This window comes from Sitophilus oryzae, unplaced genomic scaffold, assembly GCF_002938485.1.
Source record: "Sitophilus oryzae breed Bouriz unplaced genomic scaffold, Soryzae_2.0 scaffold_562_pilon_pilon, whole genome shotgun sequence".
Taxonomy (NCBI): Eukaryota; Metazoa; Arthropoda; class Insecta; order Coleoptera; family Curculionidae; genus Sitophilus; species Sitophilus oryzae.
The window spans coordinates 1,513,221-1,585,309 of NW_022147154.1; positions in this window are offsets into that span (position 1 = coordinate 1,513,221).

Genomic DNA, 72,089 nt, shown 5'->3' on the forward strand with positions numbered 1-72,089 from the left:
ATAAATATGTATACATATCATTATTTATCATACCTATATAGAGTGTGATAATTTCATAAAATTAGTAATACGAAATATGTCATCATCATCATCATTTTCAGCTTATTCAACAATTTCCAATTATGGTGTTTAGATAGTCTCTTTGTAGTTGGACCCAGAGATGTGAAGTTCGTGAACGAACTAGTTCCAATGAACTATTCCGACCCCAGAATGGAAGGAACTAGTTCCTGGTTTCTCAAAGAACTAGTTCCTCAGGACCTGTTCCTGGATCGAGACTGTGATCGATATAGAATAATATGCGACGGCGACGGATCGACTAGCGCGCGTAGCCGGTTGGTAGGCAGGAGTGGGGAGTGCCAGCCGTTCGTTATCGGATCCGGACCTAGAGGAACTAAACCACAGAATATACTATAGAAGCCCTTGTTCCTTGTAATAAATCGGTTCCATTTTCTTAACGCCATCTCTCGACATAGCTGACATTTACAGGTTAGCCAAAAGGGTGCGGGGCCGGGGGGAATTGTAAAATACACTTTTTTATTTTAATTATTTTTATTCGCTATTTGCAATTTTATTTTTAAAACATATTATGTGAAACAATCACATAATATGTCTTAAAAATAAAATTACAAACAGAAACAAAAAGGAATTAAATAATCTGAAAATCTAAAAAGTTTATTGATAAAAAGTTAGGCTATGCAAATTGATATATTAAGTATAACCTCTTTGGTATAACATTGTTAAACAAACATTAACAAATCATAACATATCAGATCATATAGAACTAAAAAAAGTACTATTACATAAAAACAGGTGATACAATACTTCAAAATTAATTTTAACATAATATCAAAACCGAAAAATCAAACTGCAAACACAACCACACTTATCACAAAAGAAATTAACACACACTTCCGCGGCAAACGTCCAAGAAAGACTGATCATTCTGATTGGTCCTGGTCCGGTCGTAGCTCACGTCGTATTGTTGGTAAGCAAAATCTCTGTACAAAAATTTTAACGATCAGCGCCATCACCCGTCATAATTGGGAAACTTTTGCTGGAACCATTTTTTATCTGCTATAAAACTTACTTATATGTTTTTAACATATGCAATTACACGTCTTCTTATATTTCGTACATTATAAAAATTATAATGATCTGTATAATTTTGAATAGTTCTGACTGAAAACGAAATCCATTAGCAAGCAACGGGGATGTCAATGTTAGTCGGGAACTATTGTGAACTAAGGACCTAGTTCAAGGAACTATTCCTCTGGAGGAACTAGAACTAAGGAACCAGTTCCTCCCAAGGAACTAGAATTCCCACCTCTAGTTGAACCCATTGTTGTCAATTGTTGGCTATACGGGCCCAAGTTATCCCTCCTAATTTCCTAATATCATGGTCCCATCTCAGGTTCGCTCTTCTTCTAGGTCTTTTAATTCCTCGTGGGTACCATGCTGTAATTTTTGTGGTCCATTTGTTGTCCTTTCTTCTTGCCAGGTTCCCTGCCCATTGGCATTTGAGGAATCTGACTCTGTGGATGACATCTATTACTTGGGTCTTTTATCGTATCCACTCTATTCTTATACTTTTATACTATACTTTTTGACTGTGCTACTACAACTTTTTTAATACGAATCTACTGCTGAAAATAGCTGAAAATCTCGTTGCTTTCTCTTTACAGTTTCATACCAAAATCATAAATCTTATGACCAGTTTTTGAGTTGTCGGTGTTTAAAAGTAATCAATATCCTTGAAAACTAATAAATCTGATTTTCTTAGAGGTAACATTTTTTTATATAAATGTCCCAAACACCCATCAGGGAAATTGCCAATGCCCATGACACAATTTTTCCATATATATTTTATTATAGGTCTTCCTGGTTATTTTTACTCTAAAATATATTCCAAGTGACTAATTTTCATATTGACACCTTTATTATTATATGCACACAAGAAAACAATCATTTTTTTGGGGGGGGGGGGGTTACAAAAAAATTAGTTAGGAAAAATCTACTCCTATAACTTTTTGGTATTAAAGAATCTTAGTTAAATACCAAACTTTTTTAATTTTCTGCTTAAGAGTTTTTTAAATCAAGTCTGAATTTTTCGTTGGAAAAGTTCTAGGGATTTTAATTGGGAGAATCTCTTTTGTCTTATCTTATTAACAACGTAATATATTTTAAGAAGCTTTATACGCCTCTTCTACTCAATTTTAAATGCAGTTTTGTAAAACTATACTATCGTACCAACAATCGAATTACAAAAAAAATCATCCTTAAATTAGTATGCAACAATTAAGTAATCCTAAAGCTTCGTTTAGAACCTCAAAATTAGAGGAATAAATTAGTGGTTTTAACTAGTATAGATACTTGTTCCTCCAATTTCGATATACCGGGTGCATTTCAAAAGTGGCTCATCCCTAAAACTTTCATATTTTTTTGGATAAAAAACGAAATTTGTTATGTTAGTATATGACATAAATTAGGATCAATTGATGTATTCAATTGTTTTGATCACTGTTTAACTTGTTTTTGATCACTTTTTGATCTGTTTCATCGGAAATAACTACAATTTTTGATTTTTAAATGACACCCTGGGTATTTTTATACTTTATTCTATGACATATCATATGTCAACTTTTGACATTTTCACTTTTAAAAAAATCGTATTTTAAATTTCAATCTAGAGTGCCATGGCTGTGTTAAAAACACTAATTTTTAATCAAGAAGCATTGGAAAAATATATTTAATCGTCTAAGGTTTTTCGTGTGTCTTGTCCTGACAAGTTAAAAAATGACCAAATCCTATTTTTAATCATATTTCAATTTTTTCAAATAGAATGATTGTGGCTCATAAGCATATTTGGAAAAAGCATTTTTTTACGAATAATTTGGTACCACACACTTGGTATTTCGAATCAACTTGTCGTTATGAACCGCATGTTACAATTTCAAATAAACCATAATATAGGAAAATGTCAAAAGTTGACGTATGATTGTCATTCTATTCAGAGTGTCATTTTCTATCGAATAAAGTAAAAAACACCGAGCGTACCATTTAAATGATTAATCAAAAATTGGAGTTGAATAATTAATCAAAAATAAATAAATGATTAATCAAAAATTGGAAAAACAATTGAATACGTCAATCAATCCTAGTTTTTTTATCTGAAAAAATAATAAAGTTATAGGGTTGAGCCACTTTTGAGGCGCATCCGGTATGCATTAAGGGTGTCAAATTTAATGGTAGTACTTTTCAATTAGTAGAATTCCGCCTGACTTACTGTTTTAAATAGTTTGGATATATGTGAAGGGAAATACGAAACAATAAGTCTACGCGCTGATCTGTAATTTTTAGCCGGCCGACTATTTAGTTGCAAAATTGAAAACAATACATATTTATGGAGCCGATCGGCCGACTATTTAATTGCATGTGACCGCGGCTCCATAGGAATATATTGGTTACAAATATGCAACTAAATAGTTGGCTGATTAAAAATTGCCTGTCAGCGTATAGCCTAAGGCTACGCAATTTAATCAAATATTGGGCCGATGGGCTCCATAAAAATGTATTGTTTTCACTTTTGCAACTAAATAATCGGCCGACTAAAAATTACATGTCACTGCGTACCCTAAGTATCCTAAAAGAACTCACAAGAGGAAGGCAGAAAAATGAATTCATTTTCTTCATTTAGAAATATGTAATAAATATTTTTATTCAAATATGCGATAATTGTTTTGAGTAGTCTATAAAATTATTTTATCTTTGATTGGATCAAACCCTAAATTAAATCTAAAACCTGATAGTGTAAAATTGCTGTTTACATTTGAATTTGCACCCACATAACTTTAATAATGCGAATTACGTTAATATTAACTAGCAATTCTAATAAATTAATGGGGAGGAGAGAGTTCTAAATAATGAAATTAATGCAATAGTCGACATATTTTATAACACAATAAACAGGACGATAAATCAGTTTGACACTGTTCGTGACATAAAAGGCTATTCCGGTTTGCTTTAGATATGTTATTATAAGAGGCAGGCAAGGCAATATAAAACAAACTTCAAACGTAATATTTTTTTAGTAATTAAATGTATGCAGTTATATAAAGCAGTATGAAGTTTTCAAATTATTGATTTTCTTCAAGATGAAATTGTAAAATGAATGAACGCATTCTTAGGCCAGGCGCGCACTGAATAAGCGATATGGTGTAGAAAAAACATTGATATTGGGTTCATGCTTTGTAGCAGAAAAATAAAACGTTTGATATTTTTAATAACGTTTTTGAAAAAAGGATTTGAACCTGGATGACCAAAAGTTTAAATTTTTCTATTTTTCTTCAGATTACAGTAAAAAAAATATTTAAATAATATAATTCCGTATTGAAAAGGCAGTTGCAATTCAAATTTCATGTAGCCACCAGCCGCTTGTAAGTCGAAAATTAAACTTGTCGGAGATTTGTGGCCACACAACTGATACCACGCCACTTACAAAAGACCGCTCCATCGCCACCCCACTCTTTTTAGCGTGACAGCATTTCTTTAGGTAGGCTGTAGCAGATCCACTTGTCACTCGATTACCACGCCGCCGCCACGTCACTTACTTACCACCTTGGTGCGCGCCTTGCCTTATAGTGCCTCTAGTGTAGTATTCAAACAGATAAGACGAATCTAGTTTATTCTCAAAAAATGTTTAAAAAAATCTATATTTTATAACTTCTTCCATAGGAGATTAAATTTAGATAAAAATTAACGGATGAAAACCATGGTGTTAATATTTACGTAATATTAATAGGCAGTGTTGTTGGAATTATTGCACATTTTGTATTTAAAACCTTGGTCCATTAGTTGAAGATTGACATTGTTTTGTGTTATTACAAATGTTCCGTAAGGTGATAGATATCTCATGTTATGTTGGAAGTTAGATTCTAGGGTTCACCTTAAAAGAACTATAGTGTTCTGACTTCTCGCATCTGTAGAGAAACAGGGTATGAATGCCGTTTTTATTGCAAACAATAACAACATTTTTAGCAATCCTAGTACGGAAATATCTACGATATGGCAACCACTGGTAAGACGCACCAATGCAGGCATTCTAAGTGGATCATCTCACGGTTGACTGCACCCAACTTCTCCACAGATGAATGCCTGGCTGTAATATAAAAGCTCAGTAGTTTTAGGAAATAGTTTAGTTTACACTTGAAAACGGTCAGTGATCCTTCTGACCGAAACGTGTTGACCAAAAATAAATAAGTCCCAAATTCTTTTAGTTTCCATCTCTCTCCTTCACCTTAGGTGAGAGTATGGTGACATCATGTATTGATTCCTCTCTCTTCCTCGGAACAAGTTGTTCGACACTGCACCGGCTTCGGGCAGATTGTGGCTCACTAGGGTTTTGACTTGGTCTACCAACCTCTTTGGTGATCCTCCATGTGACTGACTTCCCTCTACCTTCGCCTCCATTATCAGTCTCTCCATTGAGGTGCGACTCCTTGCAATATAACCAAAATATCGCTGAATTGACGGATAATCATTTTGTGACCAGACATGTCTCAATTTTTAGTCCTTCAATAATGGAAATATTTATTCCATGAGCCGTTCATGGTATTCGGAGAAGCCGTATTATATACTCACATCTCGAAGGCGTTTATTCTTTGTTTATCGCTTTCCTTTAGTGTCTAGGTTTCAGAGCCATACATAGCTATGGCGAAAATAAGGGAGTGCAGTTTACTTTTTCTTGTTTTCTTCCATATCTTAGTCAGCTTTGTTGTTGCATTCCTCGCCATTGCTGAATCTTGAAATCAAGCGCAATCAAGTGATTACGCTTGATTTCAGCCTCGTATCCATATTTATCACTTAATCCCGCTTCTTCATTTCTTAAATAGTCAAAGAATTATCAACATTGTAAGAATATCATTTCTTAAACTTGGTTTCATTCAAAAACGGTTACCTTTTCTTTTCTTTGAAGTGTTTTTTCTTTCTATTAATCAAAACGCCACATATTTGGTTAAACAAACTTTCGAATTCCTTATGTAATACTGTATTATATAGAAGATTTGTCTTACTGGTGTGGATAAAAATTGTGTGATTTTTTTTCGATCCGGCATTTCTTTTATAGTTACCAACTACGAGCGAATAGACTGTATTGAAGATAAGTAGCGAAGTCAAACGCGGTAAAACAATACTCTAACCGGCAATTTACGCGATTTACACTCTATTTACAACGATCTACTTAGTCGGAGGTTATAGTAAACGGCCGTACGACAGGCTAGCAGGTGATAGCCGGCCAGGCCCCTTTCTTTTTACTAATTTCTCGAATTAAAATTTAATCCCTTCTCTCTGTTTCTCTCATCCTCTTCATCTTTGTTCTTCGGTAAACTTTCCTCAGAGCAATAAGAATTGTGCCTATTAAAACCAAATAGAAGATAATTTAATAAAGTGTAATGTCTCAGGACTAATAATAATTCGATCAATAATGGATAGGACCATAGTCAGATTCAGCTCCTTCGATAATTATAAAGAGATACTGGACTGTTTTGTAGGAATTGTTTTATATTTATACTTAACACAATGATTCTTAGTTAGACGTTGACGTTGTTTCTAGGCTTTTTGGTATGTTGATTTTTTTTCTAAAGAAAACGCCTTGCGTAACCATCTTCTGATGCCTGTCAAATACTCGTCAGCGAGTAATGGCAGTGAGTGAGAGAGTTTTTTCTAAAGACGCGAAACCATCCTGACGTTCCAATGTGGAGAGCCAGGTAGTTTTTATTCAAGGATAGTTTTTCTCCTTTATACTAGTCTTTCTGGCTTAAGGGTCTAGTGTACACGTATATTCTGGTTCTTATGCATTCCAAACCTTTGATTCTTGATTGACAGAAAACTATAGTGAAAGAAATAGGGAGTGCCTAACTGAAGTGGTATGGACATGTTGGAAGGACGCACAACATACGCCTAACTCACAAGGTACTAAACTGGTTTCCACAAATAAGAAGAAAATGGTGAAAACCAATAAAAACTGGATAAACCTAAACCAAAAAAATAGCGACTAGACATCGCACAAAGTCAAAAGACGTTTTAAAAGCGATTTTATATGTTGACGTTGTTCATTGACAATATATTTTGGACAACACAATATATTTTGGATATAACGGACAGACGAGACGGTGTTATCAGATTGATGAGCAAAAACACAATTTTATTTATATATTAAGGCTATCAGGAATAATAATTAATAATTGTATTAAATTAAAATATTGATGATGATATATTCCAAATAAAAGAAGTAAATATCTATCAAAGAATATTTTATGTAGTAATTATATTTATGTACCTATATTAAATAAAAAAATCTATTTTTTTTGCTATACGCGTGTTGTAATTTGTATTCAACTTATTTGATGATTCAATTCAAAGAAACGTCGGTTTCTTCTTATCGGTTTTCGTATGGCAACTGTACAGTATGTCCCATTTTGCTTCCAGATGGGGGTTATTTGACTTAATAGTAAAAATAGAACCATATACGATTTCCACGTAGACTAGTATTTAAGTAAGATGTTCGTCAATTCAAATATACCATTTTAATTTTTTTTCATCAATATTCAAACTAATGAATTTTTTAATAACTGCGTATTATTAGGACCATTATTTTTGAACCCATATAAAATACTATGTGCGTCAAATTCTGATTAGTTGATGCCACAGTTGTATTGTTTGTCGTTTTTGAATCATGGCGACGTATTAAATCTATTGACGATATTTTTATATCAGTGGAATTGATTGGTCAAGTAAAGTCGTAGTAATTCCATACATGCTTAAACCTCGAATTGTATGCGGTCGTTGGTGGCAATCTGACATTAGCTGAAATAGGCGTTGTTTGTTTGTAACTTTCCTACTTGCCTTAATTTAGAATAAAATAGCTGTAAAACTTTATAATAATACGTTATTAATAATTTATTAAACAAACATTTCTTTTTTGCGGTGATACTATCATATTTGTGAATTTTATTTATACTTTTAAATTACTTGAAACTAAAAGAATTTCGGACTTCCGTTGTCATTATTTATTGATTAACACGTTTCGGTCAGAAGGATCACTGACCGTGATCAAGTGTAAAATGGTGTAAACTTCAAGTTTCTATAAAAAGTGAAACAGAAAGGAACAAGTTTGAAACAAAGTATTTTATTGCTTATCGAAATATTCGCCCTTAAGGTCTATAAATTTTTGCATACCCTCAAACCAATTCTAGAAACATTTTTTCCACTCTGAAGCTGATATCGTAGAAACATGGTTTTGAAAGTCTTCGACAGCTTCTTGAGGTGATGAATATCTCATATAATATCGCTGTCCGCGCATATTTTTTTTGACAGTGGGGAACAAGAAAAAGTCATTAGGCGATAAATCGGGTGAATACGGGCAATAAGACATTAATTCGATGTTTTCTCCTTCAAATATTCCGTTTTTTGACGTGCTTTGTGGGAGCTGGTATTGATAAAGAACGATCCTTATTTCATCGAATCTCGATCGTTGGAAAACACATTGTTGTAGTTGCGACGTGTCCAGTACAACCGAGGAAACAAGCGATTGTAAAAACTCACAAGGCGATCTATGCAGTAATATACTCAACATTCGGAGAAATTCATATAGATTTTAATACAAAAACCTTCAACTAACCCACAGTGAAAACTTGTTGTGCCTACACTAATCTATATCTTTATTACTCTGAGGTTCTTTCTTGGTCCAAAGTGTTTTGTCTCGTAGAATGTGTGATGAAAGCAGATTGTTTTACTACTTGGAATTATCCCCATTGTTATCGTTAATTAATAATAGATAATTTTGTCGAGAAAGCACGAATTTATATTGGTGCTTGACCGGCTTTTCAGAATTCAAAGTGGAAAATAGAAATTTTACTGAAGATAATCCACAATCTAAAATGATTGTACAATGAACAATTATGGTTATTAAACTATATCATCAAATATGGAACTATGGCAGCTTGGAATGAATCTAATTATTGATGAAATACCTAAAAACTTTGAATTTTACACGGAAAAAATCGAGCAGAAAATGTTGTTACAAAACTGTAGTACGGTAATAAATGTATCTACTGCTAATTAGTATAATCAAAAAAGTAAAATATTCATGTTTTGCCTTAGTTGTAGCAATGAGTGTTATATATTTGTAAACAAGCTCTTGCAGCAATCACTGGAAAACTGAATGGAAACGTTGTAGTAAGTAGTAGGTACTACAAAAAGCTTCAGTATGAAGCATTTTGTCGGTTCAGGTAGAACTTGCTTGACGTCGGATTATTTACTACACTGATTAAAGTATTTACTTTTAGTCTATAGTATATTCTTCAACATTTTTGTAGCATCTTCTCGGTCTATGTGCTTTGTTTATTTTTCAAACCGGAGAAAGGTTTAAACAGCTACGCACGTAAAATTTAGGATAATGTTCATAATATTTGTGATAAGGAATCCAAAAATAACTCTTTTAAAATGTAAAATTCCCCCTTCCAGATACTGCATTGGCAATGTACGTACTGTCTTGATCATTTGGTTTTGTTTACTTCTGTCAGAAATGTATTAGCCAGGTAAGATACGTTTTCCCTATTAAATGTACAAAAACCGAATTAAAACATAATTGCCGAGTTATACCTTAACAAGTTACAAGTCATCATCAATGAGATGTCGTCTGGCACTGTATATTTTTCTTTTGCGTGTTATATATATTTTTAAACAAAACTAAAACCGTAGTCTGCTAAATGAAGCTGCTATTAAACCAACTTCCCTAAAGCCAAGTAAATACTACAATTTTCTGTAGTAAATACTTAAGTCATTTCCACAACAGTACTACTCGCGAAAATTTACAAGTACCTATCTACTTCAAAATGTAGTTCCTTCTTAGTTTTGAAGAATTTACTACGTAAACGATACCAATACTTTTAGTATTAGCGTGTGCTTCATTTTTATTCATACCACTCATTTGCTTATGGTTGGTGTAGTAATTGAAACCGTTGTCGGACAGATTGTGACAATTTTATAAAGTCATCATCAGGGGAGAGTCATCATCATCAAAAATACGAGGGACGTGGAATTTGTGATCGTGATGTAAAGGAAAATCAAACAACAATTGAGTGCGCTACTTGTTCTGCTTGGATTCACAGGGGATGTTCTGGTCTCGGAAAAGTGCAAAACCTATGACAAAATTGTTGCCAAATTTCGAAAAATAAGATTCATAAGTGGGACTGTAAACAGTGAAAGGGGGGACTGAGGTTAGGAGGCTATCATTTAGAGTCGTCCTAGACCCATCGATTTCTAAATGCGAAAATGTTCTCTGCAATTTCTGGTATTGGTTAAGAGCGTATTGTAGTAATTATTATTACAAAAGTATTTAAGAATTGCCGATAAGCAATTTATATTTCACTACAAATCGTAGTTTTGGTTAAGATCGAAGATGTCATTTTTAATAAAATGGAACGAAAATATTTCGGACATGCGGATTACATTTTACTACAATCTTTGAGGAATTATTACTTGATATGCAGTTTATGACCCTAAATTCTTTTATATTATAACCTTCTACAAAACTATGAACTACTGCTTCTGCCACTTTTTAGCTACAAAAGAATAGTAAATATTGTCACAGCTTGTATTTGGCCCATATACCACTACCACAATTAATGCTCACATCTAAATATTTCTACCTCATTTTTTTCTGTCTCTCGTGTTCATTTTTTAATATCGTACTGATAAAAATTGTAGGTCTATATTAATTAATACAATATGATGTGTGTGCCAGTCTGGGTGTATCTAATATTTCCATGAAGTTGTTATGGAAAACCTGGGAAGCATAGGGCTCTTCTAATTTTTTAACTTTAAGGTCAGTGCTAGTTACCATCCAGACCAATGTAGTAATGAACGAGATTGGTCTTGGTCTTGTACAAAGGCAAGACTAGGACCAATACTAAGATTAGCATTAGATGTGTAAGCTCAAGACTAGCATTAGATTTGTAAGACCAAGACTAGCGTTAGATCTGCAAGATCAAGACCAAGGCCGAGACCAACAACTAGTGCAAGACTTACTCCAGACCCAGACTAAGATGAAAGACACTTCACTTCGCTCTTGCTGTCTTGTCATTTTTTTCAATAATTTCATGTCTTTGACTTTTTCATAAATAATAATTAAATAAAAAATAACAAAATTTTTATTTATATGCATTAAATTACTCAAAATTCTATTTATTTAAACATTTTCTATGTAGAAATTGCCTAAAGTAAAAACTATTTAAAAAGTGCAAGAACTGCAAGAATCTTGCAGCAAAACCAAGCCCATGGGAGTCTTCGTCTTGCATTTGCTCATACCAATGCGATTGCTTATACCAATGCGATTGCTTATACCAATGCGATTGCACATACCAATGCGATACCAAGGGTCTTCGCACCCAGGTTAAAAATCGCAATTATTGCATTTGCCAATTGTACGAGCAAAAACAAAATATTGATATTTTAGTAAATGTTTAAAACACCCTGTGGAGTACTTTAATAAAGCAAGGAATTTAAAAATCACTTTATCAACTAAGTGTATTTTTTCTCCATAGTTTGTTTTTTGATTCATATTCGCTTAATAGCATTAATAGCTTTATTTTTTGGAGATATTCGCTTTTGAAGGAGACAAGATTTTTTGATTTTTTTACTTTAACTTCATGACCAAAATCAAGGTATTAGTCAACAGACCTGTAAAATAGTGTTTTTGATTTATTTAACGTCACTGTCTTTGAAAAATCATATTATGATTGTCTGTTGGGCAGTTACTCTAGCAGTTATGGTTTGAAGTCCAAAAGTTGATCTCTACCATAATCAATTAAAGCAGCAATAGCCCATACTGCAAAACTTAAAACCATATCTACTAGAGTAAACGTCAATAAATAATAATAATATGACTTTTCAATGACAGTGACATTACAAAAACAATATACACAATTTTATAAGTGTGTTGATGAGAGCCCAAAATTAATGTTAAAATTGCTGTAAATCGTTACTGTCTTATTCCAAAGCGAATATCCCCCCAAAAATAAAGCTATACAGGGTGCTACAAATTCGAGGTACGAGCATTGGTATCTCGGAAACCGTAATAGATACGAACATGGTTAAATTGGGGCAAAGTTGCGCCTTGCACTGTTAACCAAGACACCATCAAAAAAGTTTTAAAAATTTCAAGGATTGCTGAGTTTTTTGGAAAAAACGGATTTTTTGAAAATCAATTTTATTTTTTCCTGTTGTTACTTTTTAGAATATCAAAAAACTAATTGCACATTAAGGCGCCCGTTTTTCGTGCCTGTGAGTGTATATTGCTTGTAATGATCATGTACTACATATTGCCTGAATTAATACGTTTTGCATTTGATATATAGAGCCTGTACATTATTATGTTATTAATAATGTTTTGTGTGAGCTAGATTTTACAGAAAATAACACGGACATGCAAAAAAATTCTTACTTTTATACTGTGAAGAATTTATAAAAAATACAGAATTTTTGGTAGGTACCTCAGGAGATTATGAAGAGAGATATTTTCGGTGCAAAATCGATCGATTGTACCTATCTCTCTGCGACTGTTCCCTCGTTTCGTGGATCGCCGCACGACCCAAAAGTATTTTCGCAATCCGCTTTTAAAATTCCATCTTATTGCCGTATTTTGTGAAAAGGGCCATCCCCTGTTGCCTTGTTGCCAAAACAAACAGTTATACTATTATATTTTACGTTTAAAAAATTAATATGCCTAATAGAGGAAGATCAGGAAGGAACATCAAAAAGTAATTTTAGGTGAGGTGTCATAGTGGCTATAAGGAGTGCCATATAAAGCTCTGCATGCGTAGTTTTGAAATTATCAACGGATAATGTGAAGAAATATTATGCTTTTAAATGACGGTATCTACATGAGCATTCATTTTATCTGATTCGTCGGCTATCATCAGCCGGCTATGTTATTACATAGCCGCCAGTGGTGGTTCCAACTCTTCGGTAGGAGTTGGCGCAGCTAGCGTTATAAACATTATATGTGGCACATGGAGCACTATCATCTCCAGCCATGAAGCCAGGCATGCCATAGAAATTCTGCATATTTTTTTCGATAACTCTGCTTTTTGACACATTCTGTACATTTGGAGAAAATGCAATATCACTATATTAATGTTGACAATATTTTGGAATATATAACATAAAGACCCTTTCGAAAATGTGTAATTTAGAGGCCCTCGTAATCGTAATATTAATTTAACTAATTTTCGGATCCTGCCATCTAATCGATTTTCAGAACATTCTAGATATTTCCAGCAGTCTGACAACCAGGCACGAAAACAAAGAGCTTTCGCTTTGTGCTTTGAAAGCGCTGCTGCGGACGTGCTTGACCGAAAGCTGTCGACTGTCCTGACCAATTTGCCATCTATAGTGTGTTTCACTTATAGAAATTAATAAGTTTTCAAATTAAATATTTAAATTCTTTTAATCCATAATTGAGCTGCTCCTATTTTAGAGTCAGGTACTGTAATGTGTAATTGTACATATGTGTAAAATTCGGAAAAATAACTCGAAGGCACAAATTTGTTCAGTCGAAATGAACAAAAGTAGGACTAGTTTTCATTTTCACTGAAAGTGTGAATATATCTACTGATCAGCCCTTTAGAGTATAATATTGTATGGCATTTTTATGTTTGAATAATATATTAACAATATAATATTATAAATTGATATATACAAGTAAAGATGTTCTCATTTATTCTGGAATCTACAAATTATCTAGTTTATTTCTAAGTTTTTTTTGTTTTTTTACAATAGACGTCTATCAGTGATGGTGGTTGTGGACAGTGTGAGATTCCTATTCACTATACCCCCCGGCCCTTTTTTTTTCTTCATGATTCTGCTCTGGAACCGCTTTCGCATTACTTCAGAGTAGTCGTTGACATATTTACTCTCTAAGATCCTTTTCTTTCTCACAAATAATATTCCAAATTGTACTATAGGTCTTTGTCCACTGCTTTAATTCTCCAGTAAGTCCGTCCATCATGTTGGCAGGGTTAAAAGTCTTTCCAATAAAACTTTTAAATATCTCTCTCTGGGTCCATCTCGGGCAGACAAACAGAGTGTATTCAACATCATCTTCCTCATTACAATAGTTGCACAGACCAGACGTCGTCCTTTGCCTCTCAAAGATATATTTTGTAAAATTTCTGAGTTAGTAGTTTACTTTTTTGAAATATGTCTATTGAGCTAGAGATGTTCCGGCGTTTTTATAGATTTACCTTTCACTAGGTGTAAATATAGAAAGAGAAACTATTTGATAGAAAAAAATAATTATTAGAAGAATTGAACGATTAAAAATTAAAATGGTATTTTATTTCAAAAATGGTCCAAAATAGTATTCTTATTAATCTACTTAATTTATTAAGTACGGTTTCAATATTCTCCACACAGCTTTACTCTTTGAGATGTACTTAATAAGTCATAGAGTATTATAAAGCAGAATTATTTAATCGTTAATAATATAAGGCTGGTGAAATATTAAACGAAAATAAATTTGGAATGTATAATAATGTTAAGCTGATGATTCTTCTACATTATTCGCACTATAGGTATATATGTTTCCGACGAGGCGGTTTATAAATTGTTATAGCCACCAAATGGTGGGCAGGTAACATAATTTTTATAGAAAACGATCTTAGGCCTTTCCTTCAATAGTGGATATCCACAATGGCGGCGGATGTATTGTACCTGTATCGTTATGAATTAAACCTTTTTAATTTTTTTGTCGAATTTTGAAGAGAACCCCATTTCTCTCTCTGTTTTCTTGGCTGTTTATTAACTATGTTTCTATTTTATTATTCAATACGAAAACTTTTATTAAATTTTATTGTTTTATAAAAAATAAGATGTTTTAAAAACGCATCTTCTATACCGGGTACGTCTCGAAAGTGGCTCAAACCTATAACTTTTTTATTTTGTATGTTAATATATGACATAAATTAGGATTTATTGACGTATTCAATTGTTTTTGGTCACTTCCTGTTTCACCGGAAATGACTACAACTTTTGATTTTTAAATGGCATCCTCAGTATATTTCTACTTTATTCTATAGAAAATGACACTCAGAGTAGATTGACGTATCATATGTCAAATTTTGACATTTTTGCCTAAAAAAAAACTTTTTAATAAATTTTAATCTAGAGTGCCATGGCACAATTTTTACTCAAGGAGCCTTGGAAAAATATATTTCATTGTTTAATGTTTTTCGTGTCTTGTTCTGGCCCGTTAAAATAAGATGCTTAAATCGTATTTTTAATCATATCTCAATTTTTTCAAATGGAATAAGGGTGGCTCATTAACATATTTGGAAAAAGCATTTTTTTACGAATAATTTGGTACTACACGCTTGATATTTCGAGTGAAATTGTCGTTATGAACCGAATGTTACAATTTCAAATAAACCATATGCAAAAATGTCAAAAGTTGACACATGATATTTCATTCTATTCAGAATGTCGTTTTCTATCGAATAAAATAGAAATATATCAAGGGTGTCATTTAAAAATCAAAAGGTGTAGTAATTTCCGGTGAAACAGGAAGTGGCCAAAAACATTTGAATAGGTTGCAATTAATCCTAATTTATGCCATATATTAATATACCAAGTCTTGTTTTTTTATTTTAAAAAAAATAAAAAGGTTTTTATAATAGTTTCAATTTTGGTTGAGACAAGTTAAACAAATAATGTTTGAAGGTAAAAGTAAACCACTTGTAAAAATGGTTAATTTTATTAATCAATAATTCCTTATTAAGTGACAAAATATTAATGTAGAGGAGTGTATATTTTTTTCTAAGAAAGGGATTTTTATATTCACGGAAAAAGAAAATCAGAGCTAAACGACAGATGCATTACCAGTTTTGTGAATGAATTGAAAGAAGTTGATAGAACAGATGATATACCTACACTAAAAAATATATTCATTCTTCAGACTCCGAATGCGAAGTCACATGCAGCTGCATCAAGGACAAGAAGAAGGTTCCAGTCTGAAAAAAGAAAAGAATAAGCTATAAATATTTTTAATTTCCAATGTTTCTTTTTAGTGTCGTCATTTTTAAAAGAGTTATTTTGCATAAATCACATGCGTTTTAGATAATCCTAAGTTGAGCAAAAATACATTAAAAAATTATTCGTTTTTTGAATTTAATATGTTTTGTTTATAGACCGACAATTTGGAGAAATTGTTTTTAGTAAAAACCTGCCAAAGAAGACCACAGGGTTCTTGGTTTTGGTCTTGCATTTGCTCATTTAATATATTTGCTCATTACTACTTTTGAAGTGACTCCCAGTGTTCTGTTCAAGTAGTCATTTGTTTTTTTTTATTGGTTTTCTACACCGAAATGATAGTTTTACTTGATAAATACATTATTTCTTATGATCAAACATTTCGTTTCGTCCTTTGAAGTTGGTTTTTCATAAGTATTTTCCAGTTACATACCTTTCAGTGGCGAAATACCAAGACTTTTTTCAAAAAATTAACGCTCTACAAAGGTATAGACATTTATAGCCTTTCATATAGCTTTGAAGACAGTATTATTGACATTCTATTGTCTTGAAGAGACACATTTTATGTAAAACTAGCTGCTCTGCTAACTTCGTACTGCCTAACAGTTAAGTTAAACAATGTAAAAGTTTTTTTGGCAATCTTGTGGTACGGATGACCAAAAGATCTGCAAGCATTGCGACCAAACGATTTAACAGCTCCCATTTGTTCTTTATGTTTGTCTCCCATTTGTTCTTTAGGTTTGGTTACACAACAAAAGAAAACACTAAATCACCACAATACACCAAAACACTTATACTTTTAAATTGAACGCGCGTTTCGCTAACCATGTTAGCATCATCAGCAGATGATCAAGGCTGTTGATCATCTGCAACATTAGCGAAAGGCGCGTCCAGTGTAAAAGTAAAAGTGTTTTGGTGTATTGTGGTGATTTAGTGTTTTATGTTGCTGTATGTTCTTGTTTACATTTTTATTCAAGTATTTTCTTTTTATTTCAATATATTTCTATATTTTTTCCACTATTTTCCGTTTTATTTGTATTCTAGAATATGTAGTTGATCAATGATTTGCAGTTGATATAAATCATTACAAATAAACTATAAGCATGGTAAACTTGAGCTCTTAAATATGGAATATTAAAATCCTATTTTAATTGGTAAATGATTTTCTGTATTTATTTTGTTAATTGTTCCGGTAATCATTAATAAACAGAGCAAATTTAATAAAATTGATATAATTTTTCCGCTTACTTATAATATAATAGTATTGTACAGCCAAGCAATTTGTTTTTAGATGTGGTAAACTAACTGGAAAAATATGATTGAGCACGCACGCCACTGTCAAAATTGCTCTTACTTGCCAACTCTACAGTTAAATGATTAACGAGGAACGATTAAAACGACTGTCTGGACTTAATTATTCGGGATTTGTCAAAAATATATCGCCGGCTCATTAACAAATTGTTACAGATAGTGTTTAGACGCGTGGCTTACCGACGTCCAGTGGCGTAACTATCGTTCCAACAAATCTTATTGTTGCAGAAGGGCATTTTAAAATACAGGGTTTACTTGTTACGTGAAGTTTGCTCTACGTGTAACGTGCACTCAAATGTATACTTTTTCTGACTAATTAATAGTACTGCAAAAAATGGATTTACTACAATCAATTGCATCGTCTGTAGTTTGTATACAACTAAAGACATTATGTCAAACTATATTAATTTGCAAATTTTACTATACTTCTCTAATTCCAAGAAATTTTCATTGAGTTTTTTTGCTACTACATAAAATTACAAACGATTTTGAAGTTTTTTAGACATTTGTTAAAACAATATTTTTAGTTATAAGATAACCGGGATACAAAGGCGGTCGAGAAATGCAAAAATTTCTACTAATTAAAAACTATAAAAGAAAGAAATAAGAAATAAATTTCAATTAAGAAGGCTAGTATAAATCTGTGTGTAGCTTGTTCAGTTTCATAATAAGTAGACTAGTGAAGTGAAAACGACATGTTTGTATCTCTACTCATAAACGAGAAACCCCACAGAATACACAAAAATGGGACATCCTGTACGTCTAGCAATCGCCCCATACTCATACAATATATTTTAATATAAAACCACGGCACATAAAACAATCGGCACGCCAACTCTACTCAGATTCAATTGTTTAAAATTTCTATAAAATTTGACCTTGTCGGCGCCATTATGGTTTCCTAGTCAGGGCCGGATTAAAACGTATTAAAAAATTTCTCAGAAAATACGACAGGGTCGTATTAAAAAAATACTGTAATTGACTGAAACTGAATTTTATTTACAATACTTTTGTCCAAACAAATGAATCGTTAACCTCGCATACTTCTCGAAAAGTAAACAATGAAAAAATCAATTAAATATTTCACTGTAGAGAATAGACAATTAAAATTAAAAAACATGCAACTAACAAAAACATGCCAGGAGTTACAAACAAGAATTAAAAAATACCAATAAAATATTTATTGAACAATATAAAGAGGCTACGTACAAATTATGCCCATCAATGGGCGTAGCAAATTTTATTAATATTCAAATTTCACAAATTAATAAATCCACAATTTTTTTTGAGAAACTTCTATTTTTTTCATGGCAGGAAACAAAGTAGGTACCGCATTGTATTTTATACGGTTACAAAGTGAATTGGTAAATATTTTAAATTCAAAGTGAACAGAACACAACCTGTACTTGTGGGCCTTATTTATATCTTCAATCAAGTCTTCTCCGTTAGCTGCAATTGCCCATGTTCTTGTCCTAAAAATGTATTGTTAACTTATTTTCGATATACTCGTTTTATTTATTTTTATAATTATATTTAAATGAATAATATAATGATTTTTAAATTTAATTTTTAATGTCTAGATTCTAGATACAACATTAAATTTTATTTTACTAAATATTTAACATTAATGGTGGGTTCAAACTTAGAGTATTAGCCCTAACCTTACCCTTAACATTAACCCTAAGAAATTAACCTTGAGAACTTAAGGAAAGGCCGTTCATACTTCTCCTACTTGTCTTAAGAAAATAATCAATATTCTCGTAAGCGCTTGCGCTCATATAAAACATATGTTTTGAACTAACCTAAATTCACAATTATTTTTAAAATTTCTAACACTAGAGAAACTAATTTTTACATTAACAATTTCTAGACCAAAAAATATATAATATATTTACATTTATAAACCGTCAAAGTCAACATGTCAGAAATTATTTCGAGAATTCTTAAGACTCCTAGCTTTGAGCATGCGCGATTCAGTTTTGAATTAGCATTAGCCCTAAGAATATAAAATATCCCAACCTGTTAGGACTGAGGCTAATGTTAGGGCCGATACAACGAGAGCATGAACGCTAGCGTTCATTAACGTTGATTCATATTCTTGGGGTTAGGACTAATGTTAGTGTTAGGGCTAAGATCGGAAGCATGAACCCACCATCAATCTTACTAATATTAAAGTTTGTTAAGATTTTTAATTAGATCTTCCTACTTAGCTGAATGTCCTAATATGTCCTAAATTTTTTTAACTAAAATATGTTAAAATAATTAATCACATATGTATATACATACCTAATCGGATCTCTAGGAAACAGAAAGAAACTTTTATTGCAGTTTAGTCCTCTACTCGGGCAGTTTTTTGCTACACAACTTCGCCCAGGCATTTTAAAAACACGTAAAAATTAACGATTTAAAAATGTTCAGAAAAACAAAAATAAATTATATAACACAAGAAACGAAAATAAACTAGAAAAACCAAATATATAACACAATAAACAAAAATAAAACAACAACTATAAAATATAACTCAAGAAATAAACAAAATAAATTAATCCGTACGCTACTGACTCGAATCAGCCGAAAGTGTGCGCAGTCGATGAAAGAAACTACGACACTGGTTACTTTCTGTTGATGGAAACCCTAATGGCGGCGTGCGCGACGGTATGCGCGTAGCGTTCCCGCCAAAGAGAGTTAGCCTGCCGTGTGATTTATATGCCGTGATAAAACTACTTACTATTTAAAATTAAAAACTCTCAGATTTTTTAAATGGCACATCATTATATATTATTATTTTTCTGGCAAATATTACAAAGCAATTCAAAGTTTAACTAGTATATCATATTTCATAGTTCAAGTTTCAGATATAAATGACATAATAAACTTTACTCTATTGTTGACTCACCTTGTACATTCATACTGACATATATTCGGCTTTATTAGGAAAAAAAAATTATATTATTAAAATTCAAATTCTATTTATGACACGACCATGAATAGCAGTTTTATAAAATAAAAATTATGCGCCTTTCGGATTTTTCAAAAATTTTAGAGGTTACTAGATATTTCGAAATAAACATATAGCTACTATATTAAAAATATTTTGTGGTGTGTTGTTGCCATAATGGGCGAATTTCCAAAATCGCATAGGCGAACCACGGCATCGACGAAACAAGTGGACGAAGGAACGAAGCGAAGGGACGAAGTGGCGAGGTGTGAGTATGGGGCTATACTCTCTTTTCATGGTAGATATAAAAAGCGAGAAAAGACCACTAGCCCCTAAACAACTCTAGTTTAATCCTTCTTGCAAAGGTAAACTCTTAATAATTTTATAATATTCTATACGTTGTTCCATATCATATCATATTCGCATATTAATTAAGCAAATTAAATATCTTAGCATTTACAAAATTTAATTATTCTAATTTAAACAGCGGACTTTAAAGATAAAACTGCCATAAATAAAAAAAATCTAGTTAAAGCTTGTGATACGACATTTATGATTGTAAAGGAATCCCATCGTACATCGTTATTTCCGTGCATCATGCCCGTGCATAAAAAGCAATTAAAAAAACATCCAATCGATATTAGCCGGGCGCGCTACATCTACCGTTTCACTTGCGAATTTCCCACTTTGTTGTAAATAGTATTACAGGTTTCGAAATTCGTTACGCGTCCATCATCGGCATGTTTTTCGTTTAGAGGTCTCCTTGCCCCCTCCAGTCCCGCACTCGCACGCGTTTTATTCGCGTTGTTAACTCGATTTTCATTAAAAAAAACTTTTAATTAAAAAAACATTTATGCATGCGCCGATATCGTTCGTGTTGTTCGCAATTTTACGGTATCGAAATCGGAGATGCGAACGTTGACTGGCCATAGACATGGGCTTAAGTATCGATATTTTTTATAGTTCAACAAGTCAATTATATTTAAATATCTTAAAATTAGTGGTTCAATTAGCGTAGAAGCTGGTTCCTCTAATTTTAACGTTAGCATTTAGAACGTCAAAATTAGTGGTAGTAATTTTCAATTAAGCTTCATTCAGAACCTCGCAATTAGTGGAACAAATTAATGGTTTCAATTAGCGTAGAAGTTTGTTCCTCTAATAACAACGTAAGCATTTAGAATGTTAAAATTAGTGGTAGTAATTTTGAAAATTTAACTGAAAAAGTTAACAAACTTTTAACTTTTCCACACTGAAAAAAAGGATCTCTCAGTCGAAATGAATATGACTTTGACCCAAAAGATTGGCGCTTTTCAATAGGGCCAAGAACGACGTTTTTTTGCCCAAAGCATTAACTATCTTTTCATAAGCTTTAAAAAATTACTTTAGAGAATAGAAGAATCTTATCTGTCCAAAGTATTTCACTCTTGACCCAAAATGAATATGCAAAGAAGTTCTTGCTACAAGAACAATAGTCTTTTTGATTCATGCAAAAATTCTTGATTGAAAAGGGACATTTCTGGATTAAAGAGACACTTTTCTTAAACCAATAGAGAATACTATTGACTCAACTAAAATTTATTTTGATCTAAGAGAAGTCTATACATCATATACAGGCATATTACGAGGTATATTATTTTCTGATAAATTTAGGTTTTCCTGGTCTGGTAGTAAGTAAAGTGATATTATTTTCCTCGATAGTAGTTATTTCTGCTTCTTCACTCCTTGGTATTTTTTGGGGTGGCTCATCACTCTAAAAATTACAAAGAAATGTTACATCACGATTAGTCAAAGTAAAGCAAATAAATTATTAAAATTATAAGCTTTGGTCACATTTTGAATTTTTTAATACGACGACTAAAATTCTAAAATTTTTGTAATTATTTGCATAAAAAAATCGATACCTATATTCTTATTCTATCTATAGTCACACATGCATTACCTAAACATTAGGTAAATGTCTCTTACCTTCAAATATAGCAAATAAATGCTCTAATTTCCATTTTTTCAGAAACTCCTTTAAAGAATCCATATATCCTAAAATTTGTCCATAAAAAATGACAAATGCATGTTAATAACAATCACTAATTTGCTATACGATATGCGTTTAAAAAGCAAATTATGCAAAATTCCAAGTGGAAAATTCCAAGCAACAATACCCGTGCGTACTATGATGTGCGACTGATCGGACTTCCGACTGATTGTATATACCGTCCTTCGTCATCGTCTTTGCGTGTTTTTATTATTTTTCATCAAAAGAGTATTTAGCTATTGGAAAAATGACCATGTTTCTTGAATAAATTGCTTCCTAGCGTATTTTTCTTATTATCTTAAAGCAAAGTAACTTGCACTTGGTTGAATGAAAATAGATTCAAGAGAAATTTTCGAATTTTTCAAGAGAACAAGTTTTCTTGAGTTAAGAGAGTTTTTCTTCAGGCAAAATATTTTCTTTTACGCTAAAATAAATTCTCTTGCCACTAATTTTTTTTTTCAAGAACGATGACGACTTTAGTTCAAGTCTATCTTTTTTATCAGTGCACTAAATATTCTTCAAAATTTGCGGAGAACGTCATTTTGGACTTTGATTATCATCCGTCAAGAGAAATTGTACTTAGAAATTAAAATTTTATTGTTTTATAAGCTCAATATTAAGCTTTCTTTGTGGATACAACTGACTATCGCCAGCTGTTATTCTATTGCTAGCGGGGGTGTCTCACTTAGGTAAAAATTGTACATGTACTGGCAAAATATCATTATACTGCCAAGCGATTGCCAATGACTACGGAGAAGACTGCCTATGACTGCCACGTAATTATTATAGGCGACTGCCGTAAGACTGCCAATGACCACCAGCGACTGCCAAGAAAATGTATGTAATTCCAATAGTGGGACACCCCTCGATTGCTAGGATTCTGTTAATTTTAATTGTGTTTTGTAGACATTGTGAATGATCGTAAACTAAAAAGTATAAAATGTAATTGAAACCACTAATTGCGAGGTACTGAATAAAACTTTAGTAGAAACTTTTAACTTGTGCCACTAATTATACTTCAGAATTTACGAGTAATTTTATTTTGGTCTTTGTCTATATAATCATCCGTCCAGAGAAATTGTGGTTAGAAATGAAAAGTTTATTGTTTTATAAGCTAATAATTATTAGGCTTTATCTATGGATACAATTATTGTTCAACGCAAGCTGTTGCTAGAATATTCTATTAATTTTAATTGTATTTTTTTAGATATTATGAATGATCGCAAACTTTTGAGTATAAGGTATAATTGAAAGCACTAGGATATTCCACTAATTTCGATGTTCTCAATTAGTGTTATAATGAAAAAAAAACAGTATTATCGATATAAGAAGGAATCTTATAAGTTTCTACTATCTATTATTAAAAAAATTAATTAATTTTATCAAAAAACGTAGCAACTCTCGACACAAGGAGATTTTTTCATTCCAATGTTCACAACACTCATATTAATATTGTGTCTGCGAACCTTGAGAAACTTAAACTTGAAAAGTAATTCAAAAATTCACTAAATATCTCTAAATATTTACTAATCGCTATTTGAGAATGATTCTGATGATATTTGAGAAGGATTTGATAAGAATTCTGACCTACTCCATATCACTCAACAATTAAATAGTTTTTCAACTTTTAAAATTAACTGAAATGCACCAAGTCTATACTTTGTTCCATGTCATATCATATTCGCATATTAATTAAACAAATTAACTAACTTAGCCATTTACGAAAATTAATTATACCAATTTAAACAGCAGACTTTAAAAATAAAACTGCCATAATCTAAAAAAAATCTAGTTAAAGCTTGTGATACGACATTTATGATGGCAAAGGAATCCCATCATACATCGTTATTTCCGTGCATCATGCCCGTGCATAAAAAACAATTAAAAAAACATCCAATCGATATTAGCCGGGCGCGCTACATCTACCGTTTCATTTGCGAATTTCCCACTTTGTTATTGTAAATAGCCCCGTATTACAGGTTTCGAAATTCGTTACGCGTCCATCATCCGCATATTTTTCGTTTAGAGGTCTCCTTGCCCCTCCATTGCCGCACTCGCACGCGTTTTATTCGCGTTATTTACTCGATTTTCATTAAAAATAACTTTTATTAAAAAAACATTTATTCATGCGCCGATATCGTTCGTATTGTTCGCAATTTTACTGTATCGAAATTGGAGATGTGGACGTTCACTGGCCATAGACATGGGCTTAAGTATCGATATTTTTTATAGTTCAACAAAGTCAATTATACTTAAGAATGTCAAAATTGGTGGTTCAATTAGCGTAGAAGCTTGTTATATTATAAATTTCTACTATCTATTATTAAAAAATTAATTAATTTTATCAAAAAATGTAGCAACTCTTGACACAAAGAGATTTTTTCATTCCAATGTTAAACTCGTATTAATATTATGTCTGCGCACTGTAAGTAACTTGAAAAGTAAATCAAACATCCACTAAATATCTCCAAATATTCACCAGTCGCTGTTTGAGAAGGATTCTGAAGATATATCCAGACCTACTCCGTATCACTAACCAATTAAATAGTTTTTCATGACTTTTAACCGTGAAAAAATCGTTCTGTGTCATTACTGTTAGATTTTAACACAAAAACTCCTGCATTGGAATCCTCTTTAGAAAAGTGTTCTAAGCAGTTTTTACTTTACAATATTTGGTTGGCCGAAAACCGAAAATATCTATTATCAATGTCCTAAATAAATACATAAAACAGACTTAGACCTCTTCGGTATCTTTCAAGGCAGTTCTGTGTAGACGACCCATAGATTCTGAACACTGACTGTGCTGTTTGCTGGACTGATCTTGGTATTGAGGTCTTGGTCTTTAACAAAAAGCCAAACCAAGACTAACGTTAGATCCGCAATACTGAGACCATTCAAATGTCTCCAAATTTTCACCAATTGTTGCTTGAGAAGGATTTTGAAGATATGTCAGACCTACTCCGCATTAACCAATTAGAAGTGCATTTAGAAATTAGCGAATGAAAATAGGAATCGATAGGTGATAGGAATATAACTCTATAATTTAGGACATTTCTAGAATTGCACTTGAATGGGATTCCCAAATAATATCGAACATCTTTGAGTATACATTTCGTATTTTAAATGCGATTTGATCTGGCGATAGAGAACGTGCACTGCGTCCACAAGAGCATATTGTAGTATTATTGACATTTACTCTGGTAGAGATGGTTTTAAGTTCTGAAGTATAGGCTATTGTTGTTTTAATTGATCATGATAGAGATCAACTTTTGGACTTCAGTCATAATCATTGTTTCATCTCAATCATTGTGGTATTTGTTTTTTGCAAGTACCTTCATTGCCAAGAAAGATGAGGGTGGAACGTCAATGAAATAATACCAAGAGGGGTTTCTCCGATACTAAAAAACGTAACCTCCAAATAATCATAAGCTTCATTAAAAAGTTGAAGTCACATACTAAGCTTTTTTATAGTAGATATAAAAAGTAACGAAAGACTACTAGCCCATAAACAACTCTAGATTAATCTACAATCTTCCAAAGGTAAACTATTAATCATTTTATAATACTAGTATCCCGTACTTTGTTCCATATCATATCATATTCGTATATTAATTAAGCAAATTAAATAACTTAGCATTTACACAATTTAATTATTCCTATTTAAACAGCGAACTTTAAAAATAAAACGGCCATAATCCAAAAAAAAACTAGTTCAAGTTTGTGATACGACATTTATGACGCTAGGAATTCCATCATACATCGTTATTTCCGTGCATCATGCCCGTGCATAAAAAGCAATTAAAAAAAACATCCAATCGATATTAGTCCGGCGCGCTACATCTACCGTTTCATTTGCGAATTTCCCCCTTTGTTGTTGTAAATAGTCCCCGTATTACAGGTTTCGAAATTCGTTACGCGTCCATCATCCACATATTTTTCGTTTAGAGGTTTCCTTGCCCCTCCATTGCCGCACTCGCACGCATTTTATTCGCGTTATTTACTCGATTTTTATTAAAAACTTGTATTAAAAAAACATTTATTCATGTGCCGATATTGTTCGTGTTGTTCGCAATTTTACGAGATGCGAACGTTGACTGGCCATAGACATGGACTTAAGTATCGATATTTTTTTATAGTTCAACAAAGTCAATTATACTTAAGGACGTCAAAATTAGTGGTTCAATTAGCGTAGAAGCTGGTTTCTCTAATTTTAAAATAAGCATTCAGAACGACAAAATTAGTGGCAGTAATTTTCAATTAATAGAAAATGTTAACACACTTCTAACTTTTGCGACTAATTATACTTCAAAATTTGCGAGTAATTTCATTTTGGCCTTTGATCGTCACCCGTCAAGAGAAATTGTGGTTAGAAATGAAAAGTTTATTGTTTTATAAGATAATTATTAGACTCTATCTATATCAACTGTCTACCGCAAGCTGTTTCTAGAATATTCTATTAATTTTGATTGTATTTTTTAGACATTGTGAATGATTTAAAACTAAACTTTAAATATAAGGTATAATCGAAACCCCTAATTTATTCCACTAATTTCGATGTTCTCAATGAGCTTTATAATCTCCAACCAAACCAAACTAACACAAAAATTCATGCATTGGAATCCCCTTTAGAAAAGTGTTCTAAGCCGTTGGTACTTATATTTGGTTAAGCGAAAATATATATTGTCAATGTCCTGAATAAATACATAAAACAGACGATTTCTTTGGTTTCTTTAAAGCCAGTTCTGTGCGGACCACTCATGGATTCTGAACCCTGTCCCTGGTATTTGTTTCACCAGCAAATATACATATACAGGGTGAGTTTTCTACTATATTCTCTATGGGTTTCCGAGATATCTATAGTGAACATCCTGTATAATAAGCATGGTGTGCGAATCCTGCTTTTAAATAGTGATAAGCGAGACTGGTCTTGGTCTTGCGGTCTTGATCTTTAACAAAAAGCTAAACCAAGACTAACGTTACATCCGCGCGAAAAAGACCATTCAAAAATTCACCAAAAGCTGTTTGAGAAGGTATATCCGGATTTGCTTCATATAAACCAGGGTGCATTTAGAAATTAGCGAATAAATATAGGAATCTCGATAGGGTATGTCCTAGGGGGGAGAAGCCAAATTAGGACATTGCTAGAATTGAACTTGAATGGGACCCCCAAATAATATAGAACAACTTTGAGTATATATTTCGTATATATTCCTAAATGTGATTTAATCTCGCCATAGAGAACTTGCACTGCGGCCACAATTATAGAGCATATTGTAGTAATTCCATAAGTAGGAATACTCCCCCTGCGTTTTACTATTTTTTAGATTATATTTGGAAACACATTTAGTATCTAAAAATATGGAATATGATTATTTCTATATAGTCTTTAGGTGCCACTTTATCTAAAGAAGAAAACATTCGACCAATGTGTACTATACCAGTCATAACCAAAGTTGTTAAATAGTTTATGAAGCAAAAAACTACGCCAAAAACTACGCGTAGTTTTTTGTATTAACTACGTTTTAAAAATTTTAAAAACTACCTTCAAAAACTACACAAAAACTACATTAAAAACTACCTACAAAAATATAGTAAAACAAAAACAATTTAGATTTTAAACAAAAATAAAACCAAATTCTTATCATGGAAGTATGAACTTATACAGTGCTTTTATTTTAACTATGAACATAGGCAGTCAATCATTGTAATTTGTAAATCACTTCCCTGTTGTCAGTTTATAACCAATATTTTATCATCCATTGATGAAATACCGACAGGCAATACAGTTTTTCGCCGAAAAATTAATAGATATGAAATAAAATTCAGAATATTTTTTTTTCATCGAAATTTATAATTTTTGGTAATTTTTTCAGCTAGAACTATTTTTAGCTAAACAAAAAAAATATTTTAAAACAAAAAATATTATTTATTATATGAGTATTGGTTGCATTCACTCAAATCCAATGCATTGACTGTTCCGCTTTAAAAATGAGCATACATAGCAAAATAGCATTGCACTGTGTTCAGCGCTATGTTCACAGTTAAAATAAAAGCACGGTATTATATTTGTGTATAACTTAAACAACATCAGAAAAAAAAGACAATTTTTTTTCAACAAAAGTGTGTTTTCTATGACATACAAAGTAACATTGAACACAAAATAAACTATAAATTCTTATGAAGAAATTCTCCATAGACATTCTCCAGGAGAATATAATATAGGTAGGTATATCTTTAAAAATAAACCGTTATCCAACCAACAATAAAAAACTTCCAACCATTTTTAACTACTAAGTATAAAAATATCACATAACATAAGGAACAAATTCACAAAATATAGATTTTTTATTTCTTAATTGATGAACAAACAAAGTTTTTAGGTTATATTTTCACTGTTATTTTAAAAAACTACATTAGTTACATAAACTACACATTTACTATACTCGACATTTAAAAAACTACTTTTGACATGTAGTAAATGTAGTTTATTAATTACTACGTGTAGTTTAACTGGGCTCTTAAAACGGACATTAGCAGGAAACTGCAGGTTGCACAACGCTCAGTAGAACGCTGGGAATGCTGGGAATAACCAAGAAAGACCGTAAAAGAATAGAGTGGATTCAACAAAAGACCCAGGTAATAGTCAGATAATAGTAATCATCTACAGAATCAAATCCCTCAAGTGGCAATGGGCAGGATACTTGGCAAAAAGGACGGACAACAGATGGACCACAAACATCACCTACGAGGAATTAAGAGACCTAGAGTAAGACCAAACCTCATACTAGGGACCATGATATTAGGAAATTGGCAGGGATAACTTGGGCCCGCATAGCCAACAATAGACAAAAATGGGCCCAACTAAAAAGAGAGTGTCTAAACATGTGAGTAAGGCTACACCATAATTGGAAATGGTTGAATAAACTGAGAATGATGATGATCATTTTGAGTCTTTAGGTAATAAAGATGCTCCATAAAAAGTACCTACTCATAAATTGTATGTCAAAATTGTAATTAAAGGTGAAAATTTAACTTTAAGTACCCTGATTAGTGCTGCAATTAGAGACAAAACCTCGCTTTTGTAATTAATTTTGATTTACTAACAAAAAAAAGATATAATAAAAATTGCACATCAAATCGAAAACCTCGATAACGGAACCCATTCCTAAGACAATTGGAACTGTTGCGGAAAAATTGTTTTTTAATTGCATACATATTTATGATGACTTTTTCAGTCAGAATGTTGATCGAACAAAAAAAAAAGATTTATCTGAATAGTATTGTTGGAATTTTTAAAAGCCAGCTTTTTGATAAATACGGCGTGTACAGGGTAAATGGGTCGATTAATGTTTATACAATTTTTTGTAAATATTTACCGTATTGTTTTAAAATTTGTTGTATAAATTTGCCAACTGCGATTATGAAACTAACTGCAAATAGACTTTTATTTGTCTATAAGCTGTCTCGCTGAAATATTTTTGTATACCAGGTATTTATTGATTTGTATGTTGAATAGTACTATTGATATAATTATAGAAATTTTAACTAGTTGAATTGTCATCATATATGGATATTCAATCTTAAAAACTAATTGGCCTAATCTACTGATCTGTCCATTCAATTTTTGGGGAATCAGAAATGATAGAACTTCACTCACTATTATTTTGATTACCAGTAAAGTTACTTTTAGAAAGTGTACAGGATGGGTCAAATTCGACGCTTTTAAATGGAAACACCCTTTTCCATAGCAGATAGACGAAAACTAATATCGGTGTCTGGAGCTCAATTTTCATTAAAAATATGATGGTGAAAACCGCACATCAATATCTGTTACCGTTTAGGAGTTACGGGGTGTTTTTTAAAAATGTGCATTTTTAACAAATCGCTGTAACTTTTTTGCTATGAAAAATTTTGTATTTCTATGAAAACAATTCCAAAGCACCTTTTCACGTAGAATTTAATGGTATAAGTATAATTTTTTTAAAATTAATAAATAATTTAAGAGTTATCAACAGAAAAATTGATTTTTTATTTGGGACACCCTCTATATTTTTAATTAACCGAAAAGAATTTAAAATTACCTTTGCAAAAATATAGCACACTTGATATTTTGTTATATTCTCCTTCGAAATACAGAATTTTTAAAAGTTCGCCACTTTTAAGTAGTAGGCTTTGGACCCCTTATTGATGATATGTCCTAATGGAACTCGAAAACATATTTTTCCAGCAAGAAGAGGCACCGCCTCAGAACGCTGAATTTATCAGCAAATTTTTGCAGCCAATTTCAAGAATAATTGCATAGCTAACCAAGATCCCAGCCGTTGGCCGTCGAGGCCACCTGACTTAGTGCCCATGAATCTAATCCTATGTATATATTTGCGGAAGAATAAAGGTTCCTTATTCTTCCGTATAATCTAGACAAGAATTAGAAATACTTAGCAGTTATGAGAGAGTATCTTTCACCTCCACTGAGTTAATGAATTCCGCGAGAAATGTTCAGAAACGGCCCCGTCTGTTCATAACAGAAGACGGTCGAACACCTGCAGCAAAATTTCTTGGTTTGCTACTTATTTTTATTGTTATCAGATATAGTTTAAATGTGTTGATGTTGGTTAAATATATTTTAAATTATTATAAAATGCATCTCTCATAGCAAATATTATTTTCGTTTTAATTGATGCTCACAGTTAGAATTTTTTTGCATTACAGCCGGTGCCATTCAAAGCCTACTTTACTGTACTGTTTGGGTACGCTAGGGGTCTGGTAACGCGGGTGTGTGGCCGAAGGAAATATATATTATATTTCAAAAATCTGCCTAAGGCTTAACCCGATCCTGTCGTGTTAAGCCACATCCAAAATTCCAAATACGCGCTTTAATTAAGGCTTGATTAAAGTTTGCAGAGCTTCAGCATTTGCCATAAAATAGCGAGCAATTTGTTACAAAAGCACATAAATTATATATGACTGTAATCACAAAACTTCAATCTACTTCCGTATTGTAACGGAATTTTAAATTATTTCTTTATTTTCCAGAAAATTTATTCCCAACATAAGGAATATTTTGTTGATGTTTGACCATCAAAATATTAAAAATAAAGAAGTTGCCTAAAAATATGCTACAATACGCATATAGTATAATCCTTTATCTTTAATTCCCTTCTTTATTTGTGTAAAAATACCCAGCCAGTTTTACATAAAACGTTAAATGCCGAACGCTTATTTTGCTACTTTTTCGGAATAGTGAATTTTCGATTTAGCGCATCTTTGTATCCCTACGTCTCTATTCTACTACTAGACGAAAAAGACGAAACCCCCACAAACACATAAAAATGGTGCTACAACCTAACACCCTGTACAATAAAAAATGTCTATACCTATGTGGCGGATTCATCTATCCAAAAATATCCTTATGGGTTTTTCGCCACTGCACTGCAAGAAAAATCTACAAAATAAAATAGTTATTTTTTGTAAACACTTCTGCGTTAAACCTAAACGGACGCTGCTTGTCAGAAGTTGTGTTTACAGTAATAAAAATTTGCCTAACAAAGAAAAAAATGCTTAACGTTTCGGAAAGTTTTCTCTTTCCGTCGTCGGAAGCAAAAAAATATAAAGAATCAAGAAAAAAAAAACTATTTAAAATATTTAAATTGAACTATTCGACAACACTTTACTTTTTAAAACAGATACGTCTACAAGAAATCGTTGACGTTCTGTTAAAATGACATTATATTAAGTTAAACTTCAAAATTAACAATTACTACCTGATAATTACTTAATAAGGTAAAACCAAAAAGCCCAAATTTCTGTATGATTATTTTTAAATTTTACGTATGTTATGTTTATTTATGTAATGTTCTTTAAAATCAAAGAAGCGATTGCCATACATTACTAACATCTACAGATGCATGAGCAATACATTTATTTTTATTAGATTGAATTAAAAAAGCCTCTTTTATTTTTCTTTTAGAGGCTATCGCTTCTTTCATTATAATTTTGGCGTTATTAAAATTTATTCTGTGCCCTGTGTCCCATGAATGCTGACAAATCTTTGATTTGTGAAAATCTCCCTTTTTTAAATAATCTTTATGTTCTTTAATTCTAACATTTAAGAGTCTAGATGTTTCACCAATGTAAAATTTATCGCATTCAGGGTATTTGGTATATTACATTTTTTTTTACATTTTTTTTTACCCCGTACAATACTATAATATATTAATTAATTGTATTTTTAAATACACTGATTTAGAAATACTTCTGGATATGAAGGAAATTTTCATATTTTTCAATTAAGAGTTTCGTATTAATGGCAATATTCTCTATACGATAAAGTAAAAGACACACGCTCTCTCTGCAATCGGTGTCATACACCAACCAGTGGCATCCCCGACGAGCGGATGGGTCGCGCAACTGGCCACGGTGTGGCGGCGTCGTCATCCGCGGCAGATGGAACGCGCCGGGCTGCACACGCGGACGCGTGCCCTCTCAGCTGGCCCCCCCAGGTGCCCCGCACCTGCCGCGCCGGCACATTTGCCGGTAATTAGCGGGAGGTTAGGCCCGAGGCCGTTCGGACCGCGACCACCATTTTTGAGCAAGGGGGGGAGGGGGTAAACAACAACTAGATGTTCTTAGAGTTTGGCTACATAAAAATAAATAAAGGCCAGGAGCGCCGGCTTTTATGAAAACCTCGTGGGTGCTCATGAGATATGGGTAAACGTAACAAATCTCCGAATTGTTACATTTATTACACTTTTTTACATATGTAACATATATGACAAAGTTAGGAAAATACCATATCAATTTATGCCATTTTTGCAATTATATTGAGTGTAATTTGAGTTCAGAAATAAAACTTTTAAGTATAGATACCGTAGTACGTATAGACAGGGTGTCCCAGAAATAAGTCCATTTTAGTGCGTATTTTAAAGGGTGGTAGATCTCGATAAAAGAAACATAATATTTTCTCATTATCGTTTTACGAATAGGTCCAAAATAACAGAGTTATTTCACTTTGAAAATTTGTCCAAAAAAAAATTATTTATTTCTAAAATTTTTAGAACCACTGGATCTTTCCTGGATTTCCTTTCTTGTAAATTTAATTTAATACCTATGTTGCCATATTATCAAGAAATTATGTTTTTTAACTGAAAACAAAAAAAAAAACAAAAAAATGTTTATTTATAATTTGGAATTTTTCAAAAATTTATTTTTCGCGAAAGAAACCTCATAGACGTGTCTTTGGGGTTGAACTATACTACCAGTTAAAATACTTGCACTTATTTCTTGGACACCCTGTATAACTTGTGAATATATTAATTATACCCATTACTATCGTGTAAGGGCAGGCAGTAAAACAAACAGATATACTGTTTTTATATACAGTATGTTCCCGGATTGTCTTTACAAGAGGGAGAAAACTTTTTTATTATTGACATTTTGTCAGAGAGAGAAAAATGTATTCTTCGTAAAAAGTTTTGCTTGTTCTAATATCATTAATCCCGTTTATACTTTTCCAAATTTCCATATCGTTTTAAAGAAAATTAAAAAAAAACATGAAAATATAGCCGTATTTCCTAAAAGTCCTGAAATCCTAAAAAGTCCTAAAAATGAGAACGCGTTTCTATGGTAAATAATTTCGTTTTCATTCTTTGGTAGTGATTGTTTTGATAGAATTTTTAATTAACGTCAAATTTTTGCTGCTTTAAAATATTTTGTTTGGTTTTGGATTATGTATATAAAAAAGATAATCAACTCTGTAAACACTTTTAAAGCCCCCACAGGGGGACTGTGCAGGCCAGTTTAACATGTACTACAGTATAGTGGCAAAGTACAGTTTTAACAGTGACGCACTCACTTCAGCACATTTTTTCTAAGTGAAAATGACTTCTCCAAAATATAGTTCTTTCTTGCATTTTGCCCACTTCTGCAAAAAATTGAAAAACAGGATTGGTTTAACTACCTGGAATGGACAGAAAACTTACATAGAACTATTGAAATTGATTTGTTCGAAAAACTACCACAGTATGATGCACAACGTAAGAAATTCATTGTATAGAAAAGCTAGAAAAGCATGTTTAATATTATCTAGAATAATAAAATTAAAATCTAGGCCACAGGACAAATCTCCTGAAGCAATAAAAACTTTCTTCCAACTAAAAGAACCTCACTTCATATTCTCCCACCGATTCCCTCCCACACCTCATTTCTTTATCCTTTAAAATACTCTAGTTTCCTTCTGTCTCAATCTTGACGCTCCAGAGTGGGGATAAAGGGCCACTGGCAACAGATTACTCTAACCTTCCTCCCAACCCTTAGAGCCGAAAGGATCTCTCCTCAATTCTCTCCATTTTTTTGTCTTGATATAAGAGGGTGATTTGAAAATATTTGATATAATATTTAACCCAACGCATGACGGTCTATATGTCAGATCTGGTAACTAGGTATCATAAAATGGAAGCAAGGAGTAGTGCGTCAACGAGTTTTTTATAATCTATTTCTATGATATCTATGGGCGATGCCTTTGAATAAAAAATCTAAGAAAGTTGCCTCAGTTTTTTTTGACATTGCTTTTGTAAAATATTTTTTGTGTATTTATTGAAAACAGAGCCTTGAATAATAGTTACTTACTAGTATAGAGACTTTACCAGTACAGGCTATCATCCATTATTGAATTCGTCTAGAATTCTACGATTTTATTCTTGCATGTTCGCATTTGGATCAAATAGACAAAGACAAATCAATAATTTAATGAATTTTACTTAGTTGTTCCAGTAACGTTTATTATTTTACTTCTGTTTATTAATTGCAGTTGGAGGTTGGTACCTTTGGTGTTAAACAGCAAAAAAAACACTAATCACACTACACCCAAAAAACACTTTTACCTTTGCACTGAAAGTATGTGTAAGTGTTTTGCAATGCAAAAGTATGTGTTTTGGTGTAGTGTAGTAATTTAGTGTTTTATTTTGCTGCTTATCAATTTTTATTAGAAATATATCGCCATAATCAATTTTAACTGGATCTATAATTATTATCACTTATTGACCCAGCATTTAACAGAACCAACAAATTTGTCTACTACACTCAACTATATTTAACATGTTAAAAAAAGGGATTTGACTTGAATTTTTGGTTTATCAGTAGAGTTCTCATAGACCAAAATTCAAGTCAGCTATATTTAAGACCCCTCATCAGGTCTCACCTAATATTGTTAATATACTGTTCATTTTTTTAATGATATTATCAGTAATAAATAGGAATCAGTAGGTGTAAGAAATTCATTGTTTAGAAAAGCAGCTTTGAAAGGTGATTATTTTATCTTCACGGATACCGCCGTGACCACAGGACAAATCCACAGGAACTGAAAGCCGCTTCCTTCAAGTAAAAGTGCACCGCCGTATTTTCCATAATCTACCATGAATCTGTCACAATCTGGCAGCGCTCAGATTAGGGATAAAGGGCGACTGGCAACAGAGTTTCGCAAACTTGCTCTAACCTCCTTCCCACCCTTAGAGCGGAAAGGGTTTCTCCTCAATTCTCTCCGTCTTCCTGATCGCGCGGCCTTTGCAGGGGACGATCTGAATTAGTTGATGAAATTGCCGATATGCTCGCTTCACTAGGTTTACACGCCGATAACGGTCGGAAATTACGTTAACTAACCAGAAACGTTGCATTTGAAATCAGGCAAATAAGAACAATGGGAGATCCAGAAATCCTTTGACTCAATGCTAAGGTCATTTTGTCGATTCAAAATAAGATATGCACAACGGTTAAAAGGTAAAACTATATCCTGGTATAACCCACAATATGGAAGTGAAAGGGGAGATGAAGTGAGTAGTCCTCAACGACTTTCCGGTAATCCGTGTTTCCTAAGACTATCTATGAGATTACCAGCGGAATGAAAGGTCCCGGTTACCATTTTATTCAGCATTAATATCTGACTTTTGGTTTTGGCGACCAACCAGCACCGGGCGCAAATTTTACCGATGACCGTCGAAATTTTTAAAATTACCAAAACGGCGGTACGATTACGGCGCCCTTCTGATTGTCGGTGGTTTCAGAGTCGGAAGGACAATTTGACATTTTAGAAGGTTTGTTGGACTTTGTTTTATTGGCGCGGCGAACCGGCACCAACGAAGATTTCTAATAATATGCAGTAATAATAACGAATTCTAAAAAAGATAACTCAGGCTTTAACCTGTAGCTTCCGAAAGGGCAGCTGATTTCAATTATTACAGCAATGATTTTGAAAACACCTTTCTTAAAAGCTGGGAATCATAAACAGAGCGTCAAAACAAATTGAGGTCAAGCACGGAGAGAGTTGAAAGAAGCGATGTTGACAGCGCGCCTCCACAGAATAGTAACAGGATTGTGTCGAACGATAACAGGTTTGGCGACTAGGGAACGTAAAATTACGCGTCAAATAAACTTATCCGGCCTGAACGAGAGGGAATCCGGTGATGAAAGGCCAGACATCATTATTATATATAAAAAGACATGTAACGAACTAAAAACGTTTACAGTAACAACCCATATGCACGTCCCCTTTGGTAAAAAATGTCTGATACTTTTTTTAGCATTAAAACATGTTCGGCACCTATAGTAACTTTTATCCTCAAATTTTCATTCGAATCGCTAAAGCACTTTAGAAGAAAATTATAATCAAATCGAAAAAAAGCTGAAGAAACCCCTTGTAGCTACGAAACAAAAAAAAAAAAAAAAAAAAAAAAAAAAAAAAAAAAATTAGATATAAAAAAAATATTTTTTACAAGAAGGAGTTTTCTCACGAGAGATGGGCACATGTTTTTGAATCACACTGTATTTTAACGGGTGAATTAAAAAAATAATTTTATTTAAAATAAATAATAAATTGAATTTTATAAAATATTATAATTTACAGGTCACAGAAAAATCAAAAATTCTCCTAGATTTAAGTAAAAAAAAATATTTTTAATATCCTTAGCAGATCTCGCGATATTGTTGATAAATATATATAATTCTTTTCATAACTATTTTATTTTTACGATTAATATTATCAAAATAATAAACTAATAAATAAACTCAACACCGGCCATTAACAAATCAGTTGCATAGAAAAGCCATATTTATTTAATATTATCTAGAACAATTTAAAATTAAAATCTAGGCCACAGGGACAAATCTCCCGAGACAATAAAAACTTCCTTCCAAGTAAAAGAACCTCACTTCGTTTCTCATACCGATCTTCACTCCCACGCTCCCATCCCTTCGTCCCTTAAAATCCTCTAGATGCCTCCCGTCTCAACCTTGACGCTCTGCAGTAGGGATAACAGAAGATAGGCAACGGAGTTTCGCAAACTTCCTCTAACCTCTCTCCAACCCTTAGGACGGAAAGGGTCTCTCCTCAAGTCGTTCTTGCTTGGCTCGGTCATTCTCTCCATCTCCTTGTCTTGATATACAAGGGATGATTGAAAACTATTTTATTAAACTGGACTACTTTATAACTGACAGAATATAAATTTAACAGAACTCATATAGAGATATAAGTTAATATATCAAAAAACTCTATATAAATAATTAATCTTTTCTTGGGTTGAGGTTGTTAAAAATAAATAAATTTAGTTTTCTTTTAAAACATCATTAAATTAAAAAAAAAAAAAAAAAAAAAAAAAAAAAAAAAAAGACAAAACAAAATAAAAATATCAAGGTGCCTATCCTCTTTAAATTACATTGAATTCTATGAAAATAATCGACCAGGTTTGCAAGTTTAAATCCGAAGAATCGCCTGTTATATAGAAATGAAAGTTGTTTTTGGTTAAGTACATTTTTTTAAATTACATAAAACCTTTGTATTCTGGATTATTTTGTTACTGTAGGCAGCAGAAAATAGTGCATCATACTAAGAACAAAAAATAGGATTAGACGCGTGATTAGTATACATTTTTGAAACACAGATCCGAGTCATTTACATATTTTTTAAAATCACTTAAACTTATTTTGCCTGTTTGGTCCCCATTAAAATGTTTGAAAAGTTTTTTTGTCCTCTTAGATGCATAACGTTTTAAGATTTTTTTAACGAAAGTGCCAGGGGGGGGGCGGGGTTCTATTATTGTTTCCCTACTTATTTTTGCCACGAACCGCCACTGATAAATTGATGTTAAATCGAATAACCAATTAATATAACGTGATTATTTTAATAATCAAATACAAGTAAAATTTAAGCAATGCTGAAGGCAAGTACTTAAAGTTTTAAATATAAAATGTAATTAAATGTTAAATTTAATAAATTAAAGGTTAAAGTAATGCTGAAGGCAAGTACTTAATCGGTTAAATGTAAAATGTTACGAATTGTTAATTTCTTAACACACTAATGATTATTTAAAATCAAATTAATAAAAGTTTAGTTTACTATAAAAATATACTGGCTTTGTATACCAAATTATACTTAAAAAGGAATCTTCTTAATGATAATAAACATCACAGTATCCAACTTCTCATCAGAGGGTTGCAGGGCTGAAATCTAACCGAACAGGCTGCTACTGATTACCTCGGTGATTGAAAAACTCATGAGAAAAACTTGTGGAAAAACTTAGCGCAAACTTCTAGAAAAATATGTCGAAGAACTTGCTGAAAAACGTCTAGAAAAATGTCTAGAAATACTGAATAAAACTTGAAAAAGAAAAAATGATACTAAAAAATGCTGAGAAAACCTAAAAAAGAAAAAAAAAAAAAAAAAAAAAAATTACATTTAAAAAAAACTTTGAAAATTTTACGAAGCTATTAATTTACCTCATTGTGAAGGCACACAATCAATAATTTAACATTTCTTCTCAAATAAGGGCTGGACACTTGCCATCGAAAAAACTGGAATCAAAAAGAAAGGCATGTAAAGGTTTTTGCATAGATTTAGGAAGAACAGATATCACATTATGCATTTTAACCCGATCAAACATTCGGAGGTTGACTACGTACTGTAAAAATCAACTGAGATAGAGAAGGCGATATTGCCACATATCAAATTTGCGCCTATCTACTTAGTTTGATTTGCAGAAAAGGTGACTTTTAAAAAACCTTCACGGATATCAATAAAATTTCTCAAATTTCTTAATTAAATTAATAGTTTATTTTTAAAGAAGCATGCGTAAAATTATGTATAAACCAGACGTTATGCGTTACTATTTAAAGACATGTTTACTGTTTAATGTGCTGAAACGTCTAGAACTACTGGCAACGTCGCTGCTAGTCTTCCAGAATGAAAATGAGCCGTCCGTCCCACCACCCTCGCGGACGGCCCATGGTCCGTTATAGCGTACTACATTTAGCTTACGATGTGTTTGAAGTCGGAATGAAGTCCGAAGTGAACTTTTCATTGTTTTTCAGTAGTTTTTGTTTTTGTTTAATGTACTTTTGAATCTGCGAATTTCCAATATGGTACGACAGTGTCAAATGCGTGGAAAAATAAGCTCAAAATACCCGAATTTGTCTTTTCACAGGTAGGTATTGTTTCCACCGCGCCGTAATCGTACATAGGCGTCCCACAAGGGAGCTCTCACAAATTAAATAATTTCTAATTATATTTGTTGAATTATCTATTAAACAAGAACGTAGTAGCCGGTAAATGAATTATAATTCGTCTCAATTACTACCTAACTGTTGTAGATCATAACAAATTTGAATATAAACGTTACATTTGAAACTTTATTATAAGCCAGAAAGTGACATTTTTTTCTTAAAATTGCATCCTATCGATGCTTCGGCCTTGTTTCGACAATTTTTTACCACCGTACAAATACATCTTCCTAGAGTTATTTGTACGGTGTGTTTAACTTTTTTTAGAATGGGACGAACTATAAATAATTCTTAGGCTACTAGTTTTATACATACCTATATAGAGAGCGACCCAGGCCTCCAAAAAAGCTTTTTACCTATTACGTTTTTGGTTTGTGATTTTATTTAAATTTTTTACATAAGATGGGCCATTGTAACCGCACATTTTCAAAGATATTTTTTGTTTCAAACATACAGGGTTTGATTCAAACCGCAATACATATGCTTAATACAGTTTATGAAGATTAGGACATTTAAATAAAATTTTGATTATCTGAGAAAGCTACCTTTAAAGTAATGGATTTGTAAATAAACATAATAGGTATTCATTATTATTCGACAGAAATCCCATACTGTAGTACACAGATTTGATACTTTAATTGATAAATTGCCTTTCTATTGCGAGACTAAAAGGCAATTGCCTCGTAACAGAGCCATCATAATAAAAGAAAAGACCGAAAGTCAAAACTTGTCTTATAATTTCCAAAAAAAAAACAATTTTTTTTTTTTTCATTTAAATATTGATTTAGGATAGGAGGTTATTAATAATACAAGATTAACCAAACTATTACACAGTACTTCACAGGAAGCTATCGATTGCGAACTAAATAAATCGTTACTAATTAGTACATAGTTTTAAAGTTCTTTTAAGATAAAAAAAGGGGTTAAATAAACCCTAAACTATCATTTGAGATTAAACGGGAATTTCTAAATAATGTTGCCTTTTCTAAACAAGAAAAATTTATTTATAAGTTAAGTTTTATAAACATTCCTAATTATTTGGGCGGAAAAGAATATTTTCGGGTCTCGGGAAAAATACGTAAATAAAAATGACTTTTTAAGTCAAAAAAAAATCAAAAAAGACATGTTATTTCCAAAAGAGGACAGGTGGCAACCTTAGGTATTTCTGGAATGGAAATTTAAATGGCAAATCTACAACTTTGCTTTGAAAATATGTTCCGGCCAACCTATGTTTTACAAAAATGTTAAATGTGCCTAAATGCCTCCAGTATTCTGAAAAAAAAATTGAAAGAAAAGTCACCAACCACAACCTAATATAGAACTGTTTCGGGAGCCTGAGTCACCCTTGTAAATATTCATAAGTAACTGAAGGTTTATATAGAAGTAACTGAAAGTTTAAATTAAAAATCGACGTTGGAGTGATTTTCGAAAACTAATAACGTTTCAACATTAATATATGTGGGCCGTATTTAATGTATTATTATAATCTAGACCTTATAACAAAAACTCATCTGACGAAAAGTGTTAATGTACATAGTATATTAATATGGAGTAAAAATTTTACTAATTACTTTACTTTTACTTTACTAATTAAATTCGTTGCAAAAAACGATACGCCACTGGCCATTAGAACAATCCCAAATGCGCCTAGTTGCCGGGGTCGGAAATTTTAGACTTCTCTGTCTCTTCTGTCCTTGTTTGACACATTGGAATGTTTGATACACTACCAATGAGTATTTATGAATGAGATGTTCGGTCTATCTTTATAATGTCTTTGGGTTTTTGGAATGTCAAAGAAAATCTTACCAAAACTATAGATCCATTAAATTCTAAACAATCAAAAACTATATGGGATCTCCATCCATCTATGGGACAACAAAATCACAATATTTTTACCATATTGTGAAAAATACCAGCCAAATAAAATTTTCCCAAAAATGATGACCTCGGCAACGGTCAAATCCAAGGTGACGACTTTGAGGTTTCCCGTCCCGTCGATACACCCAGGGTACGATCCAATTAAATATTTTCGATAGAGAACGTTCCGAAATTTAAGTGTTAGAAATGTAAAGAAAATATCGATATAATAATAAAAAACGTCTATAATAAATCAAAGTAGCATTTGGAAAATTAAAATGCTACAAACAAAATAATTCACATATACCTATAAAACACACATATATCCATAAAATATTTTGTTTCTACATCTTTCCGTTTTCGTATAATCAACCGAGGTGAATGAGGTGCGCCACCCTGTATACAGTTTGCTAAAAAAATAATGAAAATATGGCTAAAAGTAAAAAAAATACAGGATGATTCACGGCCATGGCACGTTAGACATTGCATCTGAGGGTACTTTTTATTTGAAATGAATATCATAAAAAATACTGATGTTGAAGAATATCAGATTTACCAAGATTGTATTCAAACCACATTCAAACCCTCTATATTTTAACGTCATATTTTTCAAAAATTACGAAATTTCCAGAAAATTGACAGCTAGTATACAGCTTCTGTTGGACCTTTGGTATCAAAACGTTCGGAAAATTATTAATTTATTCAAATATCTATCTAGTAAACATGTTTAATTTTTGTCATTAATGGCACGTATTGCTTATTAAGAATCCAAATATCTCGGGAACTGTTGCTCGCAGCGATTTTTACCAAGAGACATTTTTACGTAGAAAAAGTATATTTTTTCACTCAGTATCTCTTCAAAACTGTTAAAAAAGATGTAGGTAGCGCCCCTTACAAGTAGGAGTCATATTGACATCAAAATCAAATTTCTCATGTTGAAAAACGCCCAGACACAAATTTTCATCAAATTATTGACGTTGATTCATAAATTATTTGGAAAAAAATCGAAATTTAAATGAAACTGCTACACCCTGTATCTCCGAAACTAAGCATTTTAGAACATACATTTATACGAACTTTTCTACTTATTTTTATCTGCAGAATATGCTGCTGAAGTTTCCGGAGTAGAGTTCGGGCCACCCTGTATATTTGAAAGAGAAATATTTATTACTAATAAAAAAACTGTATAACCTGACTATCCCGAATATCCTGAATAAAAAGTATAAATAAAATGTAGAAAAAAGGATAAATTGCAGGAGAATTTTCATGATTAAAGGTCTATCTAAATTAAATGTTCACTAGTCTTAAGACCCTGTGAGTGAATACTTTTGAGACCATCCTCGTATGCTCCTCGAGCTCTTTTCCTTGTCCGTGTGTCTCGTCTCTGGAGCTCTCTCGGCCCTGTAGTCTAATCTGCATGTAAATTGGCTAATGTTTGGTTACGGCAACCGTATATAACCATCTTTAGTGGATTTATTGACGCCTGCCACTTTATTTCGGAATAGCGTCTCTCCGGAGGGGCTGCAGGAGAGAGGGGAGCATTATTCGGAGGGTAGTTGTGGTGGGGCAAAGGCGGATCTTGGAGGAGAGCACAAGGGGGAGCAGGAAGAGGAGAAGGAGGCTCCCCGGAAGGTAAATTGAAGGGTCGAGATTTGCGACATTGTTCGCGGAAGGTTAAGAGAGTGTTTGTGCTTTTGCTAAAGGCGGGAGAAAATGAAGTTAGTTATGGGAGATAAATACTTTACGTCCCTATCAGAATGTAATATTGATGATGGATAGTATGGCTGTTATCTGTGGCGCAATGGTGGAAGTTTGAGGGTTTCCTTCGAAAAATAATGCTGATAATTTTTGATATTAAGTTCTTCTAAAGTTTCAAATATACAGGGTTTGAATACTGTTTTAGTAAATCTGAGGCATTTCAATATCAGTATTTTTTGTAATAATTATTATAATTATAAAAAATATATATATTATATTGAAAATTATTTTTATTTCAATTACAAAGTACAGATGCCAAAAAAAAACGCAACAGAAAATTTTTTCAAGTTTTGACTCATGTCAACACATGCCTTGATTAATTTTTAAGAACGAAATGAATTTACCACGAATAATTTGCAATTTTTTCAACTCTCATTATAGTACTATTTTTTTTAATTAAACACCCTGTATATTCTCCTATTTTTAGATTCTACGATTGAAATAAAGGTAAGTTTGATTAAGGTTTATCACACTTAAACCTTACCGTTTTTGAAATATTTTCAATTTTATGACATTGCAGTAAAAATTTTAAGGCTTCATTTCTTCATCCAAGGGTATCAAAGTTTTTAATACTAAATATTTACTGAAGTTTATTTATTGATCAGATATTGTGTTGCAATAATAAACAAAATACTATCTTATACAGAGTGTCTAAAAAATTATATTAAATAAGTACTAGCTTTAAAGAACAATAACTTGTTTAATTTAAAGCGAACACCCTGTATATTTTACGTGAATCAGATGCACAATTTAATTGTCTATCAAATTGTATTATACTATTTTTTACCTATCTCTTCAAGTTTTCGTAGAAAATTCATTTTGTAATAATTTAGACCTCATTTATCTCTTAGCCCACTAAAAAATAGTACCTACTAAATTATACAGGGTGTTTCAAAAAACATATCTCGTAGGGAGATTCCTCACGTAAAAATAACACACCAGTCATCATGTTTACAATTTTATTGAAAAATCGCTTTTTATTCAAAATATGAGCCAGATAGGTACAGGAAACTCTAATATAGTTTGAAAGAACATTTAAATCTGCTTTAACTTATTAAAAAAAAACATAGTGTTGTATTTGAAATAACGAAGTTTTATGTAAAATAAATATTTAAAATAGACCAGCAATTTTTGATATTCCTGTATACATTTAAGGAAGCAATCAAATTTTTTAGTAAAGTTTATTTTTCTGGCTTGAAAGTCAGCACAAGAATTAATTCTGAAAAGTAATGTACAAGGTGTTGACAATTTTTATTATTATAGCATGCATATTTAAATATCTTAAAAACCAAAGCTTTTAAACATATTAAACCCTTACAATGAATACTTTATTTTATGACCAAGAATCCAAAAATGAAATAAAATACCGGGTGTTCCATAAGAAACTTATGGAACAATACATGTAATAATAACTTAGCCCCTTATATATATAATAATAACTTAGCCCACTAAAAAATAGTACCTACTAAATTATACAGGGTGTTTCAAAAAACATCTCTCGTAGGGAGATTCCTCACGTAAAAATAAGATTTGTTTTTCATATCAACATAGGTCCGATTCTGCTTTGTTTCATAGCTACAGGGTGTTGTCTTAATAATCTTTCAATTTATTATAATTTTCTTCTAAGTACTTTTAGTGACTCAAATGAAATTTTGAGGGTAAAAGTTACTATAAGTGCTACATATTTTAATACTTAAAAAGTATCGCTAAATTCATCAGGGACGTGAATAGGGATTATCACTGGAATATTTAAAAAAAAACATGTGTGCCGCTGACTTTTTTCTTTTCATATCAAAATTGGGTAGGCCGTTTAATTCCAATTAAAAGTTACCTCATGATATTTTGTCGAATTCGACCTCCTTGATGAAATAAACGCAATTTTATTAATTACAATTAATAAAATTAAAATAAAAATAAAATTATTAAATTATATATTTTACCTAATTTATTATTAAATATGATTACTGGTAGTCATTATTACTATTAGTCCAACCTACAGCAATTTCGAATAAAAAATAACGGTATTTGAGATAATTACAAAAAACCTAATTTTAAAAAGTTTTAACATCTTGTAACTCTAAAACTATGCATCTCCATACCCATGTTTATAGGAACTTTTTTTCATATTTTTTGATGAGGAATCAATGAGTATTTATTTTTATTATATTTATTATTATCATTAACGTATCATGTACGATAATGATATTATCGTTAATAGAGTTGGCTCAAGGCAAATTAGTAAAATTCAGTTTATTTCATCAAGGAGGACGATATCGACAAAATATCAAGAGACAACTTTTAATCGGCATTAAATTGCTTATTACTATTTTGCTAACAAGAGAAAAAAAAAATCAGTGGCGTACATACCTTTTTAGAAAATTATTCCAGTGATAACCCATATTGTACGTCCCTGGTGAATATGTCGTCACTTTTTTAGCATTAAAATATGTCGCATTTATAATAACTTTTACCCGCAAAATTTCATTCGAAACGAAAAAATTCGGAAGAAACTTATAATAAATCGAAAAAATATTAAGATTTTAACACCCTGTAGCTACGAAACAGCAGAATCGGACCTATGTTGATATGAAAAATAAACCTTGTTTTTACGTAAGGAATCTCCCCACAAGCGATGGCACATGTTTTTAAAACACCCTGTATATAAATCTTAAGGCTTTTGTTGATAGGAATACCACTGACCTAGAATGAATTCTAGTCATAAAACATGGCAAAATGGAAATAAAAGATGGAAAAATTGAGTAACATAGCCTACCTACTTTCTGTGGTGTTATTCAAGTTCATATATAATTTAACACTGAAAACTAATAATTAAGTAAATATAAATATAATGTCCGTTCATAAATGTACGTGTCATTGTATCCATGTAGGTATAATAACATTTAACATTAAACCAATGAATGGCTACCTACAGAAACATCTTTATACACTTAACAGAAAAATCGTTGTAAAACTGGTAGGCGTTTTCTATTATAAATTATTGAGAAATATAAAGAATTTTAGAACGTAACGGTTTGTAGGACGCACGCAGCACGAAGAAGAAAAAGAGAAAGAGATAGGATCAAATTCTGTTTCTTTTTCTTCTTTGTCGAAGAAAAAGTTCTCATAAATACTTTTCTATCAACGTGAGATTACAAATCACAGATCTGATGGCTACCTGTAGATTTATATACCTGGATGTCTTACTATAAATCATAGTCAGGTAGCATGTGTTTCTACAGGGACTGGTCACTAATTGAGAAGAAGTGTTAAATGTGCTTTTTATAAATTATGTTTATTTCGGTTAAATGGGAAATTACCAAAAATGCAGAAGAAAAGTAATTATTTTTTGGTGACAATTTTACATACATATACTGCCATTACTGGCTGACGAGTATTCGACACGCATAAAAAGATGGTCACGCAAGGCGTTTTCTTTCATGAGCTTTTCTGTGACTGAAAAGCCCGATACGTGATGTTATTTGCCTACCGCACTCCGGACATTCAAAACTCTCATTGCTTTGTTGCCTCTTTACTTTTTGGTTGTCGCTGTTAACTGAGTTTACAGTTCTTCTCCATTGAGTTCTATTGTGAACTCCTTCGTCCCAATGATTCTGCATGTTAATTCCCTTTAAGTTTTCGTGGAAAGTGTCCTTGTACCTTTTGAGTTGTCCAGCCGGCCTCCTCTTATCGTCTACAAGCTCACCGTAAAGCAGAGATTTTGTTATGCGGTTTTCTTGCATTCTGCAGACGTGACCAGCCCATCTTAAGCGGGATTTTGTAACCATGACTTCAATACTGTCGCAATTAGCTTTTTCAAGGACCGATACGTTTAAGACATGATGGAACCACCGGATTCTTAAGAGTTGTCTAAGGTGTCTTTGGTGCAACTTGTTTAATGTGTTCATGTTTCGGCGGTACGGCCACCCCGGTTTCGCTCCCATATAAGAAGGTGGGGATAATTGCTGTGTGTTGCGGGGTGACCTTTCCAAAAGAAGGTGTAATGCTCCTCAGTGAGACTACCCTCCTCCGCGAAGCGGGTTTCGCTAAGAGCGGCAACATCTATATTTAGTCGGTGGAGTTCCTGTGAGACCAGTGCTGTTCTTCTCTCTGGTCGATTTGAATTTATCTTGTCCAGTAGAGTGCGGACGTTCCACGCCGCAAACGTGAAACATTGATGTTTTTTGTTTCTCCGATGATACGCTCGAGTAGGCACCCCCTCCCGGAGATCCGATTGAGGGGGTATTTTACCTCCAGATGATGATTTTGTCCCACTCGAATGTTTCACCATTGATGTGTGTTAGCTGCGTGAAAATGTTTAACTGTAACGGTTACGCTGCCACACAGTTTTGGCTGCAACTGTAGCACGGGATGACTATGGCACAGTGAGGACCGCGACGATAATTCCCTTGTGCTACGTTCTCGGCCGGCTAGGAGTAGTTTACTACTCCTCTTCCCCAAAAAGATGGTAGGTCTGAGGATTGTATAAGGTTATACCGCCTATACTCGGACGTCAGAGCCTCGTTTGTGTAAACAGGGTGCACCGCGTGAAGGTGAGGTTGACTTTTGGGTAAGCTAGGCTATATTTATCGCTTCACTACCCCTTGCACCCCATTTTATTTTGCACCCCCGACAATTTTACGAATTTATTGTCTTGCAATAAATAAACGAATTAAACAAACTTGCAAAAAAAAAGAATATTAAAAAAGGTAAATGTGAAAATTGACGCATTGTAGAAGATATTTTTTTTATTCTAACCCATTCGCCTGAGCACCTCCTGATTTGTTACTCTGTCCATCGAGGATAAACGCAGCATACCACGAAACAAGTGCATCTCAAAAGCGTTAATGCGATATATGTAGTTCTTAGTTTATTTTTTTTGGCTGTATTCGGCTTTTTCGGCTCACAAATTCCAAAAAGAATTCCTTATTTCTTATTTTATTTTATTTGGCTATATGAACCCGCCATATATTTCTGAAAACTTATTTTACAAGGAAAAGGCGTTGAATTAAAATTGTACCTCTTTGTTGATGATTTTGCGGGTTGAATTGTATTGTATTGACTAAGAGTGGGTCCCAGGTGGGACTCTCCACTGCAGCCACGAGGGCCTATTGCTGCTCAGTTTCTACAAGCTCTTTAATAAAAAAAGAGCATTGTAGGTCAAGACTCAAGACCCAGACTTTTAACATAGGTCGTTATGTCCGAGGGTGATATGTCTCCTAGGTCTGATAGGTCTAGCGTGGGTTTGCCAAACACCTCAAACCTGGTCCTGCCCCCAGTGGGGCAGATACACATAACGTGCTTCATTATTTCGTCATCTTCCATACAGAGTCGGCATTCGGCGTCTTGCATCAGTCCCATCCTCTGTAGGTGTGATCTTAACCGGCAGTGGCCCGTGTATACTGCAGTGAGCGCACTACTACTATTAAAATTGTGTCTCTTTGCTGAAGATTTTGCGGATTGGGTGTAATGTCTGCTAATTAAAATTAAACAAGTAGTTTTAATTAGCATACTCAATAAAATAAAACACTTATTCACCACAATGCACCAAAATACTTTACTAAGACGCAACGCGCGTTTTGCTAACTACGTTAGCATTATTATTTATGTTAGCAAATGATTCAAAACTGAAGTTTTAAAACTGATATTTTATTTTACTGTTGTAAAACCAAAGACTCCAACACCCAACTGTAATACTACGTATATTCAAATTAAAAAAAGTATTGAAAGTTAATTATATGTTTTAAGACTTTGATATTATTAACGTAATAGTTTGTAAATAGGTATAAAAAAAAATTAGTTTAAGTTGGCGGCAAAATCATTATTTGTCAATTTTTTATAGTTATCGATATAATAGTGTTACTAGAATTTTCTTGTTGATTTACTTTTACTAGTAAGTGTTTGGTTGTACACGTGGACACTGGTAAGAGCCCAATAATTGTAAAAAGTTTAAGTACTACACTATACCTCTTTATTTGTTACATAAATCAGGCGGTTTGTTTAATTTATTGTTAAATTTCTACTTAATGTTAACACTGATACAACTAGAGCCAAGGATCTCAAAAACAGTGAATAAAACTTTTAAGTTTGAAATAATTACAAAAATATCACTTTATGGTATTACTTCTGTGGCGTTTTATATTATATATTTTCCATCAATATCTCTAGACAAAAAATAAGAAATTCGCAAAAACATCGAATCATAACGTGTAATATTTAATTATGAAAACGCAAAAATCAAAGTACATTTGACTTGACTAAATATTTTATTAAATATTTGCGGAATCATTTTGAACGACCCCCGTATAGAAACAATATAGCATCGATCTTTCCACGGCAATCTGCGATTAGGCATGGGAGGATAATCGGCTTCGCCTATCTCATCCCGCTAACCAAATTGAATTATAATCTTGTCTCGGGGTCTAGTGTTTACCATATTGTGTAACTTTAGACCGGCACCCGATGTATACACGTTGTCTTCTCCGAAAACTATTGTTAGATTTATTTTTTAGTGTGTTGGAAACTCACTTAGCCAAGCCGTTGGGATTTTTTTTTGGGTTTATTTTGGATATTGATTTTGAAAATTAGATTAAGAGGCATTGCAATAATGTATGCAATTTAAGTGAATTTTATAATAACAATGTAATCACATTAAAATACACTATGGGACAAAGGTAGACAACAAAGTTCATTTTTATTCATGTTTGAATAAATAAAATATTAGGTTGTGATTTTCGGCTATACTAACACATTATCCTTACACTAAAAGTAATATTTTACAAAATTTTGGTGTACTTTTAATCAGTTTAAAAGTTGTAAATAATAATGATTATAAAAATTGATGAGAATGGGGGCGACAAAAGTAGAGCAACAAATTGTATTCAACAGATTTTATTGTGTCTTATTTCGACAAAAAATATTAAACACATTTAAGGACAATAATAATTGAAAGTAATACATTAGTAATTGATAGAATATCCATTATTATTAATAACTTGTTGACAACGGCACGGCGCGGCATTTAAGCCATCAACTTCTGAATGATTTGTCCAAACTTCATTAATTTTATCTATCAAGGATTGTTTATTTAGAAACATTTGGGTACGAATACGACGTTCTACTTCTTCCCAGTGATTTTCAATGGGGTTAAGGTCTGGGGATTGTGCTGTCCATTGCAAAACTCGAACGTCATTTTCCCTAAACCACTGTTGAACAACTTGTGAAGAGTGTTTTGGATCGTTGTCCCGGTTGTCCTGTTGGAAAATAAAACGCAGTGGCATTTCCCATTTTGCATAAAGAAGCATAACATTCTGCATTCCTATAAACAAATCGGTCTATCGTGTCATTAATAAAGTGTATAGGGCCTATCCCATTCCATGAGAAACAACCCCATAAAAATACACTGCCTTTACCGTGTTTAATTGTAGGTGTTACGTATTTAGGATTAAACCTTGAATTGATTGATCGCCTCACACGTCTCATTCCATCAGAACTGAATATTTTGTAGCGCGTTTCATCACTGAACAGAACTTTTTTCCAGTCATTGACGGTCCAGTTTAAATGCCGACGTGCGTATGCCAACCTTGCTGCTCTATTTCTTAAAGAAACTAACGGCTTTTTAGCTGGACGTCTACTAAATAACTTTGCATATCTACCAATCTTCGTTGTACTGTTCGTATACCAACCGTAATTTCTGGAATTTCGACAATAATTCTAGGTGCGGACTTCCAAGGATCATTTTGAGCAATTCTTTTGATGCTTCTGTCGGTCATTACTGTTGTTTTCTTTGGCCTTCCCGATTTTGGCAACTTTTCTAAGTGTCCCCTGTCATTATACAATGAACTTATTTTAGATACACTGTACCGGGGTAGAATGCAGAATGTAGAATGTTTAGGAGGGGAGTTAATCACCGCTACCTTATAGATCTATTGTGTGTTCCCCTTTCTTGAGTTATAAAGAGTTATAACTCAGCATACAGTCTCAGAGCTTTAACAAAAGCCAGTATCCGAGACGGCTCCACAGAGGCCAGCTCTCCATCCTCGACATCAGACGTACCAAGGTTCATGGCACGAATGGTCGTCGTCTCTGCGCACTCAGTGATAAGGTGTCCTGGCCATTTTCCCCACAAAATCTGCATTCACCGTTGTTTCTCAGTTTCAGCCTACTGAGGTGTTCGTTGAGGGGACAGTGTCCTGTTAGAAACCCCGTGACAATCCGAAGATTGTTTTTACTTAAACAAGGAAAACCTTTGATTTTTCTCGGTCGTAAGTTCTGAGGAACTTTTTCGAGTGTCTTAGACCGTTGGAGGACACCCATTCCAAGTTACGGATGGAGTCTTCCAGATTCATCAAGGGTAGCGGGGTAACACAAACTGTCTTGAAATATCGGTTTGTTTGTCACCTTCCATGAATGCATTCACAACTCTTTTCTTCAAGTCTTTTGAAATTGGAATTCCTCTTGGCATGACTAATCCCGCATAGAAATGTTTAAAAAAACATAAAATATACCTCGCACAATTATTTTGGCCTTTTCTTTTGCTAAAACCCTTCTTTGGAATGAATTATGTTGCTCTACTTTTGACGCGTTACTATTAAGCATTTAAAACTAAATGTCAAAATAAATTCATTTGTTTTGTTAGTAAAAATTATTGCTGTCATGGATATTCATAGCCTACTTCGTAGTTTTTGAATTTGTTGTATTTGTATACATTATCATGTATGTATAATTAACAAATCGCGATTTGCAAATATTTCTCTAAAAGTGTTGCTCTACTTTTGTCCGATAGTGCATTTATATATAATACATAAACTATATAATATTTTAAGCAATGTCTATACCACAGTCTATGCCGTTGAGACTCGAATGTCCTAATAATCTAATGTTCTAAGAACCAAAAAATCGGTTTGTCAAGTTTTATTTGTATAATGTTCTAAGTTTCATAACCAAGAACATAATATTATAAAACGCTAATTGCCACGGCTATTAACCCTTTACAGGTTGATGTGATGCGTTAAATCGACCATTTTAATTTAACCGATTCCGACTAATCAGTCGCGTGGAAGTGTATTATCGCCCAGTTTGTTTGCTATGCTTATTTCTATGCGCGTCTTGGACATTTAATCAACCATATCTATACGTTGGCCAAATTGGCGCGAAAAGTTAAAGTAAGCGATTGAATATTCGACCAGTGAGCATTGGTGACACTGATATGTCATATAGGTAATAATTGTCGTCTAAGCATTTTCTATGCAAATTTTGTGTAATAAAAATTTAAAAATATAGAAACAAATGTATCTGCGACGTTTATTTTTTTTATTTATTGCACCAAATTTACGGCTCGGATGATATTTTCTAAAAACATAGGATGCGAGTTTCTCGAAAAATAAGATTTAATTTACTTGATGCATTGGTTATACAACGAAAAATGTTGTTTAACTCTAAATAGCAGCATTATTTACTTTAACTCTTCATATTAGGCGTCAAGTCGCAAAACCCGTCTTATCCCAAAAACGTTGTTTCGAGATAATATGCAGGAACTGTTTTAGCAAATGTTTGAAGCCTTATTTTACAAAAAAAACGTATCCATTGAGTGAAATTTTGGATCTACTTTTTCTAAAAATAACATTAATATTTAATTTTTAAAGAGAAAAAAAAAACAAAAATAATTCGGATACGGCGGGTTTTTGTTGCAATATGATATATATTTGCATCCTAACTTGATTTATTAGATATGCCACTTTATTAAAATTAGGTAAGGATGTGAAATGATAGTAGTGAAATAATGACAATAAAAAGCAAATATGAAGGTCCGTGTAACCAGGGCACACACACGATCCCATACTAGTCTTACTTCTACCTAACAATGATCTTATTCAATTCCTGAGAAGGGCATTGAAGAAAATATAATAAATATAGAAACATACGTACATACATACTGCTATTACTCGCTGACGAGTATTTGAAACGCATCAGAAGGTGGTTGCGTAAGGCGCTTTCTGTGACTGAAAAGCCCGATACGCGATTTTATCTCTCTTCCGCACTCCGGACATTCAAAAATCGCATTACTTTGTTGCCTCTTTACTTTTTGGTTGTCGCTGTTTATAATTCTTCTCCATTGCCTTCTATAACACAATATAGAAACATACGTCCAAATTAAAAGCTGACAAATGCATGAGCATATTTTTTTAAAAAGAATGTATCAGCTTTCAAATTTATTGTCATAAAACAAGGGGATAAATAATGCTGAACAAATAATGCTGAACTCCAAGACTCCCTTGGTCTTAACTTAAGGAATCTTAACAAATGCAAGCAATAAGCAATACAAATCGACTAAATAAACTTTGCAGTTCCCTTATAAAGAAGCTGCAATCTTTGGGGTGTATCCAGAAATAGTCTCGAAGTTGTAACTAGTTGTAACTAAGCTGTAACTAACATCGAACATTTGTAACATAATGATTTGTCCACTGGCTCTTCGAAACCGCGATTTGCATAACTAGTTCGTTATCTTCCTGTATACAAGTACGGTATTTAATATCAAGCCTGGAAGAAAATATAAAATTTAAAACTGCCTAGGCATTCGCATCGCATGGATGTCTTAAATTTAAATTTTAACGAAGTTTCACAACAGATGGATTTCTTTTACGCTTATATTTTATTTAAGTACATGTCAAGAACATAATCCAGCTCTCTGTGTCAGATTGAAGCAACATATTTACCTTTATCTTACAATGTATTAAATTTTAAATATTTCTCGAATTATCAGTCTCTTTGTTATGAGATATATTTAATTATATCTATTATAATTATTCCTATAAAATACTAGATATAGGAGATAATAAGGCACTGAAAATTGATATAAATATTAATAACCAAATAATTGAGATAATCGCAATCTACAGACCCCCCTCTACAGATCCATATGACTTCATCACAAACTTAGAAACAGTACTTTCTAGAAATACTGCTAAGGGTCAGCTGAATATTATTGTAGGGGATATGAATATTAATTTACACGATACATCTGAACGATTTGTTAACGAATATATGAATGTAATGAATGAACATGGATATGTGTCGTATATAAACACAATTACTAGACCAGCATCAGGCTCGTGCATAGATCACATATTTATAAAATCTCAAATTCCAAATGAACTGCTTAATTCTATACTTTTTAGAACAGATATTACCGATCACTATACAGTTATATTTTCTACCACATATCCATTAAGACTAAATCGGAAACAAAATGTATAAATGAGTCCTTAAACACAAACAATACATTAATTACAAAAATTAAATGATAAATTAGAAAAGAAACATGGGTCGATATTTACAATGGGAGAGATGCGAATACCGTAGCAGATTTATTTGTTAATAAACTGCAAAAACATATTGATAGTAGTGTTAACATTGTTAAATCAACGCATAAAAATAGAAAAAGAAAGGAATGGATAACAAATGAGATTTTGAATGCAATAAATACAAAACATAATTTGTTTAAACAGACATTAAAAGATCCAAACAATAAGGAGCTTTCTGATAGATATAAAAGATATAGAAATCATCTTAATGACATAATAAAATTGACCAAAAAGGATTTTTATAAAAAGAAATTGAAAAGCAACAAATGTCGTCAGGTAATATGTGGAAAACAGTTAATAATATTAGAGGTCGGGATAGACAGATATCCCAAATAGCGTCAATCAAGAATGAACAGGGCGTGAGTGTGACGAATGCGTTGGATATCGCAAATACGTTTAATGAGTTCTTTAGCGAAATTGGTTCGAAGTTGGCCTCTAAAATTAATGTTCCAACAGAAAAAATGTATCAGGTTACAAATATTTCACATTCTTTCGTATTATTGGAGACTGATGTAAACGAAGTCGGAAACGAAATATTAAATTTAAAAAGAACAAATCTCCAGGATTTGACGGTATTCAGGCAAACACACTGCAACAAATAAAAGAATTTATTGTTAAACCTTTAACGTACATTTATAATTTATCTCTAAATAATGGCACTTTTCCAGATATATTTAAAATATCTGTTGTTAAACCTGTGTTTAAATCAGAAGAAAAAACAAATATGTCAAATTATAGACCAATTTCGCTATTAAGTAACTTTTTTTCAAAATTCTTGAGAAACTTATTAAAAAAAGAATGTATTTGTATCTGAAACAATTTAAACTCCTTTCCGAAAATCAATATGGATTCGTGGAGTCCAAATCCGCAAGTGATGCTATTATAAAACTATCAGAATTGGCTTCGGAGGCACTTGATGCATCCGAGGTTTCTTTGTGTGTTTTTGTAGATTTAGCAAAAGCGTTCGATACAGTTCACCATGAAATCCTGTTATACACACTTAGTAATATGGGTTTTAGAGGAAGGACCAACGATCTGTTTAGAAGCTATCTAAATAACCGACAGCAAAGCGTGTCCATCCAGGGTGTTAAAAGCGAGAAAAGGGTGGTCAACTATGGTGTACCTCAGGGCACTGTACTGGGCCCTGTACTTTTTTGTATATACATTAATGAGTTACTAAACTTGAAACTCGATGCACACATTTTGAGTTATGCTGATGATACAGCAATTTTCTTCAGATCAACGTGTTGGAATCAATTGAAAGCAAAAGTAGAAAAATCAATGGAAATAGTGTGCAATTTCTTTAATAATAATCTTCTTACTGTTAACTTTAAGAAAACTTTCTTCTTACCTTTTGCCTGCTATTCAGATACTCTTCCAAAATTCAATTTAGATATAACTTATAACAATAAGCTAGTGACAATAAGCTCAACAAACAAATTTAAGTATCTTGGAGTCATCTTTGATAACCACATGAAATGGAATTATCATATTCAGTTTGTGACTAAAAAGTTAAGATCACTTATTGTAATATTTAAGTTTTTAAAAAGTGTAATTCCTATAGAATTACTAAGAAATGTGTATTTTGCTTTAGCTCAGAGCCATTTACAATACGGTATTGTGGCCTGGGGCTCAGCAAGCAAAAATCAATTATCAAGTGTAAATATAGTTCAGAAATGGTTGCTGAAAATAATATACGATAAAAACTATAGATATCCCTCTGATGCCTTATACATAGAAGCAGCCATTTTTGACGCTAAACAATTATTTTGGTTTAATACATTATCTATAACATTCAGTAACAGAAGTAAAAATAATCTAATCCCACATTCATACCCACTACGTCGACTCGAATTAACTATTAATGTACCTCGGATGCATAAAACTATCGGACAAAAAAGTCATTTATATGTAGGACCTAAAATACTTAATGTTTTACCTAAAGAAATTGTTAATTGTCAAAACATTAATATTTTTAAAAAAAGATTAAAAGAATGGATACTTGGTAGAACAATAACCGAAATGCATACATTTATACTCAGCAAAATGTGAAATATTAAAAACCATTCACAATAAATATAATATTTGAAAAAAAAATGTAATCTTATATGCCTTAGAACTTGCAATCTACCCTATGTCAATATCTGACCGCTGTGTAATAACTTGTTTTTTAGCGTGCTTAAGTGTTGGACAATGAAATATATTAATTTGATACATTTAGATATAGTTAAGAATTTAGTATAAAATATTGTAGTTATTGTTCTAGAAATAAAACTCCTCAGACAAGGTTCTACCTTAAGAGGATATTATGTTTATTCACTATTTTGTATTCGTAAGTTATGTATAAGTCTTGTATATACTTTGTAATTGGATCAGTTTGAATAAACATTATTTATTATATTATTATTATTATAATATCTAACATGAATAAATTTGAATTTAAAAATATTTTTTCTTCGACAAAGTCTGATACACAAATCTACTGTTCACTCTTATCAGTAGTTGTCATTAGTCATGTAAAACAAGCACATGGCATTTAAATAATACTTAATTCGGAATGGTTACGCAAGGACATACTTAATAGCAAAATACCAAGATGAAGATATCCCTAGAAATACTGCTAAAGACGTACTCTCTCTCCTGAAAAATCTACACATGTTAGGTATCGACCGCTGGACATAGACCGCCTTTAATTTATGCCATTTTTCACGATCTGTCTCAGAATTCATCCAGGTTGTAGTCACAATCCTCTTAATATAGCCGGTCTAGCGTATGGGTAGACAACCTCCACACCGATAACCTTCTTGCCTGGGCCTGCAGTCAATTATTTCCCTAGTTCACCAATTAACTGTTCTCCTTGCCAGGTGTCCGTCCCAGCTCCTTTTCAAAGTTTCAAGTCATTCTTTCTAACACATCTAACAATCCAGTCATCCTACGTATACTTGTATCCTGTAGTTTATCTTTAAGAGACACGCCTACATGACTCGTTCCATTCTTCGTTGTGCTACTCACATTTTATTTGCACTATTTTTTTGAGGTTAGAGTTTCAGTACTGATAGAACACACTGATTAGAAACATTTCGTTTGAGGGAAACTGGGATGTCAGACAGGAATACATGTCTTAATCTATCGAAGTTAAGTCTATTTCTTCTACTAATCTCGAAAGTTTGATTGTCTCTGTCAATATTTCGTGTCACAGATACTTGTAGAAACTTGTTCAATAGTCTGTCCCCAAATGTACAGGGTGGTCGAAATTGGTCTGTTTTAACAGAGAAAACCTATTTCCTGACTAGATAGAGCAAAACCGACAAAGATGTCATGGGCTCGATTTCTGAGAAACGTTTAATGGCCTAAACCGTCTGTTCATATTTTCACTGCCAACCGAGATACGGAGTCTTTTTGAATTTTTTACCATTTGGAAAATTGCCCATAACTTTTGTATTTCCCGGAATAATAAAATTCTGTAAAAACGTTCTTAAGGCACTTTTTTAAGCAGAATCCAGTGGCGTAGTCAGTTTTTTTCTATACTTGCTTTTTTAGTCAGAAATAATAAAAAATATAATTTTTTAAATGGAAATCATAGTTGACTATGAACTTAAAAAAATGCTGGCGTTTATCCCTTTCCAACGATGTAAAGTTATGTGTATTTATTTCTAAAAATGAGAGAAATATTACGTTTTCTATCTTTGTATCGAAGCGGGCCTTGATTTTGTGTTGGCCTATAGTTGCCTAATTATTTTTTAACACAATTTAATATTATATATCATTATTTATATGCATAATTAAAGACTTTTGAAAAGGTAAATCAACATTCTATATTAGTATTACCATTTACAATTAAAAAGCCAGGGTTACAACTGCACTATTAAATGGAGAATTTAGAGAGAATTGGATTGGAACAAGGGATCCCATATCTTGGCCTGATAGGTCCTGTGATGTAACTCCTTTGGACTTTTTTTATGGGGGAAATTAAAAGGCCTTATATATAAGGGAAGAACCCTTGAGACGAGAGAAGAATTACAGAAGGCTACTAGGCAAAGTTTTGGACTTATTACATTAGTTCGCCTAATAACCCATATAGCACATTAAATAAAATTTACGATGTGTTTACATTACTAGATGTATACACAAGGTTACACAATTCCTCCAATGTAAATATGTTACGTTTACACATAGTAGTTCAACACGTATACACAAAGGTTAAACGTCCGCCTCACTATGTAGCCACAGTATAGCATTTACGTATACACAAAGTAAGGGATACACAGTGTGCCGTAGGATACACAGTGCTTGTGTATTACGTTTAAACTCTGTTTACACATTGCAGTTGTGACTACTGCGTGTATATATATGTATTTTGCTTCGTATGTACATCTTGTGCTAGATAAAATTACTTCTTATAAACGAATTTAGGAAATAATACAAGTTTTGATGCCTAAATTTTCATTCTTTTTAAGAAATATTTATTCAATGATACCAATTAAATTTTTTTAGAACGCAAATAGGAAGGCAAAACTTTGTATTTTCCAAAAGTATCTCGATCGTAAGTTCAAGAGAAGTAGCCTTAAAATTGTTCCATTTTTGTTTTGCATTAAATGTACCATTTTTTTTTTCATAAAACGGATTAAGTGGTTAAAAATAAAATTCTTATATTTCTTTATATCATGGAACGCATTAGCGCAAATAACACAATAATAATTATTATTTACATTGCAGAAACCAGAAGTAAGAAAGCACTGTAAAAGAACAGAATTTGTATCAAAATGTATTAAAAATATAAGTACCTAGTATAACAAACAACACACTAAAATGGTAAACACTGGTATATCGCGACGATTTGGTGGATCTCGTTTAGTCATTTTCTTCTCTTCTTTTCCCTCCAAGCAGTTGGTTTGTTAGCATACTCATTCGTCGAGATTAACAATCTCAGATTGACAATCTTACCCTTAAATTTTATATGAAACTGATTATTGAATATTAAACATACCTGTATATTGATCCATCAATAACATACCGAATATCAGTGTAAGAAGTTCTTTGAAGTGTTTAAATCTTTCTTTCTCTGGTCCATTTAGATTTTTATTATTTCCAAATTAAAAAAAAATATATTGCAGAGCTGACCTCTTTATCATTATACAAGAATATTTGGAGTTTTCATTCATTGGAGTAAAAATTTGGTAAATTGGGTATCGAGTAAGGGAAGAGCCGCTGCTATAATATTAATAATACTCTTAGGAAGGTGTAACAAGGTAATTAAAAACTTTTGCTTACCTTAAAATCTCTTTAAACTACACACAAACAGAACATTTATATAGAGCTTTCGAATGATAAAACAATAATGGCTGCTAACACATACCACTCCTAGAAAGGAGAAAGGAGAGAGAGAACACATAAGATACACTTGGTTGGTGTGTCTACGCTGAGGCTATCCGCGCGTGCGTACATCTTCATTTCAGGCTAGAATGTAGATACAACATTACACTATTACAAAGTGTCTATATAGAAATTTATATTATGTGTATACGTCACATTTTTACAAGGTGTGTACTATAGGCACAACTATGATACGAAGTATCACACATACATATGACATATACATTGTATGTCTCATATACCGACGTCAGATTTCATCATTTTAATAATTATTTGTTACGTTACAAAAAACTCTTTAGAATATTGAGTGCATACGGTATACAACTAGTAAACACTGTATCACACAATTCTATCAATATAAACCTGCGTGTATCTCATATGTATATGTTAGAACTAGATGAACACTTAGGTTCACTTTAACATATTTTGTTTCTCATGTGTCTCCCTTGTAGAAACGTAATTTCATTTGGACGTGCTGTATGGGAAATTGTTGTAACTCTGTACGCAAAAGATGTTTATTGTGTATTCAACAAGGGGGTGCTCAGTTTGAACATCTTTGATGATTTTTTTAAAAAAAACTATATTCGTCACTCAAAAAATACTTTTTTTAGTTTTATTCTTTGTTTATTGTATCGATTTCAATTGTAATTACTAATACTAATATAGAATGTTAATTTACCTTTTCAAAAGTCTTTAATTATGCAGATAAATAATAATATAGAATATTAAATTGTGATAAAAAATAATTAGGCAAATAGGTCAACACAAAATCAAGGCCCGCTTGGATATAAAGGTCAAAAAGCTAATATTTCTCTCATTCTTAGAAATAGATGTCCATAACTTAGGATCATTGGAAAGGGGAAAACGCCAGCATTTTTTTAAATTCATAGCCAATTATGATTTCCATTTAAAAAATTATATTTTTTAATATTTCTGACAAAAAGAGCAAGCATAGAAAAAAACTGACTACGCCACTGGATCGTGCCTAAAAAAGTGTCTTAATAACGTCTCTACAGAATTTTATTATTCTGCAAAATAAAAAAGTTATGGGCGATTTTCAAAATGGTAAAAAATTCAAAAAGACCCCGTATCTCAGTTGACAGTGAAAATATCAACAGGCGGTTTACGCCTTTAAACGTTTCTCAGAAATCGAGCCCATGACATCTATGTCGGTTTTGCTCTATCTAGTCAGGAAATAGGTTTTCTCTGTTAAAACAGACCAATTTCGACCACCCTGTATACACCCTAGCATACTACCATGTTTGTCATGAACTTAGTTTTTAATTGTCTATTTTCAGACCTACACCAACAGATATTAAATCTCTCGAGCATGTATTTTTCTTTACACATTTCTTTACACATACAGTCTGCTATCAATACAACATCATCGGTAAATATTAGATAGTTTAGTTAAAGACACAGGTTAAAGAGAAAAAAAGCGAAAGCAACATATTTTGATAAGCAGGGATTTATCTATGTTTCTTATGAGTGCAAAAAATCTTACATAGGGAAAACCAGAGGCGCCGACTTTTCTAAAACCTCGTGAGTGCTCATCAGATGTGTGTAAAAGTAACAAATTTTCAGTTTATTACATTTCTTGTATTTATAATACTTTTTTACATAATATGTAACATACAGAAGAAAATTAGAAAATTACCATATCAATGTATGCCGTTTTTGCAATTCTATTGAGGATAATTTGAGTTATGCAAAAGTAAAACTTTCTAGTGCAGATACCAGTATGTGAAAATATTAACTATACCCATTACCATCGTGTAAGGGCAGGTAGTAAAACAGTCAGATATTGTATTGACACAAATGAATGAAGCTAAAAATTGCTGAGAACTGCTCGTGGAGGGATATTTAGCATTGTATTGGGCAGCTTAGGGTTTCGATCGACAAATTTGTTCATCAAAACTAAAAATTCTCAAAAATACATACAATATAAATATACACAACGAGCTTTCACATCAAATAGCACATTTCATATACTTAGCCAGTTAAGTTGACTGACAAAGACCTACATACACGTGCGTATGCGTAGTAGTCGTAAAAAAGAGCGTTCCTGGCTTTCCTAATGTAGTTTAAAATTCACTTCCAATTTAGAATAACTCTAATTATTATATAAATATATAAATTCTCTAACAACTTTTAGAGCTCCCTAAGACGATCAGTTTTAATACAGGGGGACTACTGTGCAGGCCAGTTTGCGCAGTTTGACGTCGCACACACACGCAATTTTATAGAACAGTTTTAACTATAAAATGAACTGAGCGACGCACGCCCTCATTTCAGCACATTTTTTGTAAGTGAAAAATGCCCTCCTCAAATATAATTCTGTCTTGCATTTTGCTCGCTTGTGCAATAAAGAAAAACCAGAAAAACAACGGTTAGTTAATATATGTAAATGGTTAATTAAAAAGCTTGGCTACGCTAAGTTCAAAAACACGATTAGTTTAAATTAAATTAAAAATGAACGAGGAAACTTACTTATAACTATTAAAATTGATTTCTTCGAAAAACTACAACAGTATGATGTGCATCATTCATATACCAAAGGAGTTTCTACAGTTTTTGAGCGACGTCTTACCTTGCGATGGATGAGATTGTCACTTAAAGTTTCTAATCTGACTAGTTTTGATACTTATGCTCGTGGGTATTCCGCACCCACTGTTTTCCTCTCGTGGGCGCTGGAGCACCCGAGCACCCACACAGTCGACGCCACTGGGGAAAACACAAACACCAATAGAAATTAGCTAACAAACTGTTTTATAAAAAAATTGTACCAACACAATAATTGAAGAGACCTCAAAACCAGAGATCCCAGACCATCTTTGGTCAAATCAACACCTTATTCAGTGGTCAGAAGTTAAAGTTGTTCACAGGAAAATGCAGTGGAAGAAACGAAATATTAAAGTGATTGAGTTTATCTAAAATTATGAAAATATTTTCAGCCAACCAAGCAAAAATTTGTTAAAGAAATCTAACAAGCCTTTGTGGGATCAGCACACGACTAAATAATGTTTTTCACACTTGACAATGAAAATTCAACAGTTTATTGAAAATATATCTACATTGTCTAGCACCTCGAAACACAAGTTATTAATATTTTAACATTTGATTTTTACTCCAATTTATTCGCTATATAATGTATACAAATGCAATTTGACTGCTTCTTGAATTAACTATTTACTAATATATAAAAGTTCTAATAAATAAATATCTTACAAAACGATACTCGTTCGTTAACGTAGAGTATTGAATCATATTTTTAGGAATGTACCTATTCTTGGGAAAAGAATGAAAGCAAAAAATAATTAGCATATAAAAAGGCTTGACCGTTGAACAGAAAGAAGCATGTTTTACTAAACGTACACGGTTGAAGGTTCTTTGTTTTCTGAAAAATTAATATTCAGAAGCAGGGAGTAACATTGAACGTTTTCGAATTGTTTTAAATACTTATATCCATTCACGGATCTCCTTTACTTTAAAATAGATTTAATATCTCCATATCCGCTATTTTAGTAATTTGTTTGTTGTATTTGTTGTGATTGATTAATATTTGATCACATTGGTATATTTTTTAAAAATAAAATATTGAAATATATTCAAATAGGTACATATGTTAAAAAAATGTCTGTACCTCTGTGGCGCATTTTTTTTCTCTTTAAAAAAGTCTTATAGGTATTGTACTAGAAGAAAATTTATAAAATAAAATAATTATCTTTTCTAAACACTGCAGCGTTAATACTACAACGGAGACCAACTTGTCAGCAGTTATTTACTAATAAACAAATTGGCCTAACGGACAAAAAAAATATATACCGGGTGCGTCTCAAAAGTGGCTCACCCCTATAACTTTTTTATTTTTTTAGATAAAAAATCGAGATTTGATATGTCAGAGTATATGTCATAAATTGATTGACTTATTCAATTCAATTGTTTTCGGTTACTTCCTGTTCCAACGGAAATGACTACAACTTTTGATTTTTAAATGGCCTCGGTATTTTGTTATTTTATTTGATAGAAAATGATTCTCTGAATAGAATGACATATCATAAGTCAATATTTGACATTTACATACGGTTCATTTGAAATTGCAACATGCGATTCATAACGACAATTTGACTCGAAATACCAAGTAATGTACTAATGAGCCATCCTCGTTCCATTTGAAAAAATTGAGATATGATTATAAATACGATTTGGGCATCTTTTAACCGGCCAGGACAAGAATCTAAAAACATTAGACGATAAAATCCTATTTTTCCTAGACCCTTTGATTAAAAATTAGTGTTTTTAACACAGCCATGGCACTCTAGTTTGAAATTTCAAATACAATTTTGTTTTAAGCGAAAATGTCAAAAGTGACACCTGTCATTCTATTAAGAGTGTCATTTTCTATCGAATAAAATACATAGAAGAACACCGAGGGTGCCATTTAAAAACCAAAATTTGTAGTAATTTCCGGTGAACTATTATAATAACTAATATAAAGGGAGTGGCCGAAAAGAATTGAATACGTCACTCAATCCTAATTTATGTCATTTTAACATACCAGATGAGCCACTTTTGAGACGTACCCGGTATATATCATAATGACAAGTAAATTTTCAAAAAAGTCACTACAAAATATTCACGTTTAGTGTATTTTCGTGTATTTTATCTAAACACTGTTGTTTAAATATACAAAAACAACGAGTTATAAAAGAAAATCAGCCACTGTAGCATATTAAAGCTTAAAAATAACATAATCGACGTCAATACATTCTTTCCATACTTTGACCAACTTTGACCAAAAACAAAACGGCTCTCATTCTTGCAATAATCCATATCACCTGTATTTGAAAGTTTCTTTTTGTTATATTACGATTCGAGTTACGTTAGTCAAATAGTAAATTCCGATCTGAAAATGTCAATGCCTCAGCGAACATAACCCTTTCTAGTCGATCCGTAGACTGTGCGCAATAGTTGCGCGTACGCGGCGTTTGTTGTTACAAAATGAGCGCGAATTGGCGAAATTTTTTTAAGCAATTGCCCCAAATACACCGTTTTCTGCCATTACCGATTCAAACAATTACACTGCTCATATACGAGTTAAACACAGTATCGGTTGACTGTGTAACGATTGAGATGATGTAAGCATAGCTTAATCGTTGTATCTTTGATATTAAAAGAGAATCTAATAGACGCAATACCTCGTAAATTGTTTGCTTAGTATCAGGGAAAAACGCCACATGAGAACAAATGTTTTCAATATAAAGTGTCATGTCTACAAAATAATAATTCTAATTAGCATTGCTTCACGTATTCAATTGTTTTCTGTCACTTCCTGTTTCACCGGAAATGACAACAACAACTTTTGATTTTTAAATAGCACCCTCGGTATTTTTTTACTTTATCCGATAGAAAATGTTTAAATCTAGAGTGCCATGGCTGTGTTAAAAACACTAATTTTTAATCAAGGAGCCTTGGAAAAATATATTTGATTATCTAATGGATTTAGTGTCTTATCATGTCCGGTTAAAAGATGCCCAAATCGTATTTTTAATAATACCTCAATTTTTTCAAATGGAACGAGGGCGGCTCATTACCATATTTGGAAAGAGATTTTTTTTTCGAATAATTTGATACTACACACTTGGTATTTCGAGTCAAATTGTGGTAATGAACCGCATGTTACAATATCGTTACAAAAGTTGACATGTGCTACGTCATTCTATTCATAGTGTCATTTTCTATCGAATAAAGTAAAAAATATCGGGGGTATCATTTAAAAATCAAAAGTTGTAGCCATTTCCCGTGAAACAGGAAGTGACCGAAAACAATTGAATACGTCAATCAATCCTAATTTATGTCATATACTAACATACCAAATCTCGATTTTTTTGTCTGAAAAAAATAAAAAAGTTATAGCGGTGAGCCACTTTTGAGACGCGTAAATATTGGAATTGGTCACTATTATTTTGTGTGATATTTTTGGACTAAAAAAGCGATGATTTTGTGCTAACTAATAAAAACACGAGATGGTTAGATAGAGAGAGTGACGAGAGAAACTGCTAAGATGGGTCTGGAAATACCTAAATATCGGCAAGACTAAACTTCTGGTAGTCGACAGAGATGAAATCCTTCCACGACCTCTTAAATATAGAAAATGTAGATAAATTTGTAAATATTTCAGCTTGCTCTCGAAAACGAGTCCAGGGGTATTAAGTTCAATAGAAAGCTCATTAATAATATCAGATATGCGGATGATACTGTTTTATTGACCTACTTCATATTGGAAGATCTTCAAACTTCAAAACTGCTAAATAAGATAAATAGTGGAACAACAGTACGGGCTACATGGTAACATGGTAATTAGTAGACAAATCCAAAATGTTAACCTCACTATAAGCGGCGAGATCATTGATCAGGTGGATAGGTTTAAGTATATCGGCTCTGTTGTCTGAAAAAGTCCTACAGAAAGCTGTGTCGGAAGACGACTGCTTAATATAGTAAAGACCCGGAGAATGTCATATTTGGGGTACATTTTGAGAGGAACTCGCTACGCCATTCCGAAAATGGTCCTGCAGGGCAACATTGAAGCTCGAAGAGGGCCAGGAAGAAAATAGCACTCATGGCTCCGGAACATCAGGGATTGGAGCGGGATACCGGACGCGGTAACCATATTCCATCGGGCAGAAGACAATACCCTTACAATCAATTGAAGAGAATGTACAAATGTGATCCCCAACGAGCAAGATTGCATATGGGACCAGAAGAAGAAGAAGAAGATGATGATGAATTTGTCAACCTTGTGTACACTGTCACACTGTCACTTGTGTACAATTAAGTAACCAAGGAATGTGCGAAAAGCAAATAAGGGGAACGGCAATAGCATGAGGAGCCATGAGTAACCTCATAAGAATATGGAAAGATCGCCACACATTACAAGAAGCTCCAAAATCATGTTAGTAATTGTCGTAATATTGTCCCTCATATTTTCAATCTTGCCGTATGAAACGGAATTCTGGACGACGAAAACATCAGACATACGAAGACAATTTGAAATATGGTACCGGCGACGTCTGTAACGGATATCATGGATAGAGATTTGACTGTTGACACTATGTCGCCAAAGAAATTTTGAATTCGCTACAACACGCGAGGGAGACAATCTAGAAAAACTAATAGTACAGTGAAAGAAGGTCACCTGTTAGATGGATAGATCAATCCAAAAAAAAATAAATACGCCACTAACCGAAGCAACAAATCTACTAACTGAGGCAATGGACCGACAAACATGAAACTAGAGTAAACAGATGTACTTGATTCCATGAGATCACGATCAGACATGAGAATACCACTAAGAATACACACAAAATAATTTGATCATTTGATTAGTGTTCCTGTAAGTTAATCAATTTGTCTATAATTTTTATACTATTTCTGTATGTACACTTTTCTGTTTACAAAAATATACAGTATAATAGTAATATAGTAACAGTATATGTACAACTATATTGTGTACAAAAAATGTACATTACCTTGTATACTTTTCAAACCTCAACATGAGATCTCGGAATCTAGAAAAGATACGAGATCGGTATACCGGAAAAATTGCGCAGTGTGATGGGGGAGCTGATCAAAACCTTTAAAGCCTAAATATTTAAAATACTTCCGAAGACTTTCAGAAAAAAACGTATATTCGCGATTGTATTTTCATTTTCTTATTACTCTACAGGGTGATTCGACACTTTTTTAGCACTAAAATGTAGCAGTTATAGTAACTCTTACACTCAAAATTTTATGCGAATCACTAAAAGCCCTTGGAAGAAAGTTATAATATATCGAAAAAAAATATAAAGGTCTTTAACCCCCTTACGAAACAAAATAGAATCATACCTATGGTGATATGAAAAATAAAACTTATTTTTACGCGAGGAATCTTCCCACGATAGATGGCACATGTGTTTTGATTTGAAGCACCCTGTATTTGAATAGATATAATAAAATAAATTTTCTGCACATTTGTACTAATTGCGTTAACAATAGGAAGAAAATAAAACAGTATTTCGATTTGTAATTTTCAACAGGATGTTTTGTTTAAAATAAACAATTCCTTTACCCTATAACTGCAGAAAGAATGTTAGTCAAGAGCTAATATGTAGGTATGTCGAAGGTTATATCCGTGATTGGCAAATAAATTAATTCGTTGCATAATGATATATAGGACAATGGCCACGTTTCGATATTGAGTTGCATTTCTCAAGCAATAATTAAACACATAAACTTAAGGTTTACATGTTTAAAGTGTTACGCAGTGTTGTTTCGTCCTAAGAAATACAAGGGCATGCATCTTGCATATTGTTTTCAATAGTTTTAAATTTAATATTATACTCGTCAGTTTAAATAATCGTGAATGTCCAGTCTTTTAATAATGGTTTAAAACATTACATACATTGTGAGTAATATATAGGGTAGAATGGGTACAGTTGAAACGATTTGTCTTGTATTGATGTTTAGGATGATAATATTATCTCCTAATTCGATCAAGAACGCCTTTCTATCTTCGAAAGAACTATACCGGGTGCTTCTCAAAATGGCTCACCCCTCCCACACCTCTATATAATTTTTTTCAGATAAAAAAAAGAGATTTGGTATGTTAGTATAAATTAGGATTGATTAACATATTCAATTGTTTTCTGTCACTTCCGATTTCACCAGAAATGACTACAACTTTTGATTTTTAAATGGCACCCTCGGTATTTTTTTACTTTATTCGATAGAAAATGATACTCTGAGTAGAATAGCATATCATATGTCAACTTTTGACATTTTCGCATGTGGTTTATTTGAAATTGTAACATGCGGTTCATAACGACAATTTGACTCGAAATACCAAGTGTGTGGTACCTATCAAACTATTCGTAAAAAAATGCTTTTTCCAAATATGCTAATGAGCCACCCTCGTTCCCTTTGAAAAAATTGAGATATGATTAAAAATACGATTTGGGCATCTTTTAACCGGCCAGGACAAAAACAGGACACTAAAAAAATTAGACGATCAAATCTATTTTTCCAAGGCTCCTTGATTAAAAATTAGTGTTCTTAACACAGTCATGGTACTCTAGATTGAAATTTAAAATAGAATTTGTTTTTGAGCGCATATGTCAAAAGTTGACATGATATGTCATTCGATGCAGAGTGTCATTTTCTATTAAATAGAGTAAAAAAAAATCCAAGGATGCCATTTAAAAATCAAAAGTTGTAGTCATTTCCGGTGAAACAGGAAGTGACCAAAAACAATTGAATATGTCAATCACTCCTAATTTATGTCATATACTAATATACCAAATCTCATTTTTTTATCTGAAAATATAAAAAAGTTATAGGGGGTGAGCCACTTTTGAGACGCACCTGGTATAATCTTAGTTCCTGGGTTACTAATTTGAGAAGTTTACTTTATTTAAAAAGAAAACAGATTGTTTGAACCGTTCCCATGTCAGAGGCGGTTCAAACAGTGATGTGGGGGTCAATTGAAACGCACGCAGGTAATACAAAATATAATATTAAAACATATTTTATTCAAAGTTAATTATTCCAATTGTAAGAATAAGTTTGCAAATTAGTCAGTGTTTAGTATTTTCATATCTATAAAGATAATTCTAATTAATTTTTAACAAGTAAAAAATATTTAAATAAGTAAGTGAAAAAAATAAGTAAGAAAATTAAGTAAAAAAGCTGCTAAATGAAAATAATTTGAAAACAAACTAAAAGGAAAGAATTAAACAATCAAACATAAATCAACTACTACTATTTACTGTTTCAACCGTACCCACAAAAATTGTTTCAACAGTCCCCAAACACTACTTTGGTAAAGACAGTTTATAGTAATTGTAGTTATAATAGTATATTAAAACTAAGCTTAATTTTGTGTTCTACAAGATTCACTTAAGTCACAAATACACGCTCAATATTAGCTTTTTTCGGTTTCTTGTTATTACCGATTCTGAACCGTCCTAGAACTCTGCAGCGCATGCGCAAATGAAATAATGTCTTCATATTTCCTTCTGCGCATACGCATCAGAGTTCTAGGACGGTTCAGAATCGGTAATAACAAGAACCCGAACAAAGCTAGTGTTACTTAGATCACATGATAATAACATAATATCTGAGAAGGAAAATACTTACTACGTTATTTTTAAGTAAGCGGATTCAAACACAGATTCGGTTTGAACCTGTGACCCGCTTCACTCTCCCCTTGAACTCTTCACTTCCCGGGTAACCGTTCGCGAGATATTTGTTTTGTTTCAACTGTATCCAGTCTATCCTATTCCACCTATGCCACCTTTAAAGTTTAAATATTTATAATACTTCCGAAGACTTTCGGAAAAAAACGTATATTCTCGATTGTATTTTTCAAAACAACTTTTTCCACTAATTGGAAATTCCTTCCACTAATTTTGACGTTCTGAATGCTTACATTCAAATTAGAGGAACAAACTACTATGCTAATTGAAACCACTAATTTATTCCACTAGAATGTAGAATGAGTGAAAGGGGGGGTTAATCACTGCGACCTTAAAGATCTATTGTGCCCCCCTTCCTTGAGTCATCACACAGTCTACAACCCATCATACCTCTGTTGTAGAGGGGACAGGGTATTCCCATCCTCCTCTGACAACAGATTCTCTTCCTCCGAGGGTACACGCCCTTCCACGGTTGGAGTTTGGCCCTCCGTTCCCTTCACAGTCGAGGAGCTCGCCTCCGGCTGAGGTACCCGTGTGAGTTGTAGGCTGGAGGATCTGTCTCCATTTTGTCCACCTCTTTAACTTGGTCTCTCCTTAGACCTGATACCGGTGTTGCCCCGTATCTATAATAGAGGATGTCCTTCTTTCTCTATTGCCTCCTTGGATTTGTGGTCAATTTCTTTTGTTCTGACCCTGGATAAGGTTCAGCAGGTAGGTGGTGTCTTTCCCTTTGGTCCTCTGTAAAAAGATCCTGATCTTTTTATTCCCTTTAGAGATGTTTTCTCCCTTCACTGCAACCAGTTCCGGCCTTTGCCATTTACTTGCTTAACTTGTACGCTAATTGAAACCACTAATTTATTCCACAAATTGCGAGGTTCTGAATGAAGCTTTATACTCACGTGCAGGTTTTGCCTTGTCATTCAAACGGGCCTTTTGGTCACGGTGAGAGTGTTTCATTTTAGCGCTATGACAAAAAAAATTTAACGTACTTAGAAAGTATTTCTTGATACCTGATTGCAAATAATATTGTATGTGATGACAATGCGTTGATTACATGTTTGTGTGATTGTAGAAAAGGCTCCTTTCCTTATCTCAATCTGTTTAATAAAAAAATCTGATACACGTTTTGATTAGTTTGAAGTGTTTGTTTTATAGTGGACCATATTTGGGTACCTATTCCATATTTATGTGCTCAATTTGTTTTTGAGAAAATTTTATACTTTAAATTACCTAAAATTTCTAACAGAAAACAGTTATTAAGTTATGTGCAACCATATGACTGATAATAACTAAGAATAAAATTTTTTTGATTTAAAATACGTTGTTTATATAACACAAAAAATAAATGATATTCCATATTTCGTTACTTTCCTCTACGATATCCTTAATTTTCAATTATATTCCCGCGAAATTAATTATTCTAAAAATTAGGAAAGATATGTACCATGCGATAATATCTTTTTCGTGAAGAGCTTTCCATTTACATATCTAACTCTATTATATGCTTTTTATTCATGCGCGTACATATATATTAACAAGGATTATAAAACAATAATTATTATTACTCGTTTGAGTATAATTATGCTGATGTATGTTTTTGAACA